Source organism: Euprymna scolopes, chromosome 16, assembly GCF_053919585.1.
Source record: "Euprymna scolopes isolate OS-2025 chromosome 16, ASM5391958v1, whole genome shotgun sequence".
Taxonomy (NCBI): Eukaryota; Metazoa; Mollusca; class Cephalopoda; order Sepiida; family Sepiolidae; genus Euprymna; species Euprymna scolopes.
The window spans coordinates 65,011,421-65,083,509 of record NC_136497.1 but is presented as its reverse complement, the minus strand read 5'-3'; positions in this window follow the sequence as shown (position 1 = coordinate 65,083,509).

Below are 72,089 nucleotides of genomic sequence, written 5' to 3'. Positions count from 1 at the left end.
CATACTAGCCAAGTTGGGTACCCGAGCGTACAGCAAAGTTTTGCTGTACGCTCGTGTACCCAACTTTAACCTTTGACCTTGAAAAACAGTGTGCACCATCTCTAGGTCAGAAACCATCATCATCTCAGGTTTGGCTATGACCTTAATCTTTGACCATAACCTTGAAAAATAGTATGCACCATCGTTACGTGAGTGACCATCATCATACCAGGTTTGTCATGGTCATAATAAGTCCACTGGCGTGAGTTGTAGAAGCGTTGTACACACACACACACACACACACACACACACACACGAACGCTACAACGTTCGTGTGTGTGTGTGTGTGTGTGTGTGTGTGTGTGTGTGTGTGTGTGTGTGTGTGTGTGTGTGTGTGTGTGTACAACTAGAGAGAGAGAGAGAGTCTAAAGAAGATCTGAGTATTTTATTTAAAAAAAACTCAGTTCAAATTCCTAAGTTCAACATATTCAAATATCGCAGACTAATATTTGCGTAAATCGACTTACCGCTGGAAAATTCACAATTTCAAAAAGAAATTCAACTTTAATAGAAAACGGATAGCATAAGCGGTTTATTATGTAACTGGTTTAGAGATTTGAAAAAACAAGATAGCTCGTGTGTGTGTGTGTGTGTGTGTGTGTGTGTGTGTGTGTGTGTGTGTGTGTGTGTGTGTGTGTGTGTGTTAGTAATGGGACGATTCCAATATTTTTCACGATTCCGATACTAAATTCCCAATTCCGATACAATGAACCATTTGAATTCCGATTCTTTATAAATCTTTAAATATTACTATAGCTGTAGAGCTGTTAATTTTTCCTAGTTACGATAAAAAAAAGACATATTAAATGTGCACACGTAAAAATACACTTGTGAGGGTAGTCTATAGATTTTTGTGCTCCTCGTAGTTTAAAATCAATAAATATTTACTATTTTAACATTAGTTCTTGTAGTGGAAGATTTTGTTTTAAACAAAATCCCTCCCCCTAAAAAAGACAATTAAAAGAATCGTTTTTGGCATCGAAAAATAGACACAATTTCTTCCGATTTCGATACCCCCAAGAGTTTGTATTTTTCCAATTCCGATTACTCGTCCCAACACTAAGATATATTGTGTGTGTGTGTGTGTGTGTGTGTGTGTGTGTGTGTGTGTGTGTGTTGAGATGAGGATTGGTTAATTGGATTATTTGGATTCATCAGATTACTGTTCTCATCTTGAGTGTCAGTTTTACAGTGTTTCGGTCGATGTAACTTTCGACCTTCTTCAAGTGTATCTTGTCGAACTCGGGAATGTTTCGGTCAAACTCGAGAATTTGAACGAAATTTTGAACTGAACTTTACGGAGGTAGCATGCTTGTGTTCCATTGGTCATGATTGGATAGAGCTCCTAAGTAATTTGCAATTGTATTTTTCAGTCGCCCATACTGAGAATTGAACCTTCTACCTTCAGGAGAATATCACTTTTACACTTAACTTTCCAAGTTCTCTAACCACTGCGCCACGAGTCCTTGCAATGTGTGTGTGTGTGTGTGTGTGTGTGTGTGTGTGTGTGTGTGTGAGAGAGAGAGAGAAAGAGAGAGAGAGAGAGAGAGAGAGAGAGAGAATGTAAAGCATGAAATTAAATTTCAGACAAAATTGAATGTTTAGTATATGAAATAGTGGATAAACATAAGAAACGAATGATTTGAAATAAACAAACACACATTAATAAATAATAAATGAATAATAAATAATAAATAAATAAATACACATTTATAAAGCCAAATGATTTTATGGTCAAGCGATCTTAATATTTTGTTTCTTTATCGAAAAGAAAAAAAATGCTATTATGCAACAAACAATCGAAGACGATCGGGAAGACCATTATAGTATTTAGTTCAGTCGAACTGGGAAAGGGGGAGAGTATAAGTGAAAGGAGTAGATGAAAGGCGAAGAAAGAGTTGGGAGAAGATAAGTGGATGTTTGTGTTGGTGAAGGAGTTGGTCGAGTATGAAGAGGGGTGCGTGTGTGTGGGGGGGGGGATAGAGCACTAGCACTATAGAGAATGAAAGTTATCGGGATGGGGGGGGGGATAAACCCATGTTGGAGATGATTAAATCCATCGCGTGTCGAATTTAGTAAATTTTCGGTCTATGAGGAACTCTTGAATTATGCGGCATTATTGGAAACATTAAAAAGTCCAAGACGTTGTGTGATTTTATTTTTGATTCGTGAAATCAAACGGGATTTTTTTACAGACGTTTTAATTTCGTGTCATTTGCGAATTCAACAGTTGACCATCTCAGGAATGTGTACAGAATTTCGAACTGAACTCCTTATTTAATTCATGGTGGTGGTCTGCTCTCGTTTCGTCCGCCATGACCGGGTAGAATTCTTGAGTAATTCGTAATTGGACACGAAGAATATAATTAATAATTACTGAAGAATTCTAGGTTTTAATGTTTCGTTCGAATCTAGAGTACGATGACTCTAGATTCGAACGAAAAAGGCTGGAGATTACAGCGGCCGAAACATTGTGAGAACAACATCCAATAAATGATTAATTCCACGCTCTGAACTAAAGAAGCTAGAGATAAAAATAGCTTAGGCAAGATAAATTTTCCGAAATTAACACAAACGTGGATTTATTTTTCTACCGTAGAAGTCAGAAGAATAACTTAAAGCTAAAAAAAAAAAAAAAGTAAAATTAACATATACACACATATGCGTTGAATTCGAAAGATGACTTTCTCCTATAAATAGTTTCAATCACGTATAATATCCGGTCATAGAAATCACTCCACTCCTCCACCAAATATGGTTACCCGTGGTGCTGGCATTGACGTGGTGCTTGTAGCAAGATAAGTGTTATCCTAATCCATCCTCATCCTAAAGATGCAAACTTTGTTATTTCTTCTCTTTTAAATTTCTTATTTCATTTTGTAATTTGTAATTATGTGTATTTGTATAATTTATATATGTACTAGCTGTACCCGGCCACGCGTTGCTGTGGCTCAGTTTGTTAAAATGGAACACATGTGAAAGTAGAGAGAAGTTTGATTCTTTTTTTCAAGAGAATGTAAAAATTATTTATTTTTTTAACAGATGTTAAGAAAATAAACAGAAAAATACTTCCATCATTAATTATGCAAAAAAATGAATAAAATGTTGATTTAGTGTTTCAATATGCTTATAAATTACGATAAAACTTGCTGAGTATGCACTGTTTTACGGTTGTTGTAAAAATGGAACGGAAACTTAAATTTCGCTTCATTTTAATCTTTCTTCATTTTGCCCCCCAAACGAATATAATCAAAACAGTAACATTCAACAATTGTACTTTATGTATATAAAACACAAAATATTTATTAAAAAAAAAAGTTTTAAAAAAAAGTTAATAACGAACGGGAAATAATTCCATTTTTAAACGAGAAAGTCAGTTTACCTAACTTACTGTATTAATGCTATTTTTTTAAGCAAGAAAAAAAAAAGGTAAATATCCAGATACGCTACTACAGAACACCGACCACTCTAATTTGTTTTTGTATAGGTAATTGAGGTCGCTGACAACGAATCTGATAGTCAAACTTGGGGCAAATTTACCGTTTGCATGGTATTTACCCCTGAACCCACGAACTTCTTTCCACCATTTTGCAGCTTCCGTTTATGCTACGCGCATGCACGCTGTAGCATAAACGACGGCTTCACCAAGCAAACTACGTTGGGAGGAGGGGATTTTTTTTTTCCAGGACATAGAATTTTCTAATTTTCAAAAAAAAACATTATAGCGCTTTTTGGGTGGAAAATTTAAAATTAGCTGAAAAAGAAATAAAATAAGAAAAGGAAAGTACACCAAGTTGGAGTAGGGGGGTTAATTTATCTGTTTTTTTTTGTTGTTTTTTTTTTTTTACCTGGAACATCGAATTTTCAAATTTTCCGTAAGTAACGCACCGACATTTACCAATTAGAACACCATTTAACATTTTCCGAAGATTTTACTTTGTACATTGGGGGGGGGGCGGATGTGATGTGGTCGGTGGGGTTTGTATTACTGTACACATAGATTCGAAAAAGTTGTCAAAAAACAAATATATAACAAATAAATGTTATCAAAGGCAAGCTAAGTTACTTTTCTACCAAACTGGATATATTTTTCGTGTTTTTATTCAATTTAACATGTTTATTCAGTTCGAAAAACATACAGTGTTTACCGATGTATTGGAAAATTCAAGATGGCGTCTGATTCTCTCTTTAACACGGTAAGTTTGGGAAAAGGTGTTATAAATAAAAACCCAGATAAAATACTGTTAAAATCTCGCTCAATATATGTTACCGTGACATAGGTTGACATATATTCGGCGGGTTTTTAATAGTATTTTGTATAGTTTTTTATTTATAACACCTTTTTCAAAACTTACGGTGTTAAAGAGGGTGTGAGACGCCATCTTGAATTTTCAAATACATCGGTAAACACTGTATGTTTTTCGAGCTGAATAAATATGTTACATTGAATAAAAACACGAAAAATATATCCAGTTTGGCAGAAAAGTAACTTATCTTGCCTTTGATAGCATTTATTTGTTATATATTTGTCCCCCCCCCCCCAAAAAAAAAAACAAATTAGAGTGGTCGGTGTTCTGTAGTAGCGTATCTGGATATTTACCAAAAAATAATATTTAGGTTTGGCTATAAATTCCTAAACTCATTTCACCCTAAATAATTTAGGTGACTGAAATAGGAATCTAATTGAATCTTTAATTTCCTGAATAGTATCCGATAATTCATTTTTCTTCGAGTTATATCGAATACATTAACACGGACTTTAGGGGCTTTTTTCGTAATGTTACTGTAAAAATTATTTTTTATTGTTACAAATTACGATGCTTTAAAAAAAGCAAAAATAAATTCTTGCGTTTTTTATTTACTACTGAAAACCATAACTTTAGTAAAGGTATTTTTTGTTTAAACAAAATAAAACATTTTCACTAAGAGTTAAGTAAAAATAATCAGTTCATTATATTCTGCGATCATTATTTGATAAATACTACAATTTTCATTAAAATTCGTTAATTTCCTGATTTTTGGTGAATTTTTAAGTAAAGGGAGGAGTCAAAATGTGTATACACTTTGAGCGTCGGCATCCATATTGCGACCACGTGTGGTTAATTTAAATATCCAGTATGGCAGAAAAGTAACTTATCTTGCCTTTGATAACATTTATTTGTTATATATTTGTTTTTTGACAACTTTTTCGAATCTATGTGTACAGTAATACAAACCCAAACTTCGGAGGTTGGAATCCCTCCCCCACCTAAAATGTACTTGGAAAAATCGATTTTATAGTGAGATTTAAGAATGGTTAGTCGAAAAAAAGGTGAAAAACAAAACAAATAATCAATAAATAATTGTTACCAAAGGCAATAAATGCTACTTTTTTTACTTACATTGAATATTTTCAAGCGCTTTTCTTTATTTTTTAATAATCTAATGCGGGTGTGTGGGTGCGAAATACCTCCAGAGTTTCTAGAATTTCCCGCTAGATTGTAACCGAAATCTCCAGATATAGAAGGAAAACCGCTAAATTGTAACACTGGTCACGTGACAGGAAGCGGTAATAAATAATTGTCCCTAAATAAAAAAAAAAATCGCCTCTCGGTACAAAGAAATCCACCTATTTATCATAGAAAACTTAAGTATAATGTTATAATTAAAAAGAAATATATAAAAACACACATGAGTATAGTAAACATACCAAAACGTGGAAGCCATCCGTCCAGTGGTTTTTTAGACAATTAATTCCGAACGAACCAACATTTACATTTATATATATATAGATTTATTGTTTTTATTTTTGTTTCCTTGGCTTTTTAAATTCTCCCCCACTCCTCCTACAAACACTGACCACGTTCTCTACCAGCTTAAATAAATGATTAATTTCACGCTATGAACTAAAGAGATAAAAATAGTTTAGGCAAGATAAATTTTCCGAAATTAACACAAATGTGGATTTATTTTTCCACCGTAGAAGTCAGAAGAACTTATACTTAATATCTACAATTACCATATGCTCGCTTGTATTAATAAAGAGGCCTCGTTGATATCTATACAAAACCACCGGATATAGCTTATAAATAACTTTTACTATATTTGTAAATGAAATGCACAGTGATCTTAGCTGCGTCACTAGGACTATTTTCTGAATAGATACAATGTTTTGTCCCTGACCTTAATGACTGACTATAAATACGAATTCCGAATCACCATATAATAAATTCTTTCTCTTTACCTCCAAGACGACTGCCCTTGTCTAACCTGCATGCTAAATAGGGAAAAAGAAGAAAAAAGAAAAACATTTTGTTCTTTTTCTCAAGCTAAAACATTACTTGAAACTCTAAATCCTAATGTAACTCTACTGTATTCTGTAAGTTAATAACCCCGTCTCTTGAAAGCTAATCAATCTGCTCTACCCCCCCCCCTCCAAGCTGCCTCTAAAACGCTATATTACATACACCTTAGTAGTGGAATCCTTATATTTCAGCTTCTAACCTTCACATGCTAACCGCCTTACAGTCATCACTAAACATCTATACATTTCTACCTCTAAGACATGCATTAGAGTACATTCTTATTCAGTTAAGTACTTACCAGCCAAAGTATGTACTCAGATAAAAAGCGATCTTCATTACATAACAATGCCTCTTTCTAGATGATTTTGCAACGATCACTACAAAACTAAATCCGATACTCCTTGTTATGTAAAACGCTCCATGACTCTTAAATGAAAACTGAAATTATCTTCCTTTAATAGTAGAAACATAGTTAACACCTACAACGTCTATCTATTCGCATCTACTGAAAACTTGTCCAAATATCTATTTACTTAATTATACATACGGAATACACCATGACTTAAAATTCACCTCCAGTTATACCCGTACTGTACTGCACCTACATCTTAACCCTCCTGTAATATAAAATATACAGAGACTGGGCAAAATTCTTAGCTCAATTCCTAATACCTACTTACACTGTAACGTTATCCTATACCTAAGCTAACATATAAATAAAATAAAAAATGTAAAAAATCTAAAGGTAAAAGTCTTAATCCACACTAACGCCTTTCTAGCAAGCCTGCTCACATAGTTGCTTCCACTGCATGAACTTTTTTTAGTAACAATGAAATAGCAATGTCCCTAAATCACTTTGAGGAGTGTAACTATTCAGTAGCTGTATACCCTCAACAAACTAACCCTGTAACATTAACTAACCACGCAGGGTCACAGAAATACCTGGATTAGGATCTAGGCGCGGAACAAACCCTCTTGAGGCTGATGGACCCAGTAGATCTTCCCAGATCATCCGTCTAGGAGAAGGAAAACTCTGAAACTAAACCTAAGGGGAGGGACGCCTCTCCAGTCTTGGATGACAACCTTCCTAGAGCTGGTGACTCAAACAAATTACCAGTGTGCAAACCTAAACTGCTAAAGGAGTAGATAAGCTCTGTCTATCGCCCAGCTTCCATACTCCTTCTTTGCCTATTTAGTCAGGCGCAGAGACGCTATCACAGAGTTTTGGCGAAGCACCCAGTGGTAGATCTTGTTTCTTGTCTAGGGCAATGAACGCCGTTTTCCCCACCCTGACACATCCCACCCCTAAAAACTGGGGACTTGGGAATGCTTGAGTACCACATGTGCCTGTGCATTTAGATTGGGTTGACCTTCTTCTGATGAGTTGAGGGTACTGGATTGATAGTTCCTGGCTGCTGTTTCCGACTGGTAGTACAGACGTCCTAACTCTTTGGTAGCGCTTAGAGTGGCTGCTCCATCAACAGTTGTATAATATCGGGATGTTTGTAGTGCCATGTCGCACATGGAAAAGGACCCTGCACTCATCCCCGATGGGCTTTCCTGAGGCCACAGTACTAGTTGAAGAAAGATCAACTAATGGTCTACTTGTATTGCATGTCTGATACTCTGCATAACCTCCTGTTCAGCCCCCTCCTTACCTAACCGAAACTCTTTAAAAACATGACAGTACAATAAAAAAAATAAGCTTAAACCAGGCTTAGGGTCAGACAAATCCAACTTGCCTCCTCCCTTGAGGCTTGCATTCACGACCATCCGTGGACTTAGAACTAATTGAGCTGATGTTGAAACATTTCTCCTAACAAATACCCAGGATATCTTAACATTAAGTGAGACTAACCTACACTCCTCTATCCCCTCTAACTACTTTAACATTTTAACATGCCTGGATATCTCCCACTCTGCCGTAAGGATTCTGACAGACATATGCACGGACTTGGAGTCTATATTCGTAACACCCTCGATTGACTAGGGAAACAAACCTAGAATCGGACGATCAAGCCTTTATGTGCTTTAGACTAAACATGCAACATAACATTAGCTACTTTTATTTTCTCTATCGCTCTCCCTCGACCCAGGACTGCACCATAATAAACAAGGTCTCTGACAGCATAGACACAGCACTCTCCCTCGACACTAGCGCACAAGTACATGTATTTGGTGACTTTAATGTCCACCACAAAAACTGGCTTGGATTCTCTACTCACACAGATTCAGCGCGCAGAACAACACATAGCTTCTCTATATCTCACTTCCTATCACAAATGGTTACGTTTCCAACCCGTTTCCCTGGCCAGCAAAAACAACACGCATCACTTATAGATCTGTTTCTGACTACAGTTCCCGATGATTGTATGAGAAATGCTGACAGCCCACTCAGGAATGCTGATCATGCAGTGATAATAGTCGAAATCGCCCTAAACTCTAGAGCCCAAACTGAAGAACCAGTGCTCAAAACAACCAGATATTATAAAAAGGCTGACTGGGAAGCCATCAGAGATGCCCCATGGGGAAATATTTTACTCTTCCTGCTGAACAGTGTGCAAATGAGACCACTGAATGGTTCAAAATGGCAATTGAAGCATATTTTCCCATACGGAAATTTTATAGCAAGCCCCACTCTCCCCAATGGTTTACTATACCACTATCTGCCGGTCACTGAGGTGTGACCGACAGACGTGTTATAGTAAATGTCTTAAAGCGGTCTCATGAAGATATGAAGATGGGCCAGTCATTAGGGTCTGTGTAGCAAGAAGAAAATCATACCTGAGATGTTGGATCTGGGTGTGGCTCCTTTCTTTTCTAAAGATGATCCCTTCACCCTGGTGGCATACTGGTGGGAATCTTCATCTCTTTGTCTTCAGGGCCGCCTTTCGACTTCAGACATTTATGAAGGCATTCATGGCAGACACAAGAAAAATGACACGCGACACAATTGTACTATACATAAGGTATAACTAACTATTTTATTTTACAAACTATATATTACAATACATATTACAATTAATTTTTACAATTAAAATAAGATAAGATAATAGGCTTTTCAAAGCTAACTACTCTAACTAGTGTTGAGGGAGGGGTGCCCCCTCATTTACGGAGAGACAGAATATGCGTCCTCACATCATGGTGGTCGTGCAGGAAAGAGACAGAAAGATAGCAAGAGAATTATGGGAAGGGATTTCTTTGTATCTCTACGCTCATGGCCAAATTACTACTGGTGCATGCTGCAGAGTGTGTTAGAAACAGTGGCACAAAGAAATAGTGTCACATTACTTCTACTTGTGCAACTGCCATTGCTCAAAGGCAGAATGCATACCGCAAATTTAACCGATATAAGTCCAGTTCAAACAGACAGAAGTATATAGAAGCTAGAAGTAACGTTAAGAAAGAAATAGCGACAGCTAAGAGAGAATTTACTGAAACCACTAAAAAACGCATCAAAGCACAAAAATTAGGAACTTGAGACTTCTAGAAAATCTACAACAGTGTAGTAAATAATGGGCAATCAATAATTCCCCAACTAACCAACAATCACCAGGTTGTTTGCTCAGCAACCGAGAAGGCTAACATGCTTGCCAGTCGGTTTGCCTCAAACTACACATTGGACCCTTCCAACCACCCCCTACCTTGACTTTCCTTTGCGGACTGACGCCACACTAAACGATCTTTAAATAACCCCTGCTCAGCTGCATGCTATCATAAAAAACCTTGACACTTCAAAAGCATGTGGACCCGATCTTATCCCAGCTGTGCTATTAAAAAAGTGCTCAGCCGAAGTAGCTCCAGTTCTCTCCAAACTCTACAACAAATGCCTTAATAAATCTTGCTTTCCGAGCTGTTTCCAAACTGCTTCTGTGGTTTCAGTATTCAAAAATTCTGGCGAAAGAACTGACCCATCAAATTATCGCCCCATTAGCCTCCTCACACTTTTCACCAAAATATTTGAGACCATAATTAACCATGCTCTAGTCCATCACCTTACAGATGCTAAACTTCTGACTAACCAACAATATGGATTTAGACAAGCTCGTTCCACAGCAAACATCCTCACTGTAATCTCTGAATGTATATACCATTCACTGGATAAAGCAGGGGAGGGCAGAGCGGTAACCCTAGATATATCTAAGGCTTTTTACAGGGTATGGCATGAGGATCTCCTCAGGAAAATTAGATCATACGGTATCACTGGTAGATTACTTAACATAATTAAATCCTTCTTAGATAAGAGAAAAATCCAGGTTGTCCTCGACGGTCGTACATCTAAACAATATGATATAAATGTTGGAGTGCCTTAGGAGTCTATCTTTGGACCTCTATTGTTCCTAATATTCATAAATGACCTCCCCGACGAAATTGCCTTTGAGATGGGTATATATGCTGATGACACCACACTCTATAACAGGCACGACGGGAAAACAAATGAACACATATCTAAAGAAATGGCAAAAACACTAAAGGATGACCTCCAATCTGTAGTGGAATGAGGACAAAAATGGATGGCCACATTTAATGCTGCCAAGACTAAACTGGTTTCCTTCAATAATTACAAGAAACCTTCTCTGCCACCAATGACTCTTTATCTGAGAGTATATCTTTCAAACTCCTTGGCCCAACGTTCACAGGAAACATGAGTTGGAACAATTACATTGAAAGCATTGCCAAGGCCGCTGCGAAGAAGGTAGGCTCTCTCTACCGTGCTAGAAAACTACTAACACCCGAACGTATCCTGTGCCACCATTCGCCCATGTATGGAGTATTGCTGTCACATTTGGGCTGGTTCATCTACTACTAGTTTCTGGCTCCTAGACAAGGTTCAAAAGAGAGTCATCAATCTGATAGGCCCTGAACTGGCATCTAAGCTTCAGCCTCTGTCCCATCGACGAAATGCTGCATCCCTCTGCCTTTTCTACAAGTATTTTAATGGTGAATGCTCTGGCGAACTGCAGACACTTGTGCCCCCACGACGTAGACACCCTCGACAAACCCGACAGGCAGCTAAATCCCACCCTCACACAGTAGAGTCTCTCCTCGCCGATCCACAAGGAACAATAAGTAGGAAGGGACAAGTTCTTGTCTAACACCGAAAATTCAGAACACCAGTTCATAGGGAACAAATTCTATTCCAACACCGAAAATCCGAAATATGAATTTAAGACAAATTCTCGATATTTTGCACACTTGGACAGATGTAAAAAAAAAACAACAACAAAAAAACACTGCATTTTCTCAACCACGATTCTATATTTATTGTAATCGACGTCCAATAATGCGTGTGGATTCATTTCAGAATAAACCGGATTATCTTTTATCTTTAACAAAAACTGCAGCTGCCGTTGCATGTCATATGCTTTGAGGTGAGAAACCTGTTTATTTTTATAACAGACACAAAACGCATTCCAACTAGTGTTAACCTTCACAACACATTACAAACTGAACTTCCCACTAAAAATTGAATAGTTTGGATCTTTAAAATAGAGTAGTTTAACATGTTCGTGCTAAATCTATAGTATTAGTAAAGTTTCTGGCAATGGTATAGTACAGTTAATAAAACACAAATAGAGGAAGAAAAACAGCAACGAATACAATAAATAATGGTCAAATATATTTAAAAAGTTGATTTTTTTAAAGAGGTATTCGGGTCTGTTGTGAACGAATATCACATTTAAAACTGTAGATTTTATGATATTAAGACCTTTATTATCCATTGTATTCTCGGTGCTAATACAGAGAATGATCCGCGCTATTTTTTAAATCGTATTTCCAGGTTTCATTAAAGTTTTATGATATTTTTTTAAATAAATTGTAAGGTTAAAGTACATAATAGGTATAAAACACCCTTCCCATGTTAAGAATGGCTTTTTAAATAACATTATTTTAGCACGGATCACTCTCTGCATGAGGACGGTATTCTCTATTGTTTTCACGCAAAAAATGAATGCGCAAGTGCAAAAACAAACATAGCCACCAATGAAAACAATACTGAATACTTTGGATAATAAAGGTTTTAATATTAAAAAAAAACCTACTTGCCCATGACAATTTTAAATTTGATATTCGTTCAGAACAGACCCAAATACTCCTAAAAATCAACTTTTTAAAGGTAAATCTTTGGTTGGTATTTTAGCGCATTTTGATCCAAATAACTGTTAACAAGCGCAATAACATTTTATTATCTATCGACCTGCATAGTTTAAAAGTTCTGAAACTATAAGATTTATTTTAAATTTTGTTTCGTTGGTTTCATTGAACCTAACATGAATTCATCAACGATAGCCGTCTCTTTTTTTTTTTTTTTTCTTTTTTTTAAATTTCAGACTCAAGATATAATTTTTAAAAAAGTAGGTTTACGGTATCTTTAACCCTACATCTGGGGTGGTTTATAGTCGAATTACGGTAAGCTTTTTTATGCTTAGAATTAACTACCAGGCTATTTTTGATTGATGAATTCTGCTAAATGAAAATAATGAAACAACTGAGTTTGTATTACTGTACACATAGATTCGAAAAAGTTGTCAAAAAACAAATATATAACAAATAAATGTTATCAAAGGCAAGATAAGTTAATTCTCTACCAAACTAGATATAATTTTCGTGTTTTTATTCAATTTAACATGTTTATTCAGCTCGAAAAGCATACAGTGTTTACCGATGTATTGGAAAATTCAAAATGGCACCCGACTCTCTCTTTAACACGGTAAGTTTGGGAGAAAGTGTTATAAATAATAAACTAGACAAAATACTATTAAAAAAACACCGAATATATGTCAAGTTATGTCACGGTAACATATTGAGCGAATTTCTAACAGTATTTTGCCTAGTTTATTATTATAACACTTTTTCCGAACTTACCATGTTAAAGACAGAGTCGGGCGCCATTTTGAATTTTCCAATACATCGGTAAACACTGTATGCTTTTCGAGCTGAATAAACATGTTAAATTGAATAAAAACACGAAAATTATATCCAGTTTGGTAGAAAATTAACTTATCTTGCCTTTGATAACATTTATTTGTTATATATTTGTTTTTTTGACAATTTTTTCGAATATATGTGTACAGTAATACAAACTCAAAACAACTTTTAAAATAACAATACGTACAAACAGTTTATGGAATTTAAAACTATGCAGGTCGATTGAAAATTAAATGTCATTTGTTGTATATTTGATTTATTTTCGATTTTCCACTATTAACTTTACTATATTGCCGAGTTTTTTTTTGTTTTTTTTTTCTTTTCTTTACGTCAAACAGATATTTTGAAGAGGACAGTTGAAGTTATTAAACGTCTGTCAACAACTGGGCACAATCCGGGATAACTTAAGATTTTCAGGCGTGACGTAGTCAGTTCCGAGTACGAACGGAGAAAGACGGGTTGAATCCAAGTTTAGCATTACAAATTTCAGAGAATTTTTTGAGGATCGGCACTATTGTTAAACGAATTATTTTACGCTAAACTAGGCACCGCCAAAAATGGCCGCAAAATCAAGTTGTTGTTGTTGTTGTTTTCTAAAACTAAATTACATTTATTAAAATCCATTATTTCTGAGTAACTTTTTTTTTCAGAAAGATAAAACCCTGAATTTTATCATATAGAAAACAGAATAATGTAAAACTTTTTCTACTATTTTTAATTAAATTTTAAATGTTAAATTTTCCCAAAAAGTTAACAATTGACATTTTTTGTCTTGCACAAAAAACATACTTAAATATTTAAAAAAAAAAAAAAAGGTTTTTGAAATAATTAATTTATTTATTTATTGTCTAACTAAGATTTAGGATGATTTTCTAAGAGAATATGCAAAAATATTAAAATATAAGTACCTAAATTTCAAATAATTCCACTTATTCATATAGGTAACCAGATTTTTCGGGTCGATCTAGAGTCTAGATCGACACTGTTTACGTTTGCGTTTGATAAGAAGAAAACTATGGAAGACCAAACAGGCCAAAAAAACTTATTTTTCAGTGACGAAAATTTCAATGTATTATTAAGCTGAGGCTGGCCAGTACCAGATGGGTGACCATTTGTATGAGTTTGGTTTTTAATGTGTATGTGTGTGGGGGCCAGGCTCCCCAAAATGGGGGGGGGGCAATTTAAAGCAGAATAAAAAAAAATTATTTCAGCGCGTTTGGTCCACTCCATCGTAGTCGAAAGGCGGCAAACGTTTTCAAACGGGATCGAAAAAAATGATGCTATTTTTGACACAAAGGGCACAATATTTATCGAATTTTTTTTTGCATCGTTTATTCAAAGCATGCCCTGTTTAATAATGGTCATGCATTATTCGGCTCGCTAAAAAAAAATTGTTAATTTATTTATCAAAATTTTAAAATGGCTTTTTTCGTATAAATATTAAAAAATTTATTTTTTTGTTTTGCTTAACTTAAATTAATTATTTTACTTAACATATTCACCGAATTTCACACTTCAAAACTCAAAAGCGGGATAATTAAACACAATCGAAGTTCTGATATTCAGACGTCAAAATAAGGTATGCAAACAATTTTTCTTTTTTTTTTTTTAATCTATAATTCTGTCCCTTACAACAACACAATATCTTGTGTTCAGTTTCAGATGATTATTTTAAGCATATTTGTTCCCACTTCAAAACAAGGGGCGGGGGGTTGTAAGCAAAATAAAAAATATATATAAATATCGTTTATGAAAAATAAGTACACTGTTATAAAGTTCATTCCTCTTCTAATAATCGCTGAAAATTTCGTATTGATCGGATAATTACCTGATTTTTGGTAGATTTTTAAAAAGACGGTCCGTCAAAAAGTACTGACCTGCCCCCCAGTTTTGGCGGTGCCTACGCTAAACAGTATTTTTGTTTAAAAAAAAAAACAAACATTGTAAGCATAGAACAAAATATTGAAGCCGGTGATTTTGTTTATTTTATCGACATAATCTAAATTGAAAATAAAAATGTCTGCTTGTCTTCTTCATAAAATCATTCGTTAATCTGATTGGTCGATTTTTTTCTTCGAGAGTAACCTGTCCTTTCTTTTTTGGAGAATGTTGCCGAAGTATACAAGCTGTATTGTGCTTCTTTTTTTTTAGGTCCACATAATTTTAATGAAATGAAGTAATCAATTTCCGACTTCTACAACTTATCATCTTTAACTTGTGAATGCGAGACGATATTCTTAAGCTAGTTGGAAGAAATTAGGTGCTTCTTCATATTAATCCCAATATCTAAAAAAGAAAATTGCACAAAAACTGTATGTATTTACCTGTTAGGTTAAAAAAAACAACTTGGACGCTAAAATCACACAAATTCATCCAAAATTTTTCTATAAAAAATAAATTCCCATGAAAATTAGAGGTGAAGGGCTTTGTTGACTGTTTCTTTGCTTGAATTAAAATTTGAGCTATGTCACTTGACCACTTATCCTGATAAAAGCCGAAAATAGCTGCCAAGCATTTTCACCAATATAGTTCGTTTTTTATTATTTTTTTAACAAAAATACTGGATATAGATTTGCGTAGTTTTGGTGTGCTATTTTTTAACCTAACAGGTAAGTACATAAGCTTTTTGTGTTGTTTTGTTTATTTTATCGTGAGCAGTTTTAAATATTTAAATAAACCTAGAGAACCGCCAGATATTGTTAGGTTTGCTGCGTGTAAATTTTTGATTTCTTGTGCTTCTATTGTTTTATTTAGAAATTTTTGTCAATTTAAATGTAAATTTCTTGTATCCAAAATACCTCCCCCTCCCCCCCCCAAAAAAAAAATACAAAAGATAAAAAGGTATTTGTGGATCAATGTGTGGAGTTGAATGTAATAGTCAAAGAAGCAAGCATCCACATGTGTGTGCCTTGTGTGACTGTACAACTTACCTTCAGGTGGGATCTGAGAGAGAGATTAAAGATGGCGGCCGTGGCTTTATAAGGTGTGATCTTATGGAATCGCACGAGATCACACCACACACATATGCAAATGAAATGCAGTCAGTTTTTTTTTTTTTTTTTTTTAATAAAAAGCCTGTTGGCAAAGGTGAGAGAGACATACGTGTGCTGGAAGTTGATAGAGAAAATTGTGAGGAGGAAATACAGTAACGAATTCTGTGAACTTTTTCTCCAAAAAAAAATCAGCCTATTATATGCACAATGTTATTATTTAGAAACCCATTCTTGACATGGGGAGGAGAAGGTGTTTTGTAATTATTATGTATTTTCACCTAACAATGTAATAAACAAAAACATCTAAAAATTGAAATTAATTTGAAAATACTATTTAAAAAAAAAATAGCGCGGTAACATAGATGCATAAGCACAGAAACGCTAACAGTACATTCAATTCACTCGGAAAAGTTGCTTATCGTTCGTCAGCTTCGGAAGTGTTCAGTGAGATTCGGAATTGATGACGTAGGTACTGATATTTTCTTGCATACATTTTAAGAAAAGACACTCTGACCCCTAATCCTGGAATCAACTCTATTCAACAAAAAAGTACACACACCAAAACTAAAAATGCTATCCAGAATTTTCAAATCAATCTTTCTAATGTTGTTTTGCAAATGTTTGTATATTCATCAACATTTGAAATGTAACTTGATTCGCCTTTCTCTGTTGGAAGTCGGAACTGCTTACGTCACAACTACGTCATGCTTGAAAATCCCTGCATGCTTATTCGAAACCACACCAAAAATTCTGTTTAGAAAATAAACATCTCATTTCTATTTATTCAAATGTAAATATATTTTTTTAATTGTGTGTTTCTATTTTGTATTAAACGTTTATCATGAAACTTACAGTTGTTCGTATTATCTAGATTCATCAGACTAATGTTCTCATCTTTAGTGTCATTTTAACGTTTCGGTCGATGTAACCTCCGACCTTCGTCAGGTGTATCTTGTCGAACGCAGAAATGTTTCTGTCGAACTCGGAAATTGGGACAGAATTTCGAACAGAGCTCTTTATTTACTTCACAAAGGTAGCATATTCTCGTTCCATCAGCCATGACTTGGTAGAAGTTCTAAGTAATTCGCAATTGTATTTTTCAGTCGTCCACACTGAGAATTGAACCGATAAACTTTCATGAGAATATCACTTTTACACTTAATTTTTCCAAGTACACTAATCACTGATTTTCAAACTAATCTCTGGTCAGGTTTTTATCTATCTCCTATTATCCTCTAGCCAATGCTTATCACTTCCTCCCACGTTTCCCTTGGCCTTCCCTTGCAAACTGATCCTCTAGCCAATGCTTATCACTTCCTCCCACGTTTCCCTTGGCCTTCCCTTGCAAACTGATCTGCTACCTTGGCTGTTGCACCTCAGATGGAGAGTTATCTCAGCTTCAAAGTTAACAGTGTGTGCCATTTTTTAAATGACCTTTTTCTTGATGTCTGAGGAGCGGCTGATCTCTTGTGCAGTTCTAGGATGTCTGCCCTCTCAGGATGTTACCTTCCCTCTTTCGGATAGAGTTAGTCTATTGCTTACTATCTGATGCGCCCATGGGCAATTTGTAATAGGCCAAGAATGCTCCACCTTCAGGGGCGCTGACTTGATCCTCCCTCATCTTCTGACATTGTGCCACATCTTCCTGTGGTGGAAAAGAAGTAAATAACACCTCAGCTGTTCTACATCTATTAACCCAAAAACTCTAATCCATTCTTTCACCACCAAAGTCTATTCTTCTGCACCCATCAACCTATACTGTCCAGATTTAATAATCCTCTGAGATCAGAACTATACTTATTTTTTAACACTAGAAACAAATGAATAGTCGATCCACAAAAATATAAGAATTAACCTCTTTCATCTAAAACTACACCAAGGTCCAGGAAACCAATTTTAATCAATTTTAAGTATTTATTCATTAAATAACGAAACATAAAATAATCTGATTGTGTTTAACTGTGATTAACAGAACGATAAAAGAGTTTTAAAAAAAAAAGAATAGAACAAATGAATGTTACCAAAGGCAAGTTTCTCCTACCTATTTGGATAAGTATTTTTGTGTTTTAACTTATTTTAAAGCGTTTTTAGTTTAATACACAGCTACTGCATATTTCCAATCCAGTATCAAGCGTTCTGATTATCTTCAATCTTTGCATGAAGATTGGTATTATTTGAAGAGAAAAAGGTTTAAAACAACAAAAATACAAGAGAGAAGTTACTCTTCTACCTACTTGGATAAGTATTTTTTGTATTTTAACTTATTTTAAAGCGTTTTTAGTTTAATATAGAGCTAGCGTCAACTCTGTTAAATTAGAACAAGAAGAAACCTAGTTAATATTAAATGATAACATGGAGTCTAAACAATTGCTCAAAAACCGGAAATTATACAAAACATACTAGAAATAAAAATGTACATTACAAATGCGATGAGTGATTAGCTGTTATTCTGTTTAAAAGACAAAAAAAAAAATGCAAAAGAGAATCCAATAGAAATGTGTGACTCTCATGTCGTCGGCGGCCATCTTGTCTGCAAAATTTCAATAACTTGCGAAAGAGATTGAAGTTTTCAGATGTATCAAAAAAAAAAACTGTAAGTAAAATGAATCCAATCAAATGGTGAAATGTCTTTGAAAATCAGTTATTTTATTATTAATAAATTATTGCACATATCATGTTTGGTAATAAAACAATTATATAAAGTGGTTTTATCCAATAATAAGTTGGTTTAAAATAGTGCTGAGTGGCATTTTTTCAGGAGTACCCTAAAGTTAATGTGAGCCCATCCTTTGTCAAACAGTGGATGTCATTCTTGGCGTATGTCATTTGCTTTTATTCCATGATGTTGGCATCTGGTGTTTATTCTTATATTTATTGATATCTTTTATCTTTTTGCTTCACTTAAAGTTTGTTAAACATTTTACATCTGTAAATCATTTTACCTTTATATATTTCTTCCTACTCAGCGGTTTTCGTTTGCCAGAGAAAGAACATATTTGATAAAAAGCCGATGTGTGTGTGTGTATATATATATACATACACACACTAGGGTGGTTCCAAAAGTAAAGCCTCCTTTTATTTTCTTTTAAACTCAAAAAGTTGAAGATTTATAAAGACGCAAGTGATACCATTAAAAAGATTGATATTTTGTGTTCCACAATTTATTTTTCTACATAGTCACCACCATTCTCAATGCACTTTTGCCAGGAATTCAATGATGCATCTCTGCTTCTGACACGTGTACATGGAAAGGGATGCTTTCTAAGAGCCTCACACCATCAATATCTGCAACAGAGAGGAAACTTTCAAGTCATGAATGTATAAATTCAGTCATCATAGTGATGCAATTTGCAATATCCTTGTAAATTCCTCCTGGCTTTAATGTCCAAAATAAATTTTTAAAAAAAAAACCGTTTCCACCACTCCGTTGTCTAATTTCTTCCAACTGCAAAAGCACAACTCTCTGCTCACAAGATTAGTTCCTTCTGTCACCAAATCCTAAATCACGTAATCTCTATAAAAGTCAGGCTTTTATATTACAATCAAACGCATCTCATTTGTATAAAGCGATCAGTTGGATTAGCATAAAACCGGAAAGGCAGCCATTTTTTCTGTTCTTTTTGTCTGCATAGGACTGCACAGGAAACAGGTGTGTATTGATTTTTTAATGCCTTCTAATTACACGGCCCCTTGATCTTTAAGATCGATAATCGGTCTCATAGTCCACCATCCATGCTGGACATCTTCGTTCATGGTGTGACAATCACATCGGTTCTTCTTGTAAAAATTCAACCTCTTCCTCTGCTGGCAATAAAACTCTTTGTACATCCAAGATGTGATGTGGTATTCCATTTACTGCCACTGTGTTCTTGGAGAGTACCTCAGTTAGAGTACCTCTTCCCCACTGTGTTGTACAACGAGGATCGGGTGGCTTCGTCATCAACTACAATTTCTGCTTTTGCCTGTTCTGCTTTTCTGTTACAGCAAATAGATGTCTCCATTTGTACGTGAAAATGGATCGATGTGGCACTGAAATTTCATCTTGCCAAGAACTTGGTGCCATTTTATACCAAAATACCGAGTCTTGGGGTGAAATTTGATTTCTTGCTTTTATAGTATGACTAGCCTGGGTGCCTTGCGTTGCCTGGGTGTTTGGAGGTGTGTGTCGAGCAAAAAAACAAAAAAGTGGTAGTAGGCAGGCAGGTTCGACCCCATACCACAAAGGGGGAAAAGAACATGAAAAAAAAAGTGACGTGTTTGCTATTGCACCCATCACCAAACCGGAACTGGCATAGGATTAAATTAAGGCTAGACAATCGAAAAGAGGGGATGACTTTCGAAAATAGCGACAACAAAAGCGACCTCTTCCTGTAGAAAGGTGCACAGTTGAGGGTGAAGGAATTAATGTTTTTGGCCACTTTTTTGATATTTGTCGTCCGAAGTGTTGAGCTTCAAAACGTTACTGATCTCGTGAAAATCCGCTCTTCTATCAAAAGTTTTAGGCAGACATACAAACATACATACACACATACATTTAAACAGACAGGTGTGATTTATATGATAGATGGTGCTTCTCTCTCCATTACCATTTAGCTAGTATGCAGCTCGAAAATGTTGCCTAACGTTCCATTTTTCACATACTTCTCTAAAAACATCTGAGCAAAAGGACATACCATTATCAGCACTTCTTCTACCGGTCCTCTTTCCATAAACACCTCCTCAACAATTTTCTTAACTTTTTCTGCCATTTCTGTTCTCATTCTTTGCCATATTGTTGACCGCTCAGACACACAATCAATTATAGTCAGATATGGTTCGAATCGATAGTGAGTGATGTCAATGGCTAGTTGCTTCCAATTTTCTGCCACATGTAATTTCCCTTTTTCGTGTTTAGCCGGCGCAGGGTCAGTAGATGGACATTCCCTACATTGCTCCACCACCTCCTGGATATCTTCCATCGTGATGTGCGGATCCATCTTTTTGCTAAGTATAAAGTTTGTTCTTTTCTGAAATGATGCATCTTATGCAGGTCATTTAGCTGTTCTACCACAATGGAACTCTTTTCCCTTAGCCAAGCCTTCTTCACTCTGGTCCATCCATCTGTTTTATTCTTGTACGTTGGAATCAAGGTAACAGTTGCTGTTAGTCCAAATCCTCAGATTAGGTCTCCAAATGTTCCAAGTCAATGCTTTATAAGCATCTTTTTTTGATGCCCCTTTTGTCTTGATCTGCTTATCCCTAAACACCTCCAATCTAACCCATGATGCTACTGTTGCCGATTCTGTTTTACCATCCACCACCTGTAATCTCCATTTTAAAGCTAGATTGATGCCCTTCATCATAGCATTGAGCTCCGCAACACTTTTTGCGTAACAAAGCAACATAATCAGCAGTTGCACTTCTTTAATAATACCCCTAATGCCAGGTTGTTAGCGTCACTCCATATCACTCCTAACTCTAACCCTAACCCTTTCACGGCTCCTGATTACATGCCATTCTCCCTTCACCAGGGGTCCTGGATATGACCTTAAACTATATCCGATGGTGAGGCTACAGCTTACGGGCTTTGGGGAGTGTGGAGCCACCCCTTAATTGCCATTGCTGATCCGGAGTGGTAGTACCTGTTAGGATCCCAACTATGGGTTGAATAGAAACCGACTTGAAAAAAAAACAACTAATAAACTCTATTAAAAACTTTTTTCTTCAAAATCACTGGATTCGGCATTAAATACCCTGAAAAGAGTTGATATGCCGTAAAACAAAACCAACCAATCCTTCACCGGGTCCATGTTCTTCACTTCTGCAATTACTTCTTGTATCTTCAGTCAATCGCAGCCATCCATCAGTCTCCACCCGTCGGCCTCTTAATAAAGCTGCATGCTGTTTGCAACCATCCGACTATGGGGCAATGGTCAACCAAGTTTCTGCATACTGAGAAAAGCTCTCTTGGTCAGGCCCTCGTCCAAACATCAACTTTCCTGCCTTATTCTTTTCTAATCTCAATCCCAAAGCGGTTCCATTTTCCAATGATTTGGAAAGTTTGGCCGTCAGTCTGTACGTTTTTACATGATTCCTCACCCTTTCCACAGACACCACAGTCTCGTCTATCAGCACATCATCAATGTAGGAGCAAGTGGCTCTCTTAACAGCATGATCTTTAGTGCAGAATGCAATCCAAATCCTAGTCTGGTCAAACAATAAATTTGACCTTTATACTCTACCAACTCATACCGCCATAGTTTTTCATCCACATGAATTTTTAGGTTGACTTTAGGTCTATGATTTTAGTTGAGTATCCCATTCTCCTCTACTCTCTCATAATTTTTTCACACACATCAATTCCATCTTTTGTGTGACTAGCCACACATTTGTTTAATTCTCAGAAATCCAACACTGGCCAGACTTTTTTCTTGGTAGGGTGAACCACAGCAATGAGTAGCAGAATTCCTTCAACCTTCCCCGACCATCGTATCAGAATTTTTTTGTCGATCCACCTCTCCACTTCTTTTTCAAACTGCAATTCTATGTTTCCTTTCAATGTGCTTTTGTAGCAGTTAACCCGGTTTGTTAACACAGGTGAGTCTGCAGACCATTGCCACTCTACAGTCCACTTGTTGTCATCGAAATGGGCTCAAAAATTCTTATCTTCAATCTGACATGGCCTGGGTTTTGTCGATTGGACAGTATTGCTATTGGTTGAACTTTTTGGCATTTTTGGTACACACTGATTGCCAACTATCACCCGACCTTTAGCTATCATAACTCCTACCAGTTGGTCTATCACATCTAGACCAAGTACCACGTCGATTCCCGCAATAAGCCTGTTTAGCACAATCACCGAGTCACAGTGATATGTTCCTCACCATGAGCTCAGCATCTGCCTCTCTACAGCACCTCACCTCCCTGCCATCTGCTGCTCGAATATTGCTTGCTCCATTCCATGAGTCGACAACACTTGTAGCGACAAGCGTAGTCGTACAACCGATATCGGCAAGGGCTCTAGTCCTCTTCCCACTGATAGTGATCACTATCTGGGGCAACAAGCCTTTGCATGCCATCGCAGCATCAAAGGGGGTACTACTGGCATAATAGCACCTCTTTAATCGTTTCCATGAAACACAGGACACTCCCTCCTGATGTGCCAAACCTGGCCACACCAAAAACAGATAATGCTTGGTTGTGGCTCTTTAACGTCTCTTAGCAGGTGGGGTGCTTGACATCTGAAACTACTGGTAAATTCCCGCCTTTGTCCTCTCACCAACTGTTCCTCTTAGCTGGGATTGTTCGCCAGCACCCTGGCATTCCTCAAAATCTCCTCCATGGTTTCAATCTCACTCATTCGCTGCAGCTCCATGTAGATGCAGTCATGAAAACCAATCACGATAGCCAGATTAATGGTTTTCTCAAGGTTGCACCCCATATATTCAGCCAATCCTGCTAAATGCCTTATTTCCACCGCATACGCATCCACTGATTCCCTCGGTTCAGGCAACTTTTGGAGCTTTTTGTACACCTCAAAAGCACTCTCCACAAATGAAGTCTTTAATTTACTCTCGGTATTCTCGGCGCTGATCTGGTCGCTTTCTCCCATTTCCAGGAAGACCTCAAGTGCATTCCCTTCCAAATATATAGGAATCAATGTTGCTACACCTTCGATCTTTTGCAACTAGCTTCAGCTTGTTAAGCCAAGTGATCACATCTCCTTCTCCAGTAAATGACCTGATGATGTCACTATTTAGCCTTAGTTGCCCATTTTTGCCGAAATAGGTTGTAAATTCTTTTTGGCTTCAATGTCCAAAAAAAAAAAAAATGTTCCCACCACTCTGCTGCAAAAGCACAACTCTCTGCTCGCAAGATTAGTTCCTTCTGTCATCAAATCCTAAATCACGTAATTTCTATAAAAGTCAGGCTTTTATACTACAATCAACAGCATCTCATTTGTATAAAGCGATCAGTTGGATTAGCATAAAACCGAAAAGGCAGCCATTTTTTCTTTTCTTTGCTTTTCTTTTTGTCTTCATGTGACCACACAAAAAACAGGTTTGTACTGAATTTTTAATGCCTTTTAATTACCCACCTCTAATCCATTCAGACAGAATAAAAATAGAAGACATTACTTTTGGAATACCGATCGTGTATATACCTTAAGTTCCAATCAACGCATAATTTTAGACATGATGGAAGGAAAAATATATATTTTGTTCACTGAGACCTAAAGATAATCTATATATATATATATATATAGATTATCTTTAGGTCTCAGTGAATATATATATATATATATATATATATATATATATATATATATATATAAATTCGTATTTGTGTCTGCTTATTAATTTGTTTGTTTGTTCACAATTTGATTAATATATACAAAAGGTTACTTATTTTACTTTTTCATTTATTTCTATATATAGTATAATTTTTTCAAACTATACAATTAAGAGATCATCTCATTTGCATATTACATTGAGAAAAATCAATTTATTAAATAGCAGTATCTTAGTTAATGTTTCTATCGAGAGAATTATTTTAAGTGTTCTATTTAAAATTGTTATTTAATGAATTTTAAACAATAATATACTAATAACATATTTAATTTATTTAGAATTATTATTCCAACATCAATTTTTAAAAAACTTTTTTTAGAGTTATTTCCCCCTAGAAACTTCGGACGATGACTAGTTTCTTTGTTTAAACAAACTATTCACCAAATAAAATAATTTGGTAATCTCAATAAGTTTCTAGCTTGAAAAAATAATTCTGTGTAGATAGGAAAATGTTTGGCTTTTATTGTTTTTTAAAATATTCAAACAAAAAAAAACACTTACGAAAAAAAACTGTAAATAGTTCATTTGTTTGTTTATATTATTCTTTAAACGGCTATACAGAAATCGGTAAATTTTTACGATGTGACCCAGTGTCGTTTAACGCCTAAAAAAAAAATTCAAGATCTATTGCCCCCCCTCCTCTAAATTCCACAATTTACACTTTTCTTTCTTTTTTCAAGTTAATCTCATCGATTACAAACTTAAATTTCTAATTAAAAAAAAAGGTAAATTTTTACGCCGTGACCGAGCGTCATTTAACCCCTAAAACAAAATGAAAATCTACTTTTGGAGGGACTCCTACATTTAAACAGCCTTTATAAATAATATGAAAGAAGAAATTTTGAAAACAAATTAACATTTTAGAGTGGGGATCACTTTTCTATATGAATTTAACGTAAAATGAGCACCCACTTTTTAGCCACCAAACGTTCAACAAGACCCGTCACCTCTAGTATTTTTCAAGTTTGACGATCGAGAGTCGGGGGTAAAACATGACAAATACAATTTGCTTTTTTGGGGGTAGGGGGGGAATTACATTTGAAACATAAAATAACGATAAATTTAATTAATTCTTTACTATTCTCTGTACTTTCACCTAACAATTGCATAAACAAAACGAACCCCAAAGTATGACAAATTACATTGGGGGAGGATTACATTTCATTTAATTGTTTTTGGAATTAATTTTTGGTAGATCCTTATTTTTTTAGGGGTTCTGCCTACTTGGCTAATTTTTTTTTTTTTTTTTTTTTTTTTTTTTTGCGATCGCACGGGCATTCGCTGCTATTTTTATTGAAACAAAAGTTGTAATTATTTATTTTTAATTATTTTTTTTTTGGAGGGGGGTGAGTTTTCTTTCCAGTGCTCAATATCCGGAGAATAGTTTTTTTCTCTTTGTATCTCTTCTGCTAAAATATCTAATGGAGGGGGTATCACGTACTTCTTTTTGGGGGGGACGATTACATTTACATGTTTTTATCCGTTCTTTTAGTTTTGGCACATGATGAAAATGATTAGTATAGCAGGTGTGTTCCAAACGAAACTTCATGCCAGCCCAGGCAACGCCGGGTTTCCATGCTAGTATATATATATATATATATATATATATATATATATATATATATATATATATATATAGTTATCCACATACAGTACTGTTTCGCTGTTTCACAGCTAATCAGTGCGGCTAGACAGGCAACTACTTCAAGCCAGGATTGAAACCCGACCGTCTTTACGACAGTCAAGGCTCCTAACTACTACGGCTGCTGGGCGAGTAGTGAGTTTAACGATGTTTTGACACCGTCCGAAATACCTCCGCTCGATTGTTTACACAAAGAGCGTCGCTTATATGCTAATGGTAATTCGTGTATCACTTCTCAATATGCTCAACTCAAGACAAGGATGCAACTTTGTGTGTGAGAGCTCGTTCCTTGAAGACTCCGAAACGGCTGAACAGATTTTCTTTAAAATTTACATAACTTTAATGTATAAGTTTGGAAGTGATCTTAGTTAAGTTTTTAGTCCCAGAATACCCCCCGTTAATTACAGATAATCGATACCGTTATTTTAATTTATCTATCAAGGGTAAGGCCATTTTTTTTCAATGTTGTCGAAAGAAAGAAGTCCGATTTGACCAAAGTTAACACTTTTCTACAACCTACTCGTAACCTCATAAGTGCATGTGACAAATTTTATCACGGGACAAGCAGAAAGGCCCAACCTATAAATCAATTGCTGATCCTTTTATAAGCCGGGAGTGTTTGAAATGAATGTTTTTCGTTAGGGCACAATTGAACTATGATACTTGAAATTTGCATTTTAAACTTCAACTGAAGTTAACAGATAATTTTATAAAATCAACTGTAGAGTCTTTACAGTGCATTGTAGATCCCAATGTATTGTGGACTAAACCATTGCAGCGAGGGATGTGAAACGTCCTTCCGGTATACTGTAGGGAGGGGACCCTAACTAGAGCAAGCAATCAATCGATTTGATTTTTAAAAATGGGCGATTTCACTGATTTCGCTGACAATAAAAGTATGGGAAGGTTGAACATTTGTTAATCCCCATTCAATCCTGAACCACGTCGGGTCTCCCTGCTAGTGTTAAAGAAAAGAAACTTTAAAATAAAAAAAATATGAATTAAGACTGTAAAAGTCTTGATATACTATCCGATTAAGCTATATCAGCAATAAATGACAATAAAACATACTTAATTTAACAATTTACTGCAGTTTCATTTTATCACCGGTCAATTCCAGTTGGAGACACTTCTGATGAAACAGGATACTTTGAAGCGGCATTCAAGTCTTAAACTAAGTACATGTTATGATTGGGGCTATGACAAGAGAATATTCTTTTCATTGTTTTGACTCTCGAGTATATATCCGGATACAGTTAATCAATTGCGAACCACCTCACTCTATCTAAAAAATATATATAAGATATTAACTGATATGTACTCGAGAGTGAAAATAATGAAAAGAATATTCACATGTCATAGCCCTAGTTATTATGTATTACATCTATCTAAATTAATAGTTTGGGCGCTTGTGCATTGCTGTTATTTTTAATTTTTTTTTTTTTCATTTTTTTAAGAACTCCTTTAAGCACACTAAGGGGAGACAATTCAAGAAGACACTATCCAAAATTATCAAAGATTTCGTATAACTTTTACTTAAAAACAAAACAAATAAACTAAAATGATACAATAATATAATAATGCAAAATAAAATATTAAATTATCTTAACATTTATTGAATTAAAAGAAAATTCTGAAATGAATGAAAGTCGTCATTATATGAAAATGTATGATTTTTTTTTAAATTTAGTTTTGAACAGTCATTGTTGGAATGCGTGATTTTCTTTTTTTTTTTCTTTTCAAGAAAATGAATTTTGAAGTATCTCCTCTTGATCTAAAATTTCTTAAAAATGAAAACAAAAAATTTTCTCTAATAACAGTAATTAAATTCGATTTTTTTATGGCTTTGCTTATTTAATTTAATCTTATTTAACAAAATAAAATGTTACAAGTTTTTCAACTCGTAACATTTCACTTGATTTAGGCATAAAGCCATAACGCTATTTTCGTTATTTTTGTGGGAGGAAAGAGGGATAAATGGTGGGGAGGGAATGTCATTACTTATTTTACTACTCTTAACGAAACACTCTTTCCAAAATACCACATTCACTCTATGGTTTAAATCCCACTTAAAATATTCTCAAATGGTTTCAAGTAAAATTTTATCTACAGAAAAGAAAAGTAGATGAATGATAATGGAGAATGGGGCAACCAACCAACAAGACCCCTCCCCACCCACAAAAAGGGAACTAAATAAAATGCTAAATAGGAAAGGTTAGTAACCCCCCCCCCAATTTTTTTCCCCCCTTTTTGTCTACTCTAAGCGACAGATGAGACCATCTGGATAAGGTACTTTATCAAAATTTCTACTGATTCTCTCCGGCCTGCTCATACTACTCCTTATGACAGCTGATTTGGATCTTCCCCGTTTGGCAAGTGTGTCAGTTTTCTCAAAGCCTGCCAGCTTCTTAGTCTACCTGCAAACAAACAAAAAACAAAATAGGAAACAACAATCACTTAATGACAGATGCCTCAAAAGGCGATTAGACAAAGGTACACAAGTGATTTTAAGCAATAAACTTTGCATGAGAGTCTGAGTAACTGTTGGCCAACTAAAATCAGACAGAGAGAGAGAGAGAAAAGGGGAGAAAAGGAGAGCTATTTCTATTCGCTAAAAACCAAATCGAAATCGAAAGTGTTGTACAGGTCCAAATACCCTATATATAAAGTTTCAAATCTGTAGACCAAATATTCAGAAAGAAGTTTGATAGAAGTTTCACACACACAGAGACAAGGTCACTTATATATAATTAGTGTGTGTGTGTGTGAGTGAGAGAGCGCGCACATATAGTACACTGAGTTATTTATTTGCACAAATATAAAAATTTACATTTAATACAAATTAAGTACAAGGCAATCAAGAATGTGAGGAAGTGTTGGTTATTGTTCGTTAAAAATGATAAAAATGTCTATGTGACTCTTAACTAGAACCATTACTGATTAAAATATATTTACATTTTTAAAGGATTTGGGGATGCAACCATATTTGATCTCGACTCTAGTGAAGTACCTTAACAGAAATACGACGTTATTACCACAGGTAAGTTTGTTTGTTTGTTTTTGTTTGATTTTATTAATATTTAAATGTAAGTTAGACCTTGTGTGAGAACAGTCAAAGAAAATTCTACAAGTAAACAAAATAGAAACACAATCACATATAAAAGTTTTTCCCCGTTTATAATGCACAATAGTAAAAAAAAAAAAAAAATCAAATGAAGTTCCCATTCTTTTCCATTATCTTATTCTACCTGTTAATAAGTTTTGAGCTGAAAGAGGAAACTAACTTATTTTCTGCTTCTCCATTTGAACTAAGTCTTAATGCACTCAAATTATTTTGCAAATTCTTAAAAAGATGATAATCTGTTGGCACAAGTTCAATAGAATATGGTGGGTGATGCATAATTTCTCAGGCATATGTTTTAATGTGATCCTTAATATTTTGTGTAAGATGAGATCTAGTGTTATGATGAAGGATATAGCTAGACCTCACAGTGCAAAAAGCTAATGACCACCCAGAAAAATATACCAGGGGTATGATACATAAAAAAGGCAATGAATATCGTATATTTCGGCCTATAAGACAGCCCTTAAAGTTTTAAAAATCATCTTTAAAAACCAATATTTCATAAGATATCGGATGTTGCAATCTCCAGCCTTGGCTAAACAAACATGGTTTCGTGATTTAGCAGTCGTCTTATACAACCGATATATGATCAATCAATTTATTAAAATTTGCTCCAATTTTGTACATCTTATCTGACGGTCGCTTTATACGCCGCAATATACAGTGATTCGTTTATCTGTTTAACACAAATCGTTTTAGAGTTGTTTATCTGATGATGTAATAATAGTAAAATTTATATCGTAATTTATTAAACAAGTTGCTAATTTTTTTTTAATGGATACTTTTTGTAACTGTTAGTACATAAATGGCCAACAATAAATTTGATAGGATTCGAATTTGATATCATAAATTTAAGACTACAACATTAAGTCAATCATAACCATTTTTTGCTTTTCATATCTGCGCTAAACAGTAATAATTTCACCTGAAAATTAGTTTATTATTTCGCTTGTCAGACGCAAAAACAGACAACACTCGCTCGTCAAAACGAGATTATATTTTTATATTGTTTTTTTTTTTAATTAAAAAAAAACTTGAAATATTTTTATATTATTTTTTTAATTAAAAAAACTTGAAATGTTTTTATATTGTTTTCTTTTAATTAAAAAACTTGAAATATTTTTATATTATTTTTTTTTAATTAAAAAAAAAAACTTGAAATATTTTAAAATGTTTAATCCTTAAAAAATTAATTATAAAATAATTAAACACAACATGGTAGCACATCTAAGTCAGTAAACGACCAAGTTCTCTCCGATTCCCTCTCCTCTGATCTTGAGCACGTGGTGCAATGGGAAAAGGAGTGGTTGGTTACTTTTAATGCATCTAAAACCAAGCTTCTCTCTTTACATCATCAACGTTCTGATCCCCATCTGGCATCAGTTGAAATGAATGGCTCTCATCTTGAGGAGGCCTCAAGTTTTGACAAGTTTCTGGGCTTGACCTTTACTCCTGATCTTAAATGGAACAGGTACAACAAATCTGTTACCAAGGCCACTGGAAAAATGGTGGGATCTTTCTATCGATCCGGTAGATATCTCACTGCTGATGCAATTCTCTATCTATATAAGAGCCAGGTACGTCCAAGGATGGAATACTGTTGCCACATCTGGGCAGGAGCTGCTAGAAAGGACTTGTCCTGCCTTGATAGTTCAAAATATACTTCGTAGCCTCGTAGGAGATATCCTTTTCTCTTCCCTGCAACCTCTATCTCACAGAAGAGATATTGCGAGTTTGTCTCTGATGTATCGTTATTTTCATGGAAAGTGTTCGAATAAGCTTCAATCTATGGTCTCCCCTCGCCAAACTTTCACAAGAAATACTCGTCTAGCTGAAAACACTATCAATAATTTCCCCCACTCTTTATCTGTGCCTAAACCTAAAGGTAGATTCCATGAACAAAGCTTCTTTCTTAGAATTGCACGCCTGTGGAATTGTCTTCCGTTTTCCTGCTTTCCAGCTGACTACAATATGGTTGTCTTCAAGTCTAACGTAAACAAGTTCTTGATGAGCCGGCAAGTTCTTGATGAGCCGTTAACAAATTTACCGAATTTCCATTACTAACGATTACTATATTGTCCAATTTCTACTGTACACTCTTTAACCCTTATCCTCGAGTGGTCTTTTGGCCTTGATAAGTGGTGATGCCTATGTAAAAAAAAAAAATGAAAAAGGAAAAAAAAGTTAGAAAATAATTAATCAGAAAGAGTTTTGCTGAAACATGATTTTTCTTAAAAACAGTTTGTGATATATTTTCATATTCTTTAACTTTTTTTTAATTTATAAAATCTTTATAAAAATGCTGACTGGTTTAGTCGACGCCGAACTGTTCCTCTGCCGAATCGACCATGTCGTTGAATTGGTTGAGCTTAATAGGTCACGCCAATGGCGACGCCAAAACATCCCATTCCTATACTAAAGATATCTGTCACACAAATGAGGATCCTACAATAGCGCCATTGAATGCTGGCACTATAATGTAGATGCTGAAAAATTGATAGACACACTCACACACAAAAAACTTCCAAAACCGACAGATTTCAAATTCCTCCGTCAATTCTACAAAAACGGTGAAGTTTTACAAAAGAAATAATTTGCAGATGTGTTATTGCCTTTGATGGAAGCCATTAAATACAAGCCAGCTGCAAAACAAATGAAATTAAGTCCACTTGAGAACAGAGCATTGTCAAGTTAAAAGATATCCTGAGCAAAATATAAGTTACCACAAAATGCCACCTATTAATGGATAGCTCCAGAAGTACACCAAACAATAAATGATAAATCACTGCCTACCATATTCTACTCCCGAAAGCACATCAAGCAGTATAGCACTTAAAGTCACAAATAGAAGGCAGAGATGTCGGTTTGTTCTTTAATCACAAACCACTATCCCTGGGATTTAAAAAAAAGAAAAAAAGATACCAAGAGGATGTTTCATGTTTCACATTATCTCAGATCCAGAACCTACACTGGTAACTAAACAAATAAAAGCAACACATTTTAGGCAAGACTAGAAAGATATGTATAATCTTGAATTAAATATATCTCCTCTCTTAAAAGTTTAATGTCTCGCAATTCAAAATCAATTAAAATATATGAACATTCTGAACACACCTTGCTGTCCATCGTTCACGCATGTACCTTTAGTAATCCTGTCTGACTGAGGAAATGCTGCCTGCATATAACTTGATTTATGCTCTGAAAAAGGACCGATTGTCTTGTCACTCGTAGCAAGCAATAATAGTGTGGAAGGGACTTTCCTCCCTTTTCTGGATGAGTTTGTGTAGCATGTAAGGTTACAGGCAAGAAAGAAAAGCAAAATTGCGGATGTATCTGATTATATGCTGGCAGATCTTGCGAAGTAATACGAAATCTCATTACTCATATGCAAATAAACTCTGCCTGCTTGGAGCCAAATCTTGTTTGTAGAGAATGAAGGTAAATTTGGAATTGTAAGTTTGGATTGCATCGGATGGATGTACAGTACTGAGATGTGATGACTTTAACCACAAAATTGTTAGGAGACCGTATAAAATAGGTGACAATCCATTTTTGAAAGTATAAAATAATTAAGTTTATGATTAACTACAAACAGGAACACATTTATTCACCTGGGATTTATTCCATGCTACAAATCATTACGGGCTCTTAACCCCTTAATTTTATCCAAAATGTTAAGATATTTTTTACACATGGTGTTCTCCTTGCAAGCTCTTAAGAAGCTGTTTATTCCTCCTACCATCTTTCATTTAGCCATGTGACCTCATGTTCCTTTCCAATACACTGCAGGGTCGTATGGCATTGAATGCACTTGCTGAATCTGACTCTGGACTTTCATATACGTGTTGACATTAGCCTGTGAATCTAAGTTACGAGTTGGATACTAGCAATCGTACCCCCCTTGCTATTTAGAACTTGAGTCAAGAGCATCCTTCGGTGTCAACAATGCAAGATCTCCAGACATACCAAAAAAAGAAACCACATCGTTCTCTCAACCATCTAATCTGAAACTATCCATATTGACTTTATTGGGCCATAAAATATACATATATATAGTACGTATACGCGTGCATTGATGAAGAAACAAGATAGGTAAATTGCAATGTCAGTGTTGTACTTTATCAAGGCAAGAGAAAGAGAGTGCTCTGAATGGCACCTCTCCAAATATGGTAATAATATTCCATTTCATGACAGACGTATCTGGTTTTATGCAGGTAGTGGATCGATAAAGAGTAAGTTTCTGGGAAGGAAAATGATCTGACCATGTTGTTGGTCCCCTGATTTATTGGACTGGGACCTATGTTTTCAGTGGCGTCCGTGCATTCGTCTGTCCATCTATCCGTGCGTGCATGTGTCTGTTAGTTTGAACGATCGCCAGATAACCGTCCATTAGTTTTTCCTGAAATTTTGCGCAAAAATTATATTTCATTAAATAGATGTGCACAGTAAAAAAAAATTGTTTTCGAAAATTCCCGTTGCGTCCCCAAGGGCTCAGAAGAAGTCAAAATGTCCCAAAATGGCCAAAAATGACACTTTTTGCCCCATAGCGTTTGATTCATCGATTAGATTTTCCTGAAACTTGGCCAAAATGTGGAGGCCATTGTTCTTAATATAAATTCCGTATGGGTGACCCTGGCAAAATTCTGCTTCGCATCCCTCTGGGATTTTTAGGGCTAAAAAAACGTGCCTTTTTGGGGCTCTTTTTTCATATTGCTCAAAAACTTGATATGTGTGTCTATATCATGGTTTTCCAAATATACATGTCTTAAGGCTTAAAACTGCACCGTTTTTCCATTTTCACAGGGATTCGGCGTTCCCAGTAGCTCAAAAGAGATCACAAATGTCCAAGTCGCAGGTGCAGGAATCTCTAGAAGTCAAAACTAGTAGAGTATTTAACGAGTTAATTTTAACCAGATCTCCGATTTACAGGTTTCCACCAAATCACATTATCATATACATAACACATAATTCCGGAAAATAACGATACTTGACAAAGAACTCGAGGTCGCTGTATTGATATGAAATAACATTCATTTACATGTTAAAGAAATATCGACTCAAATCGTTTCAACGTTAGTGTTTTCTTGTAATGAGTGTGCATTAAGCAGGCTTTACTAAATGAGTATCTCGTGAAACTGGCATAAAGTTTAAGAATACTGATTTTTATGAACCAAGTGGCACACGTGGTTTGAATGTGGTCATTTTTCGAGAGGGAAAATTAACCACATTCAAACCATGTGTGCGTGTGTTCATAAATAAAATTTGTTTAAGAAGAATTCATTCTCGTTCGATATGTACGGTAACTTTCCACGATGAGAATTAAGGTGCATGGCATGGGCAAAGTCATGTTGTGTCAATTAATGTCTCACAAGGACGGAGTTTCTTAGACACGTGTCAGGCTGGAGAAATCTGAAGAGAAACTGATTTGATTTTCACGGGCGAATCCTTCTATAAAGACGTTCTGGAATATTCCAGCCTGTGTATCACAGCATTTATTGCATGTGTGCAGATGGGCAAATTACAACATTGTGTGCTTGCACATTTTGATAAATTTGAGCGTGGAAACAGTGATTGCTATGAAAATATCTCTGCCGAAGATTTGTTCCTGCCATATGTAGTGGTCACTACAAGTGAAGGGACCAACAGAAATAAAATATTAAAGAGCAGAGAGCAGTAATCGCCCAAGCTTTCCGGAATTTTAATAGTTCCTTGAGGTTTACAGTAATACATCCATTCCTTGGTTTGCAGTAAAGCATGTTTTTGGGGTGTCTGTCCTTTTCTGCTATGTTGGGAAAACATATAGGCATGTTTGCCCTTTCTCCAGTGCAGTTATATCCATTGAGTTGATTCAGGAGCGTGGCGAATTTAGCAATTTCTCCGCCATGCATTCTGCTCGTTCGTGTCGGCATTCGATGGCATCTGAACTCAGAATGTTTATGTAAATATTTTCTGTACCATATGGTTTGATTTTCGCGCCGTTTTTAAATTACTTGTTCTCTCTCTCTTTACCTTTAGGAAGGAGAACGGACGGTGGTGTTGGTACATGAGGATGAAGATATATACGACGTGACTAGGAGGTTGGGTGGGGCTATTTTTCACCGATCGAATAAAGATCTAACCAAGGAAAGGGGGGATTCTTTTTGTCAAGTATTTTTATCAAACTCACGTATCGGTATCAACATTTAATCGCGCTCATGCAACACAATATATATATATATATATATATATATATATATATATATATATAAAGTGACCTTGTCTGTGTGCGAAACTTTTCTATCAAACTCCTTTCTGAACATTTGGTCTACAGATTTGAAACTTGGTATATTAGGTATTTGGATATCGGGAACACTTTTGATTTGACTTTTAGCCTGCAGAAATAGCTGCTAAGGGTTCAAAATGAAAAAAAAAATTAACTAACATCTGAACATGCGTACATATACATTTTTAGTTTGAACTCGATTAATTTTTAGCTTTTTTTTATCTATATGGTTATACCTCAGACATTAACGACAAAAGCTAAAGTGTGAAATAACGACTATGGGTTGAGCACTGAATGTTTTGGTTTCGATTTCAGTCATTTTTTCTTTGAAATTGGATACTTTATTTTATTTAATAATAATTAATAAATAACTTGATTTATAATGATAATTACGAAATCTGCATAAATTAAAATGTCATTTAAGCATATTTAACGACGGAGCAAAGCAAAAATGCAATAAATTAAAACAATACACAAAAAGGGGGAAATTCTCTATAAGCATTTTCACTGTAGCATTTTTTTATTAATAAGTCACGGTTTATCAAGATCAACAGAAACTCGAGAATATAGGTTGATGAGAGAGATAGTTTGTCAGTTGAATGGTGATGAATGTTATGAGAGGATTGAAAATAGTTAATGGAATGAATAAGCTTTGGTTATTTATGGGGACGGTTTATGACCAAGTCTCACTCAACCTTATTACTGACATGGCAACACAAGGAAAGAAAAATATACCATTCTCACTAAGCGACAGTCAATATGGGAAATTCTTCCTCCTTTGTCAGAAACATCACTCATAGAATGTGAGGACTAAAGGACAAAATAAGGGTAGCAAGAATTACAATGCTGATGTGCTTTCTACTTTTTGTTAGTATGGATATTAACATAACCTTAACCCTAACCTCTCAGTAAGTCCCGAGCCTAATGAGTGAACCAAAAACTTTCAGGCAAAATTCAACTTTATTCATCAACATAGACTTTCTTGTGATACACGGATTCTAACACTTCTGCAACAATTTGATGCCTTTTTTTTTTGTAAAACGATTTGTTCCCCCCCCCCCGCAAAATACACTTCAGTTTCTGATATCATTTCTAAAACAAACGTCTTTCCCTGGAGCATTCTTCTGAGGTCTGCAAACAGCTAGTAGTCGTGTGCTAGATCTGCAGATTAAAGTGTGTGCAGAAATATAGTTATGCTATTGTTGCGATTGACTTGTTGTATGGTGCATTTTCCTGACGAAAGAGAACTGTATTCCTTCGTTTTTTTTTTAGCCGAGTTTTGACAATTTATAATAATAACAAATAACGTTATATAATATTCGTTATTAATAATTCTCCTTTTCTTAAAGCAATAGATATTTTGTGCATTCCAATATACGGAGGCCGAAACCTTACCTACTGATGTTTGCATCTTTAGTCGCTTTGGACGGCTGCTGTTCACTCAGTTGACTGGCACTTTCACTCGATAGTGATTTGATGGATCAGTGTTACATCTATTGTCACATATTGACAAAAAATATTCTTATTTTTGTGTTGAAGTAATTGACAAATATTCAAGCGAATATATTTACTGCCTTCAGCTATCAACAACTCTTCTGCTACCTCATCAAATGGCTTTTTTTAAAATGTCACCTGAGACAATAACTGAATTTGGTTGATCTGTGCATTTAGCATCAATTGTATCTTTATCGCTACATTTAAAATCGGCATAACACCTCTTACCTATCCCTAACCCGAATAACATTTACCAGACTATTGATTTGTCGATTTGTCAGAAATCAGTGCTTCATCAACAAACGAAATTTAGATTTTTCCAGTGTTTAAAAATATGCAACGGTAGCTTCACTTAAATAACTTATTTGCGAACTAATAATGCGATTAGGCTCAAATTTTAACATATGCCATTTTAAAGACAATATTTGGATTACGCCATCTGTAGTTCAGGCTCGTGATTAATTGAGCGATCTGTTAGATGACAATATGCAATTGAAAAGACAATTTTACACAAGCGTTTGTATTTGATCTGTCAAGATATATCGGTCCAACTCATGAGTGCAGTAAAATCATGCCTCGGTACAATATGCGATATTTCTACATTCATACTTGGTTATATATATATATATATATATATATATATATATATATATATATATATATATATATAACACCATCTTTTGAAAATATATATGGCCAGTAAACTGACAGAATTTTCTGCATTTCATCCTCATAAGGATTTATCAGGCTATTGCGTGGAATCGATGTTCCTTTGTGTTTTTATAAATTCATGTGATGCTGAGTTTGCTAGTAAGCCAATCAGATTCTTTGATATTTACACACCCATTTAGCACGGCAAACGCGTTTATCAGTCCGAGGTTAATTTGACCTATGATTCACCTCTGTCTTTGCTCGTTTTTGGGGGGCGTATAGTGATCTTTTCTTTATTTTAGAAAGTGACCTAATTTTAATCTAGACGAGTTCAGATATGTTCGCTTACATTTTACTTTATACAACTATATTTGTTTATTTTTATTGAGTTTAATTTTAAAGAAAAAGAAAGAATCTGATTGGCTAACTAGCAAACCCAGTATCGCAAGAAGATATAAAAACGCTAAATAACATCGATTCTATGCAATAATTTGACAAATCCTTACGAAGATGAGACGTGGAAAATTTTGTGTAGCTTAATTACCATATATATTTTCAAAACTTACGACCTAGCTCTACTTATGCATTGAACACTGAAGTAAATACTGAAAATAGACACATAAAATTTGATGTAGATATGCTAAATAATTATTATATATACCCACCTTAGACAAACAAAGCAACCACTGCAAACCACGGTAGCTTTAGACCAGAAGCCCTAGACTAGACTTGGATTCTTCAGTAAGACACATTTGAACCCAGAATTCAAAATCTGATTCACAAGTATGTGAGACAACAATTGTACCAACTGAGCTATTGTGTCGCACACAGAAAAATCGATAGACATATTATAGAATGCAAAAGCTTCGATGAATGGCCGATTATATATAGAGCCTATTTTCTCAAAAAAAAAAAAAAAAAAAAAAAAGAGGCACATTCATCCAAGTTCTTGCCAATGTTTCAAAGTAGAATCTACATTAAGTGGAGAAACAAAAATTGCTTCTATTTTTCCTAAGTACAAAAAGTGTCAGTGACTCGTAGAAAATCTAGTAACATTTGTCAAACTTTAGGGGGGGGTATGAGGTTCCAAATATTTTGTGTAATGTCATGTTGTAATTCTGATCACATATATATTAAAAAAAAACAGTTATAGATGCTTGGATATTATCATCTTGTAACATTGTTCCGGAATCAACACACGTTTTGTCCAGTTTCAGTCGCAATACCATTTATTTCCTTATTCTCTCTTTACCTCATGTGATTGTCTTCTCGAGTGTCCTTCATGCCTTGCACGTAATCGTGAATGTTATCCATGTCTCCCACGAGATATCGAACGTTATTTCGTCTCCCACGAGATATCAAATGTTATTTCGTCTCCCACGAGATATCGAACATTATTTCGTCTCCCACGAGATATCGAACGTTATTTCGTCTCCCACGAGATCTCAAGCGTTATCTCGTCTCTCGCAAGATCGTTCTCTTTTTTTATAGTCCTCTTTTTCCCACCGGTGACGTCACTTTGCATGCATTTACATACACGCATCTGTGCTATGTTACATTTGTGTAAGAAAAGTTGCAGGCAAGTCTCCAATCATTGCATCTATATTAACCCGAAATAGTCGAACTTTGCTAAACCAAAAAGTTTTTGAGAATATAAACCCGAGCAATAACTCTGCCACATTAGAAAGTTTTCATTCCTCCTCCTTCTCCTCCTCCTCCTCCACCACCAGCACATTCCTCAACACGCGCTTTCCACCAGGCTCTCCACTTTTCGGCTCTTAAGCTCCGGGTTGAGTTTAAGTTTGATCAAGATAATCCCTTGAAATCTGCACTCTGTCTAGGGGACGAATTAAAAGATTACCGATTTATTTTTGAGTGTTTCACAAGAAGCAGAAGACAGATTCATGCGAAAGGAATTTCGAGAAAGATAATCCTTTTTTTTCCGTAAGTAAAAGGGAAAACGGAACTTCTTTTCTTTTCTTTCTTTTTTTGATCCGAATGAGCCGAGAATCCAGAAGGGAGGAAAGGAGAAGAGGAAACTTCTGACTGCATTTTAGCTGGGGAACAACTTTCCGAAAGTCATGTCTGTCTTAGTTTGTTAAACAAGAAGGTTAAATAGATGTTTGATTGTCTCCACTTAATGATATTCTAAATTTGTATTATTCCATCTTATTTTTTATTTTCAGAACATAGAATGAAGTTTTATCTTTGAATTGTCAGAATATGATCAGTACGAATCTTTGTTCAGGCGTGCGCGCGCACACACACACACACACACATAATATAGTCATTATATGTTTGTATAAATAAAGCTTTTATAATATTTAAATAGCTCTATTTATTATTATTAAGCACTGTTGTATAAACAGAGTAAAGATTCTCTGAGTGTTTACCCGGTGGATACAAACGTTAGCTGAATATAACCTCCTTAAATTAGCAGACTCATATTCCAGCAAAAAACAAGATTAGGCAAGCCTTGTCGCGCCCACACCTCCTCTTCCACCTTGGAATCTGCCACTGGCCAATAGGGCAGGTCGATTTGCAACTTTTTTCAGAAAATCAACATGGCACTGGTGATGATAGTTGGGATTTGATGTGATAAGAAAATATACCAAAAATTAGATTCCCATCTTGAACAGAAAATTGAGCATTTAATTTTTAAAATCGTGTAGAAAAACGCTGAAAGATCCTTCATTTTCATAGCATTTTTCACAACACTGACTTTGAAATTTCACTATTTTTATAACAAATTCAATTAAAATTGATATATTTATATGAAACACATTGAAAGAAAAATAAATACATGAATTATAATTTTAATTATGACTCACAACTAGTAAAATATCTCAACTTTTACTGCATTGATTAAACAAAAATGTAAAAAAGCTAATTAGCAACTAAGTCTTTTAAATTTCACAATTCAAAAAGATATGTGGAGATGTATTACACAATATAACAACTTAATACAAGTTACAGAACCATGTATTTTAATTTTTTTTTTATTAAACGCAATAATATAAACTTATAATAGAACAAAATTGTTCTGTATAATTTCCTTTTGAGGAAAATAAAGGTCTAATTTGCTGGCACGATGACTTTGTAATAATGTGTCTATGTCTTGCTTCCATCCCATATACAACTTTTTGAGAAAAATCAGTCAAATTTGACCAGTGTGTGGCTGCAAAATTGATAGCAGTAATCTTTTTCATTTTTTTTTTTTTTTTTTGAGTTGTTCACTATTTCTAGAAAAAATGACACAAAAAAAGCAATTATTTGAAAACACTTATTTTTTATATTTTTGCGATGTAATATGAATAAAACTAAATATTGTTTGGGTAAATTAAGAAAACTAATAAAATTTAATGGATAAATATTTATTTACCTAATGGACAAAATCGTTTGAATGCCCTCTTCTCTCACATACAATTCACCTGAGTTTATTATCGATATTATATTTTCCAGAAGTAGTGCAAAAGCACTATATTTTGAACAGTTTAAAACTAATTTGGATTTCAGTTAACTGTTTTGCTCTCTGAATCATATTAAAATATATTATTGTTGATTAAAAAAAAATATTGTCGGTTTTGATCTCAAACCAACTAACTGCATACACTTGGATGATAAATTTGACCAAAATGTTTAATTTATCATAGTGTTTGAGGATAGACAACTTTAGTCCATAAACACATTAATCTTGTGGCTTATGTTAGCCATCTTCCTTGATTCAAGAGCCCAATTTTCTAAGTTAACTTCTCCACAAGAAATGCCAACAGCATACTCAAAAAGTAGCCTCTGGTCTTCACACTTAAATTATTTATTTCTTCTGCTGTCAGATAATGATGATCGGGAGGGACACTATTTGTTTTAGAATTCTACTTGAGGCAAATCTTGATAATTATTGATACAAAGTTCCCCCAAAGGACCAGTAAATGCTTTTTGTTGTTCCATCAATTAATTTAAAAATTGCTGTAAATGGCAATTCTTCTAGTGGAACCTGAAAATTGGAAAATTTGCATGTTTAATAATAGAGCCAGATTACATAATAAATACCAATGTATTATTTTATTTTCCACAAAAAAGGAACATAATTGCAAGTGAATCTATAGAATTAATTTTACCTCCTTGTTAGGAGGACAAGTGCAGATTATGTGCCTTGTTTGACAATTTTCTGTCTTGCACTTTACTGCAAAGTCATCACATTTCAAGACAGAAAATTTACAGCTACAAGAAAATATATCAAACAGTCTGTCTAGCTGTTCCTTCATTCTTTTCACTTTGATTGCTGCAAGAAATTTCCTGTCAATCTGTTTGGCCCTCTTATAGCAAAATATATTGACCTTCTCTCCTATATAATGTTACCTTAACAAGGGCAATTGTAGATTGGCTGCTTGCCGAATGCTAATTATTTCCTTCGCAATTAACTTAGAAATCTCACTATTTTTTAAGTGGGAATAACTGTTTTCGAGGAAATAACTAAACTGGGTGACTTGTCGTGAAGTTAGGGGGTGGTGTTTCATCTAAATGACAAGGTGGACCAGCAGATTTTGTGGACCACTGGTTAAAACTGAACGTCGTGCTTTTACTGACATTCTAATCTGAAAAGTAAATGGATTATAACTGAAGGAAACTGTATTAGGCTATCTTCCAGTTTCATACGTAAAAAAATAAGTGCTATTTATAAGAAATAAAGAAAAACTTTGTAGAGTTGAATTAGATGTATTGAAGAGAGAGGAGCAAACCAAATCAGAGGCATAATAGTGTTTAGTTTAAACATATTTAGCAGATTTTAGCTCCTCCTTCAATAACATGAATTTATCCATAATGAGATTCATTCTTGCTGTAGCTGTGCCATTTTAAACGAGTGTTTAGAGTTCGAAAAACCAGTGCTTGTGCATCTATGTTACTATGCTATTCTTAATAGTATTTTCAAGTTAAATTTAATTTTTATGAAATTTTTGTTTATTAAATTTTTAGGTGAAAGTACAGAATAGTTACAATACAACCTCCTTCCCATATTGAGAATGGCTTTCTAAATAACGAAGTTATTTTAGCACAATAACATAGATGCACAAATAACGAAAAACCTTTAAAGGAGTGTCCTTATTTACTCGTATTAATCTTTGTGGGTTATCTGATTTTAAAACTATAATTTTAGAAGAAAAACACCGTTTAAAAACAATTACTCCCTAAAAATAAAAGAAATTAAAATTTGAAACTAATTTTCTGCAAAGTATCTTTTATTAAGTAGAAAAACTTACGTGGTTATGTTTCGTAAAGAATGTGGAGAATAAAATTGTATGGACTGTTTTTTGTTTTTTTTGTTTTTGTTTTTTTTGTTTTGTTTTAATATAAAACTGGAGTATTACCATATTTTAATAAAAATTTCAAATAGAATTTGATGTGAAATATTAGGTTGGTGCAAAAATAATGTTTTTCACGTTCATTTGAACGTCAGAAAATGCCTATTTTTGCACCAACCTAATAGAAAAACAAATTAAAAAAAGATAAATCAAATATGTTTAAATTAACTGCAGACAATTGAAATATAATAATATATATTTTAAATAAGTCTTTTTCGTTTTTCCTTTCGAAATAATTAAGTCTAAATCGTTATGTTTTCAAATTAAATAATAAACAAACGTTAATTTTCAATATCAATAACGAGCGTGTTTGCGACGGTGAAATCTAAAATGTTTCCACCCAAAAAAGTTCCTGAAATGAAAAGGTGAACTTTGGTTGTTATTATTTAAAAAACATAATTTTGCCTTTACACATAATATTTCTTTTATTAATTCATTATCCTCACTCATTTTATTTAAAAATGTAGTTTAAAATATATTCTAAACAATGATTCCATTTTCTTAACAGTACGGATTATTTTCATGACGGGACGTTCTTGACAATTCACCGAAAAACTTTTAATCGCTTCAATTTTATAACTTTTAAAGTCATTTCCTCAAGCAAAGATAAAGATTTTGAGAAAAATATTTCGTGTAGGTCTTTTCTATGTCAAACCCCAACTATCATCACCATTGCCTCACCGGGGTTCCAAAATCGACCTGCCCTACTGGCCAACACTTTCATGAAAATTCAGCGTGTGCCAATATGTATAAAATCGAGTGTTTTAGAATTTTACACCGGGTTGACTCTCAGCATCACTTGCGAATTTTGGAATCAGTCTCTTTAACGTAGGCTGTCTTTCTGTCAACAGAAAGAATTCGTCAAGTCATTACACTTATTTGGAGATATATTTTAACTCCCCCCCCCTTATCCTCCGCTTGTATGTATAGTTTAAATAATTGTAAATAATATATTTTATTCGTATTCCCACCAGTCTCTCTTTCTTTTTTGTCCCATGTTAAAAATTACATGCACACCCAATTAAGTCTCTGCTCTTCAGTGATATTTTTATTTATTTATTTATTTTTGTATAGTCCTGATGGGTTTTACAGGGTGAGGCTACTGGTCCCACGCCTAAGCTTCCCAAAAGGTACATAGAGCATCTGGCATTCCAAAATGGTCACCCATATATTACTGACCAGGCTCAATGTTGCTTACCATCAGTGATCTGGTGAGAACCGGTGTGTAAACTTAATTGTGCCGTGTATGTGTATATATGTATGTGTATATATGTATGTGTATATATGTATGTATATATATGTATGTATATATATATATATATATATATATATATATGTGTGTGTGAGTGTAGATGTGTATATATACTAGTGTGTGTGTATATATATATGTATGTGTGTGTACATATATGTGCGTGTACATGTATGTCCATATATACACTTGTGCCCGATATTATTCATACCCCTCGGATCTTTGAGATTTCTATAAGAATATTGCTCAAACCAGAAGGTAGACAATATTAAAGGGATTTCAAACAATAAATCAAGCATAAGCATTTAATTTAAACTCAACAAATAAATAAATTATGCAAGTTTGAAACATTATACAAAGAAAAACAATAATGGCACTAGTTCAAAATTATTCATACCTCTCTTACTAATAGTCAATAGCATGCCCTTTATTCTTAATAACTGCCTGTAACCGTTTGGGATATTTATCAACAAGGTTTTTACAAGCATCAACACTGATTTTTGACCATTCTTCAATGCAGTAGTTCTCCAAATCCCTCAAATTTCTAGGTTTCCGCTTTTTAACCTCAGTTTTCAATATGTGCCAGAGGTTTTCGATAGGGTTCAGGTCGGGACTCTGGCTAGGCCATTTCAAAACATTAATTTGATTATCCTCAAACCATTTCTTGACTATTTTGGCAGTATGTTTTGGATCATTATCCTGTTGAAGGACCCAGTTTGGTCCTAAATGGAGCTTCTCCGCACCCTGTCTAATGTTTTTCTTGAGTATCTCCAAATATTGCTCCTTCTTCATGGTTCCATCTATCTTGACCAAACTACCTGGACCACTAGCCGAAAAGGAGCCCCAAAACATTAGGCTACCACCACTATGTTTCACCGTGGGTATGGTGTTCTTTGGGTTGTAAGCTTCTCCTTTCTTCCTTCAAACGTAAGAAGCATCCATATGGCCAAACAATTCAATTTTTGTTTCGTCAGTCCACAAAATACTTGAGAAAACGGACTCTGGAGAATTCACATGGGTCCTAGCAAACTTTAGACGTGCTGCAAGGTGTTTTCCGGTGTGCAATGGAGTCCTTCTTGGTCTTCTTCCTTTCAGACCATTTTCATGCAGAGTCCTTTGCAATGTTTGCCTTGATATTTTTATGCCAGAAGACTCCAGATTTTCTAAAATGTCCTTATTAGTGGTGGTTGGATTTGCATTAACACTTCTTACAATATTCCTGGTGGCTCTAGCAGACAGTTTCCTTTTTCTTCCTCTACCAATCAAGTTGTTTGTTGTGTGGTGGCTCTGGAATTTTTTGATGATGCTCTGTACTGTTGCTGTAGGGACCTCAAATTTCTTGAAAATTGACTTGTAACCTAAACCATCATTATGTGAATTCACAATTTTAGTCCTAAGATCATTACTAAGCTCTTTTTTCTTCCCCATTCTAATAATTTTTATTCTTTTATTGGTTTTCAGTTGATATCATTTTAATTTCTGAAAAATGCAAAAAACGAAATGAAATTAATCAAAGGTTGTATAAAAGCATTCAAAATAAGAATCAAACAGAAAACAAACAGTCAGAAACTCGATTAATACTGAAAAAATAAGGGGGTATGATTATTTTTGAACATTGCAGATTTTATAAATAGCTGTATATTTCTTTTATTACAAGTATCCCGAGATTTTAAAATGACGAAAATGATCAGAAGAGGTTTATTAAGAATATGTATCAATATGGACGTAAACAATAAATTCTTACAAAAGTTACACCTAATAAACTCAATTTTCAAGGGGGGTATGAATAATATCGGGCACAACTGTATATATAGTGTATATATATGTATGTATATATAAAGTATATATATATATATAGTGTGTATATATGTATGTATATATAAAGTATATATATATATATATATGTATAGTGTGTATATATGTATGTATATATAAAGTATATATATATGTATAGTGTGTATATATGTATGTATATATAAAGTATATATATATGTATAGTGTGTATATATGTATGTATATATATATGTATAGTGTGTATATATGTATGCATATATAAAGTATATATATATGTATAGTGTGTATGTATATATATATATATACATACAGTGTGTATATATATAGTCAATATATATAGTATATATATATATATATGTATAGTGTGTGTATATATATATATACATACAGTGTGTATATATATAGTCAATATATATAGTATATATATAGTGTGTATATATATATAGTGTATAGAGTGTATGTATATATATAGTATGTATAGAGTGTATGTATATATATAGTGTGTATATATATATATAGTGTATAGAGTGTATGTATATATATAGTGTATATATATATATATATTGTATGTATATAGTGTATATAGAGTGTATGAACATATATATTGTATGTATATATATATATATAGTGTATATATTGTATGTATATATATATATATATAGTGTATATATTGTATGTATATATATAGTGTATATATTGTATGTATATATATAGTGTATATATAAAGTGTATATATATAGTGTATATATATATTGTATGTATGTATATATATACTATATATATAGTGTAGCATATATAGTGTGTATATATATAGTATATGTATGTATATATATAGTGTATATATTGTGCATATATAGTGTGTGTCTATATATTGTGCATATATAGTGTGTGTCTATATATTGTGCATATATAGTGTGTGTCTATATATTGTGCATATATAGTGTGTGTCTATATATTGTGCATATATAGTGTGTGTCTATATATTGTGCATATATAGTGTGTGTCTATATATTGTGCATATATAGTGTGTGTCTATATATTGTGCATATATAGTGGGTGTCTATATATTGTGCATATATAGTGTGTGTCTATATATTGTGCATATATAGTGTGTGTATATATATTGTGTATATATATAGTGTGTATATATATTGTGTATATATATAGTGTGTATATATATTGTGCATATATAGTGTGTGTACATATATTGTGCATATATAAAGTGTGTATATATTGTGTATATATATATAGTTTATATATATAGTGTATATATATATAGTTTCTATATATAGTGTATATATACAGTTTCTATATACAGAGTATATATATATATATATATATATATATTTATATTTTATATATATAGAGAGTATATATAGTTTATATATATATACAGAGTATATATATAGTGTATATATATACAGAGTATATATATAGTGTATATATATACAGAGTATATATATAGTGTATATATATACAGAGTATATATATAGTGTATATATATACAGAGTATATATAGTGTATATATATACAGAGTATATATATGGTGTATATATATAGTGTATAATATATACAGTGTATATATATAGTGTGTATGTATATATACATATACAGCGTATATGTATATATACAGTGTAGATGTATATATACATATACAGTGTATATGTATATATACCAGTGTGTATATATATATAGTGTGTATATATAGTGTGTATATGTATATATATAGTGTATATGTATAATTACAGTGTGTATATATATACAGTGTATATAAAGTGTATATATATAGTGGATATATATTATATATAGAGTATATATTATATATAGTGTATATGTAGTATGTATAGAGTATACATATATATATATATTATATATAGTGTATATATAGTACATATATAGTGTATATATATTATATGTAGTATATATATATTATATGTAGTATATATATATTATATATAGAGTATATATATATTATATATAGAGTATATATTATGTACAGAATATATATATATTATATATAGAGCATATATATGCATATTATATATAGAGTATATATATAGTGCATATATATAGAATATATATATATAGTATATATGAAGAGTATATATTATATATTGTGTAAATATATAGAATATATATATTATATATAGTGCATATATAGAGTATACATATAGTATAAATAGAGTATATATATTATATATATAGTATGTATATAGTATATGTATGTATATAGTATATATAGTATATTATATATAGACTACATATATATTATATATAGAGTGTATATATATTATATATAGAGTGTATATATATTATATATAGAGTGTATATATATTATATATAGAGTATATATAAATTATATAGAGTATATATATATGTTATATATAGAGTATATATGTTATATATAGAGAGTATATATATATCTATGTTATATATATAGAGTATATATATAGAGTATATATATGTTATATAGAGAGTATATATATGTTATATATATAGAGTATATATATGTTATATAGAGAGTATATATATGTTATATATATAGAGTATATATATGTTATATATATAGAGTATACATATGTTATATATATATATATGTTATATATATATGTTATATATATAGAGTATATATGTATGTTATATATATAGAGTATATATATATGTTATATATATAGAGTATATATATATGTTATATATATAGAGTATATATATATGTTATATATATAGAGTATATATATATGTTATATATATAGAGTATATATATATGTTATATATATAGAGTATATATACATGTTATATATATAGAGTATATATACATGTTATATATATAGAGTATATATATATGTTATATATATAGAGTATATATCTATGTTATATATAGAGAGTATATATATATATGTTATATATATAGAGTATATATATATGTTATATATAGAGAGTATATATATATGTTATATATAGAGAGTATATATATGTTATATATAGAGAGTATATATATGTTATATATAGAGAGTATATATATATGTTATATATAGAGAGTATATATATATGTTATATATAGAGAGTATATATATATGTTATATATAGAGAGTATATATATGTTATATATAGAGAGTATATATATGTTATATATAGAGAGTAAATATATGTTATATATAGAGAGTATATATATATGTTATATATAGAGAGTATATATATATGTTATATATAGAGAGTATATATATATGTTATATATAGAGAGTATATATATATGTTATATATATAGAGTATATATATTTGTTATATATAGAGAGTATATATATATGTTATATATATAGAGCATATATATATATGTTATATATATAGAGCATATATATATATGTTATATATATAGAGCATATATATATATGTTATATATATAGAGTATATATATATATGTTATATATATAGAGTATATATATATATGTTATATATATAGAGTATATATATATATGTTATATATATAGAGTATATATATATATGTTATATATATAGAGTATATATATATATGTTATATATAGAGTATATATATATGTTATATATATAGAGTATATATATATATGTTATATATAGAGTATATATATATATGTTATATATAGAGTATATATATATATGTTATATATAGAGTATATATATATATGTTATATATAGAGTATATATATATATGTTATATATAGAGAGTATATATATATGTTATGTATAGAGAGTATATATATATATGTTATGTATAGAGAGTATATATATATATGTTATATATATAGAGTATATATATATATGTTATATATAGAGTATATATATATATGTTATATATAGAGTATATATATATATGTTATATATAGAGAGTATATATATATATGTTATATATAGAGAGTATATATATATATGTTATATATAGAGAGTATATATATATATGTTATGTATAGAGAGTATATATATATATGTTATATATAGAGAGTGTATATATGGTATATATATAGAGCATATATATGTTATATAGAGTATATATATAGAGTATATATATATGTTATATATATAGAGTATATATATATATATGTTATATATATAGAGTATATATATGTTATATATATAGAGTATATATATGTTATATATATAGAGTATATATATATGTTATATATAGAGTATATATATATGTTATATATAGAGTATATATATATGTTATATATAGAGTATATATATATGTTATATATAGAGTATATATATATGTTATATATATAGAGTATATATATATGTTATATATAGAGTATATATATATGTTATATATAGAGTATATATATATGTTATATAGAGAGTATATATATAAATGTTATATATATAGAGTATATATATATATGTTATATATATAGAGTATATATATATATGTTATATATATAGAGTATATATATATATGTTATATATATAGAGTATATATATATATGTTATATATATAGAGTATATATATATATGTTATATATATAGAGTATATATATATGTTATATATATAGAGTATATATATATATGTTATATATATAGAGTATATATATATATGTTATATATATAGAGTATATATATATATGTTATATATATAGAGTATATATATATATGTTATGTATATAGAGTATATATATATATATGTTATATATATAGAGTATATATATATATGTTATATATATAGAGTATATATATATGTTATATATATAGAGTATATATATATATGTTATATATATAGAGTATATATATATATGTTATATATATAGAGTATATATATATGTTATATATATAGAGTATATATATATATGTTATATATATAGAGTATATATATATATGTTATAGAGTATATATATATATATATTATATATAGAGAGTATATATATATATGTTATATATATAGAGTATATATATATATGTTATATATATATAGAGTATATATATATATATGTTATATATATATAGAGTATATATATATGTTATATATAGAGTATATATATATATGTTATATATACATAGAGTATATATATGTTATATATCGAGTATATATATATTTAATATATATAGACTATATATATATATGTTATATATATATTAAGAGTATATATATATATATATTATATATATAGAGTATATATATATGTTATATATATTTAGCGTATATATATATATGTTATATATATATAGAGTATATATATATGTTATATATATTTAGCGTATATATATATGTTATATATATATAGAGTATATATATATGTTATATATATTTAGAGTATATATATATGTTATATATATAGAGTATATATATGGTATATATATTTAGAGTATATATATATGTTATATATGTTTAGAGTATATATATATATGTTATATATAGAGTATATATGTTATATATATAGAGTATATATGTATATGTTATATATATATAGAGTATATATATATATATGTTATATATATAGAGTATATATATATATGTTATATATATATATGTTATATATATATAGTATATATATATATGTTATATATATAGAGTATATATATGTATATGTTATATATATATAGAGTATATATATATGTTATATATATAGAGTATATATATATGTTATATATATATAGAGTATATATATATATATGTTATATAGAGTATATATATATATGTTATATATATAGAGTATATATATATATATGTTATATATATAGAGTATATATATATATGTTATATATATAGAGTATATATATATATATATGTTATATATGTATAGAGTATATATATATATATGTTATATATGTATAGAGTATATATATATGTTATATAATGAGTATATATATATGTTATATATAGAGTATATATATATATATGTTATATATAGAGTATATATGTATATTATATATAGAGAGCATATATATATATGTTATATATGTTATTATATATATAGCTTATATATATATGTTATATATAGAGTATATATGTATATTATATATATAGAGCATATATATATATGTTATATACATAGAGAATATATATATGTTTTATATAGAGAGAGTATATATATATGTTATATACATAGAGAGTATGTATATGTTATATATAGAGTATATATATATGTTATATATATAGAGTATATATATATGTTATATATATAGAGTATATAATATGTTATATATATAGAGAGTGTATATATATGTTATATATATAGAGAGCATATATATATATCTTATATATAGAGAGAGTATATATATATGTTATATATATATATATATAGAGTATATATATATGTTATATGTATATATAGATTTTATATATATATGTTATGTATAAAGTGTATGTGTAATATATATAGAGTGTATGTGTAATATATATAGAGTGTATATATAATATATAAAGAGTATATATATATAGTATATATATAGAATATATATAGAGTAGATATATATTATGTATATATAGTGGGTATATAATATATATAGTATATATATATAGTATATGTATGGTATATATATAGTGTATATATGTATATATATAGAGCATATTTATAGTGTATATATATATATATATATATATATATATATTTACATATATATTTATATTTATTTATTTATATATATATTTATGTATATTTAAAAAGGGGTTTCCTATTATGATATTGTACTTATATATCGTGTTGTCTGAAACTATCCTCTTCCCGGTCTTCCTTTCCCTTTGCACCACGGCAATCTTTTGTTTGCTGTACGTGAAATCAAAAATTGAAAAAAAAAACTGAATTTCTTCGACTCAGACAAAGTCGCAACATCTTTTCTGTGAGATAGAGGTTGCAGGGAAGAGAAAAGGTCATCTCCTACGACGCTACAAAATCTATTTTGAACTCTATCAAGGCAGGACCAGTCCTTTCTAGCAGCTCTGGCCCAGATGTGGCAACAGTATTCCATCCTTGGACGTACATGGCTCTTATATAGATAGAGAATTGCATCAGGAGTAAGATATCTACTGGATCGATAGAAAGATCCCACGATTTTTCCAGCGGCCTTGGCAACAAATTTGATGTACGTGTTTCATTTAAGATCTGGAGTAATGGTCAAGCCCAGAAGCTTGTCAAAACTTGAGGCCTCCTCAAGACGAGAGCCATTCATTTTAATTGATGCCAGATGTGGATCGGAATATTGATGATGTAAAGAGAGAAGCTTGGTTTTAGATGCATTAAAAGTAACCAGCCACTCCTTTCCCCATTGTACCATGTGGTCAAGATCAGAGAAGAGGGAATCGGAGAGAACTTTTTCGTTTACTGTCTTAGATGTGCTACCATAAATGGTAGTGTCATCACTATAAATGTCTATAAATGATGAAAGGATGTGATTTGGAAGATCATTAATGTAGATCAGGAAAAGAGTTTGGCCCAGGATTGACCCCTGAGGGACACCAGCATTAATACTATGAGCCTTTGATTTTTGCCATTTTATTTTTTTTTAAATGATTTAATAATTGAGAAGATATTTCCAGCTATACCATAGCTAGAGATCTTGTGAAGTAAACCTTTATGCCATACCCTATAAAAGGCCTTAGATATGTCAAGAGCAATTGCCCTAGAAAGGTTGCCTCCATCGAGAGATTTGCTAATCCTATGAGATATAACTGTACGCACATCTGCTGTAGATCTAGCAGAACGGAAACCATATTGAGTGTCACTAAGAAAGTTATTTTTGTTGAGATGGTTGATTACTTCTCTATGTAACACAGATTCCAGCAACTTACTCATGAAGCACAGGAGACTTGTTGGCCTGTACCGATAGGGGGATGAGCAAGCACCTGAATTCTTAAATACAGGGCATACTGATGAGATTTTCCAGGGTGATTGGAAGCAATTCTCCTTAAGACAACGTTTAAACAGTTTTGTAAGTATGAGCGCTAGTTCTGGTTGAAGTTTTTTGAGTACTATAATTGGAATACCGTCAGGGCCAGTTGCTTTACTGAAATCAAGGTTTTTGATTAGCTTACAGATATATGTATATCACATTAACGTACAGATATAAGTATATCACATAGCATGTTTCCTGATGCAGGAGGAAATATTGGGGGTTGGCGGCCTTGGTTAACTGCAAAGTTCTTGGCAAAGAGTTTGGCTTTCTCTGATGCTAACGGGATTACCTCAGGTCCATTGATGATAGTTGGGATAGAGCACACGTTTCTGTTCAGGATTCTGTTTGCTATTTACCAAAACTGGTGGGAACCAAGCTGCTGATCAGCTACTTTGGACTTGACAGATTGAGCATACAACTCTCTTGCGTTCTTTATTACTTTCTTACAATGGTTGCTGGCAATCCTGAAATCGGCTTTAGTTTCCATACATCTATTACGTTGGAAGCAGTAGAAAAAGTGATTTCTGTGCATAATGGCAGCAGCACATTCTGGAGAGAACCATGGCTGGCTGTTAGGTTTTTGCTGGAACTTTTTCGAGGGTATAAAACGGTCTATACCTACAATTAACCATTCTGTCAGGTCTGATACTATAGAGGACACATCATTTTTAAACATGGAACGCAGAGGAAGATCCGATATAAATGTACGGAAGCTATTCCAGTCAGCCTTAGTGTATCGATATATTGTACGATGGAGAGGTACGTCTGGGGACTTATTACATTTCATTTTTATCTTAATTGATACAACAGAGTGGTCGGAAGATCCAAGAGGAGACAGAACAGAAACTGAACATAGTTCAGGGCAAGTTGTGAGAAAAAGGTCTAGTAGACTCGCATACTGGCCGTCATTGTTGGGCACATGAGTGGGTTCCTGAACAATCTGAGTGAGGTCATAAGCAATCGAGAAATTATGACAGAACCTTCCCTCATCATCGGTCTTGTTTGAGTGGGTCAGCCATTCCACGTTGTGAACATTGAAGTCTCCACATAAGTGAATGTTAGCTGAAGGATAAGCAGATAGGACTTGGTCAATTTTCTCAGATATGCTTTTAAAGATAGTAACTCTGCTGTTGTGGGGGTGATAGAGAGTAAATATAAATGCAGTAGTGTGAGCTAAAGCAACCCGGAAGCACATATAGGGTAAGTTAGGATCTTCTCCGGAGATGTCCCTACCACATGGAAAGCCATCTTTAATATAGGCACATATTTCATGCCCATGGCGATCTTGGGGGTCAGATTTAGAAGTTAAGTTAGAGTATCCTTTAATTGTGAACTCTTCTAGGGAAATAGCCTGTCTACTGCCAGTTTCGCTTAAAAATAAAAGGTCTGGTTTAGTCTCCTGTAATTAGGTTTCAACCTCTGGAAGGTTAGAACGTAGACCCCTAATGTTGGAGAAGGAGACATGGTAGTAGGGGTCTATGTTGGAAGTTGGAGAACCGGGTTTAATCGTGTATTTTTTCTTGAAACTTGTCATGATGGAATTTTGGAATTTGTGGACTAGGACATCAGATTTACTTAGAGCAGGACAGAGAGGGGAAACTAAGAGAGAAAAAGAAACAAATAATTTTTTTTTTGTAGAACTTAAGGTAAAGCCGTAACAATTACCCACTAATATGGCATCAAGAGGCCCCACCAGAAGCTACTGCATGGTCCAGAATCCATTCACCAAATGGCAATACAGCAGCCCCAGTACTTTGCACCTGCTGATAGGACAGCCTCCTTAGTGGTTCGGGTCCCTGACTATCAGGCAGATAACGTCAGCCCAGATAAAACGCTTACCTCCAGCAGCCTTACTAGTGACATGGCTACAAAGATAGACATAGAAACAGAAAATTTCCGCCATCTCTGCCAACTGTTCACGCAAAATACTGCCAACCTAGAAAACAACTTTTTCTTCTCCCTTTGTCAGAAAAATCACTCATTAAAAAATGAGGACTGAGGGACAAATAAGGAGAAGCGAGAGTAACGGTAGCTTCCGATAACGCATCCACAATACGTTTTCTACTTTCCATTTAAAAAAAAAAAAAAAAATTATTAAGTATTCTACTTAATAAAAGTCCAACGGACCTGTTTAAGAGAAAGTATGGTGATAGATTCCCATCTCACGAACTAAAAATATAATTACCTAATCTATTTTTGCAATCAACTTGGTAGATAAATAAACGTTTATGGACGAGAAAAAAGCTAACATTTAATAAAACAGAACTACATAAATTAAATACTGAAATAAAATGTAGTTATTAATATTTGAATCTAAAAATAAAAAGGGGTTCTTCCGAAAGTTAGTTGGTGACATTATAAGTAATTGCGAGATAAAATGAAAGCAGGATTTCGGCGCCATTGGAATTCATGAAGGTATGTTTCAAAAAGGACAGGTGATGTCCCATGCATATGACGTAACCTGTACTTCACATTGCTCAAGTACCTTTGATAGTGTTCGTGTGGATTATAGGGTCCTGAGGGTCCACAAAATTCATTTTACCGCTTTGAGTCATATAAAGTCAGTTTTTATTGTTTTTAATTTTTGATTTTACATAACTAAAACGAAAGATTGCCTGCAAAACTCAATCATGTTCTCTAAAGCCAGAAAACAATAAGTTTCCTCTACAAAACAACCAAACCAAACTCTATGAATAAATATTTGAAGATATATAAAAAAAAGGGTGAAGCATGGAAACATTTTCCAAAATGACTGGATTCGGCATCAAATAATCTGAGAAGGGTTGCTATGCTGTAAAACAAAACAATCAAACCTTACTATGAATCTGAGTATTCCAGTTATTTACATATATGTATGTATCTGGGACGAATAAAAAGTATATTATTTTTTAATGTTTCTTCTCTCAGTCTGTTATTTGGTAGTGAGTTCAATTTAAGATGAAGGAAATCAATTGATACAAAATGATCAATTCATGAAATGCAGAATGAGAACACACTATCCATAGAAAACAATGGCCAAAAACTTTTATGTTGTTAATTCAAATTTGATAGGAATCATCCTCTAACTATTCAAATATTCTTATATAAGAAGAGGGGGACATTTATATTTTTATGTTTTTAAAGAATTCCCGGAGATTTTTATGAGATGTTTTAATGCCTGGTCTCTTACACGGAGGAAATAAAAAGAAAAAAGATGATTTCTATTGAACTCTTTTCCAGCAGCACTCTTTTTCAATACTGATCTCTATTGCTAAATGATCTTAGCCTTCCAAGTGCTAAATTACTTTTTATATTTATCTCCCTTTCACATAAAGCTGATGTGACACAAAGGTCAGAAATGGGATTGAAGAACCAGCACCTTTGACAAAAAGCACTCTGACCTGCAAAAATGCCTGAGTAGCCCCATCATCATTCCTCAGCAGATGCTCCTAAGACAACAATAAACTATCCCCTTCTCAAAAGGGGGGCTTCATGGGATACCTAGTCAATAAGGAATGAACTATTTCAATAAAGACCTGTTGACTTTCATTAAGCTTGTCTTTTTATGGCGGACAAGCATGCCAGTCACATGTGATAGACCACATGTGGTTGATACATATGAATATACTCATTCCAGGGCGCGCATGTTTAAAGTGTAGTATCTGTTCTTCAGATGCTGCACTTCCATTTCTTGTTCTCTTTCGGTGGAGGAGCAGTCCTTCACGACTGAGACAATTTTTTATTTTTGTACCTTTTCTCCACGTTAAAAAACGACCCTGGTGTCTAACTCTGTCCCGTGGGGAGGCATTGTAAATAGGTACACCAGTGTTTCCCAGACACCATGCTACGGCATATTGGTGTGCTGTGAAATGATTACTGATGTGCTGTGAATAGGTTATAGGTGGAGTTATTAGTTGCGCGATATGGTTAAATAACACAAGAAGAAATAAAATGTATTAGCAGGCAGACCCGACGTTGCCCGGGATTGAATAATGATCAACGAATATTACACACTCCCATATTTTATTGTCATCAAAATCGGTTAAATCAACTATTTTTCAATCAAATTGATTGCCTGCTCTAATTGGGGACCCATCGCGATGCACCTGGAGGAAGCTTTACGTGACTCCCCACAATACATTATAGTCTACATTGCACAATAAAAAACCTACTGTGGATTTTATATATATATATATACTCCTATAAATTCGTTTTTCTTTCGTGTGTATTGATATTCATATTAAAAACCCTGTTTTCTATTTATTTAAAAAGAAAGTACAATTTTCTTATATATGGGTTGTGGAAATGCATTCACTAGCAAAAGATCTAGCTAATTTGCATATTCTTTTAAACATTCATTTTAATTAATTCCCTAATAGTTTTTGCGGTTTTCTTATGGGATGATCATCTAGAGTTAACTATTACGTGTAATTATATTCATGCAGATATTCTACATGATTTATACTTGCATAATATTTGCGTAAAATCTTTACAGTAAACAAGAAATGTTTCCATATGTATTTATGTATACGTATATATATTTTTTTAATCTATTAGTCTATTTATCTATCTGTGTGTGTATGTGTGTGTGTGTGTGTACATTTCCCTAGGCAATGACTTTGTCAATTTTAAGTCTACATACTCGAAATTTGATATACAGGGTACTAAGATTTGGGAAAATATTTGTGATCCGTTTTCGGCCAGAAATTTGGCTGTTAAGGGGTCAAAGTTCAACGATTTGATTTTTGAGAACTCTACCAAACTTCTCCGACAATTTAGTGAAAGTGTCTGTGTGTGTGTGTCTGTTTGTGTACATTTCCCTACACAATAACTCTGTCAATTTTCAGTCTACAGACTCGAAATTTGATATGCAGAGTATTGAGATTTGTGAAAATCTTTGTAACCCGTTTTCGGACAGAAATTTGGCTGTTAAGAGGTCAAAGTTCAACGATTTGACCTTTGAAATTCTATCAAACTCCTCCGACAATTTTGGGTCTAAACACTTGAAATTTTGGATATAGGTTCCTTGGACATGGATCTAATTTAATGACTTGATTTGAGCCCCAAACAATAAATGTTAAGGAGTCATAATAGGGGTCAAATTTAAACAAAAAACTTGACCTCTGCGGTCTCTACCAAATTACTCAGACAATTTCTGGTCTAAACATTTGAAATTTTACATAAAGGGTATTCAGAGATAGGGCAAGCTTTTTAATCGGTTTGGGTCGAAAATTTGAGCTACCAATATATAAATTTATGTATGTTTGCATGTCTGCCCAAAACTTTCACAGAGTCGACGAATTTTCACAAGATCAATTTGAAGCCCGACCCTTCAGACGACAAATACGGAAAAAATCGGCTGAAAATATTAATTTCTTCACCTTCAACTGGGCACTTTTCTACAGGGAGGAGTCGCTTTTTTCGCCGATATTTTCGCAAGTCATCCCCTCTTTTCGATTGTCTAGTCTTAATTTAAACCTACGTCACTTCCGATTTGGCGGTGGTCGTAACAGCAAAGACGTCACGTTTTTCCCATTCTTTTCCTCCTTTGCAGTACGGGTTCGAGCCTACTTTCCTACTACCACTTTTTTTTTTTTTTTTTGGTTAACACACACATCCAAACACCCGGGCAACGCCGGGCACCCATGCTAGTATATATATATATATATATATATATATATATATATATATATATATATATATATATAGCTTGAATGAAAGTTTAAAGTGAAAAGGTTAAGTATTATGGTGCAATTAATCTAGATAGAAATTTTGAATGTATCCTTGTCATATCAAAGAACTTACCGTTGATTTTATATGTCAGGCCTTTCGGCTTGTGTGGTAATAAAACTTCTCAATTGCCCTTGTGATGTTAGGCTGTGTAAGATGTTAACTTTGGTGAAAATCGTCTGTTCTTTCTTTCTTTCAGATTATTTCAATTTTCGATACTTGTCAAAGACATTCTGACACAAAACCAATCTAAGAACACTGCCCGGCACATAAAATTCCTTCATCTGGAATCTTGTAAAATTCGACCCAACCGTTTTCGAGTCTATAGGGAATGAAATCAGACACACGTACATATAGACACACAAAGAAAGTTCCTTTTATATAATAGCAGCAATAGAACGTTTAAATTAAATTGTTAGATATTTTAAATTTTCCATAAGAATAAACGTCATACAGCACCATCAAATCATTAAAATATTTATATTTTGTGATAGGTCTGCTGAGGAAATTTAAAGGGCTCAATCATATGCATCAGCGTAAAAAAAGTTTGGGAACCACTACTCTATACACTAAACGAAAATATACTATTTCGTCGTCGTCGTCGTTTGTTTGTTTGTTTGTTTTTTTTTATTTTATTTATTTATTATTTTTTTTTTTTTTGGCAGCGATAAGGCAAGTGAAGACTATTTCAATCACTTGATCCATGTTCTGGTTCATCATGTCTGTCATATATTCCATCCTATAATGGGTATTAACAAATATTTGAGCGTATATATATATATATATATATATATATATATATATATATATATATATATAATCGAAAAGTATAAAAAGACTATAGCAATGCTGTATTGACGTGACATATGAACAAAAATGGACAAACGAAAGATAGTCTTATTTCTTTTGTTATTTTATTTAACTTCGTATACCCCTTTTTTTCTTTTCGTTTTTTCAAGATAATCACAATACAAATTAGTAAATTTGAACTTACCGTTAGATGTTAGCGGGATGGTGGAGGTCTTAATATTTCGAGATAACATCTCGTTTTCAAAAGAAAAGCGACCAAAGAATGTCCCTTCGTACGTCACGCCAATATAACAACCGCTTCCCTGCATTGATATAGCCTTCTTATACTCTTCCATATCTATTTATCAGCAATGCTTCAAGCAAACTACCTTTCTCTATTATACACACACACACACACACACACATATATATATATATATATATATATATATATATATATATATATATATATATATAAGGATGCCCGGCGTTGCCCATTCATAAAATAAGCATAAATATTATATTTTAATTAATACATGATTCTTTTTTATTAGAAATAGAAATACCGTAGGTATTAAACGTAAGGTTATATTCCTTTTTAAAAAAAATGGAAGAAACTAAAACATGTGCATGCGAGTATTATTTTTTTTCTAAACCGTTCACTTCTTGTAAGTAAAAATAAAAAAATAAAATACTCAGACTGAGATCGAAACCAAAACTTAAAGACAATGAGTCAAGTACGATAACCATAAGGCCAGCTTGACACGGTTTTTAAAATATGTTTTCAAACCTCCTTATTTTTAACATAATGAATCTTTCATATGAACCATTCACACATGCGCATTCGTTGAACAATTAGCAAATAAATAAAAATTAAACGGCCCTAATGTACCAATTTATTCAATTTTTAATCCTTTGCAGCTCGTTTTTCCGGATTAAAACCGATTAAAGTTTCCACATGTCTGAATACACTATATACCAAATATCAAGTCTGTAGATGAAAATTCCGTTGAGTATATAGGTTGAGAAGTGGCTTCTCTCTCTCTCTCTCTCTCTCTCTCTCTCTCTCTCTCTCTCTCTCTCTCTAACACATGCACACATTCTCATTTTATAGATATATACGTGCAATAGTGTCCAGGAAAACTCTGAATAAGAATATCACTTATAGCTTCTTCAGACATTGTTGATATTTCTTGCTTCTTATTTCTTTTCTATTTTCCAAAAGATGAGCAGTTGTCGTGTTCGCTCAACCAATACCCATTGTCTCCTCTTCTCGAGTAAATCCACTTATTCCTTATCCAGCTTCTTTTACTCTCTCTTCATCACACCAGCTTTCCACATTTTTCTCTTGGTTAAAATAAGATGCTAACCAAGCGAATAGATTTTCTTTCGATAAAATCTAATATATATATATATATATAGTAAAAATAATCTCATTTTGTTTCATCATTTAGTCTATTTTTGTTACTTTGATGATGATGTGTGCAAGCCGTAACATCAGACTTTTTGGAGTTTTGGAAGGAATCTTGCTTTCTCTATTATTCGTTAAAAAATAAAATATAAGATGATGATAATAACAATAATCTATAGCCCCTTAAGGTATTTTATGCTTACATCGACTAATTTAATCTTCCTGTGCTCTTTCTGATCTAGAAACTTTAAAACTTGCTTCAAATCATATCAGATATCTAACAGAAAAATCCGCCATTTTGCACACACACACACACACCCATATATATATACATGTATATTATATATCACTAGCTGTATTGATGCAACTAGATTGCATAAGTAAACTATAGTACGTATCAGAAAGTTGAAATAAAATATCAAAAAGAGTAGATATATAGCCTGCAAAGGCAAGGTTGGCTTTGCTGATCGAGCCATGCGACCAGCAGTAATTATCACTTCCTACACTGATGATTGCATAAGCATGAAACACTAGTGTCTGTAGGTATAACAAAATTATTAATATTTATTGAAAAGTATTTTATAGTTATATAAGTTGCTGGGAAAGGAGGGCTTTAAACTTGGGAGGTAAACGTCTTCACATAAAATTCTATCGACTTAATTTGTCTTTTTTATTATCTTATAGTGAGATGTTTATCTATGCCGGTAAAGTGAATTATGTAATCGGTCTGATCTAAGCGTCAGTTTGATTACCACTTCAAACACTTGACCAATAATTTCTTTTCAACCTTAATCTATTTATAATTATGCCATCCACACCTATCATACACGTGACCGTACCTCTTACATTCCCCTTATTTTCTCTCATAATCTCTCTCTCTCTCTCTCTCTCTCTCTCTCTATTTTTTTTTTACATAGTAGTCACCACTTATCAAGGCCCGGAAGCCACTCGGTGATAAGGGTTATTGTGTGTACAGTAATCAATGGGATAATATCGCAGTAATCGTTAGTAATGGAGATTTGATAAAGTGTCTTACTTAAGGGGGCGGTTTATCAGGAATTTGTTTATGTTGGACTTGAAGACATCCAAGTTGTAGTCAGGTGGGAGACAGGCAAACGGAAGAGAGTTCCACAGGCGTACACTTCTAAGAAAGAAGCTTTGTTCATGGAATTTACGTTTTGATTTAGGCACAGATAAAGAGTGGGGAAAATTATTGACGGTGGCTTCAGCTAGACGGGTGTTTTCCATAAAAGACTGGCATGGGGAGACCACAGATTGGAGCTCAGACGAGTACTTGCCATGGAAATATATATATATATATATGTGTGTGTATATATATATATATATATATATATATATATATATATATATATATGTGTGTGTGTGTATTACTCATGCGTAAATGTATGTACATAATTATACATGTACGAGGTACCTTCAATAAGTTTCCAAACATTTTTTGCATGGGCACTTTTATTGATAGTACACACATGAATCTCTAGTCCTCTTCGAAGTAATCTTCTCCGGCTGCAATGCACTTATTGTACCATTCCAACAACTTCTGGAAGGCCCCATGGAAGTCCTCTTGTGTGAGCGTGTCAATGTCCCTCATCACAGCCTCTTTCATCTTAATTGTCTCATAATAACAATCCCTAAAGTTTTCCTTGAGCTTGGGGATTAACCAAAAGTCACAAGGAGCAAGGTCTGGACTATAGGGAGGGTGAGGAACTGTCTTGATGCCCATCTTGGTCAAATAGTCTGTGAAAAGAATGGAGCACCCTTGGAACAAATTTTGTGCAAATCTTCCACATCTTCAGTTCCTCACAAATAATTGCGTAGACACACGACGGTCCTCATCCATTAAATTCTTTATTTGGCCAATCAACTCTGATGTTCTGACTTCTTTAATCCTCGCAAACATCTTATCATCTCTCACAGACTCTCTGTCTTTCTTGAATCTCTTATGCCACTCGAAAACTGATGCTCAATTCATGCAAGACAGTCCAAAAGCAGTCTGAAGCATTCTATACGTTTCTGTGGTATTTTTCTAAGTTTAAAACAGAATTTTATTGCATATCATTCTTCTAAAGTGTCCTCCTGTCCAGATTGCATCTTTTAAATTCACCAACTGTGACAATCTGGCTTTAGTAGAGTGTATTCCAATCCCTGCTGTAGTTGTTCATTTGAACCTGAATCATAAAAATTGGTCGGTCACCTCATAAGATTATCATGAGTCGCATCTTCCAGTTGACTTATTTTTCGCCATTCCTTCTGATTCAGGGCAAGTTCGTTGATGGACACCTAACTGTTTCGAGATGTCCAATCAAAAACATTTTCTCTCCATCTTCTCTTTGGTTTTCCTCTGCCTCTTTTGCATTCTAACATATCTTCAAAGCATAACTTTGACACGCCAGTGGTTGATCGTTTGACATAGCCAAAAAGTTTTAGGGTTTTACTTTTGATTTTATCAAATAGATGTGTTAAGGGAATAGTTTGATGAGAGTGGACATTTTTTTTTTTTTTTTGATCAGGCGGTGTCCCCTAATGTCATTACGTGATTTTGAAACATCTCAATGTGATTAGCTAGTTGTTTTTCTACTTTCGAGGACTAAACCTTCGTCTTCTATAGTAATAAGATGACATTAACTTAAAAAAAAATACGTTCCTGTCTTTTTCTCGTGCGTTTGTTTTATTAAAAGTATCTCGCAAACGATTTACGGAGCTTGCCAAGAGGATTTGAATTTGTGAAAAATTGAACTTTAAATATTTTAACACTGTTTTGAATTTCGGATTATTCAAATTTCGGTCGTTTTAATTTCTTTTCTTTCGATTTTAAAGCAATAGTGTGTCATTCATCGGCACAACCACATCGTAGCCCACTTTCCAGATTTAGGGGTCACAGTTTAACGATTTGACCTTTGAGAACTCTACCAAACTCCTCCGACAATTTTCAGTCTAAACACTTGAAATTTTAGATATAGGTTCATTGGACATGGATCTAACTTAATAACTTAATTTGAGCCCAAAACAAATGTTAAGGGGTCATAATAGGGGTCAAAGTTTAAAAAATTCACCACGTTTTTTTTTTTTTTGCTCCACATACATCTCCAAATACCCGGGCAACGCCGGGCACCCATGCTAGTATATATATATATAGAGAGAGAGAGAGAAAGACACAAACACACACAATATTATCAGGTTGATAAGAAAGTTCTTGCGGTTTTTAACTTTTAAATTCAGATTAACATATCACGGCTGATACAAAATAAGTGTATTTACGCTAATAATGTAAAAATCTTGCGTTCTGATTGCGATGAAGTCACTGAAAGCAATTTTGTTATCGCTTAGGTTTTTGAAGCATTTCTCACGCAGAAAGTTGTTGAGATGCTTGAAAAAGTAGTAGTCGGACGGTTTAACAGTCCCCCTCCCCCTTTCACTGGGAAGGGAGCTGACGTGTCTTAGAATGGAGACCTAGAATTAACCATGCAAGCAAAGATATTCACTTTCCATTCTTCTGCGATCGATACCTGGAAGTGAATGAATAAAAACTGTATAAAACTAACCAGCGTTCCTGGAAACGAATGAATATTCGTTCAAACAGGTTCCGGCTTCCCTTCCAAGAACAACATGACTTCTAGGTGGACAAGATAAACGACGCATGACACTAAAATACGTCCAAAATACATGTATGACACACACCTACATACACACACAAACACACACATACACACACACATATGAACATTTAGACGATCATAGCATTGGAACATAAATAGACAGCAACAACATAACTTAGGGTTCAAATAGTGAAGAACCAACCATGGCTATTTAGTGACACGTGTACACATAATGATGAACCCTTCCTCACACACACATATCTGCAGTATGGTGATATCATTTACATTACACAACATACCGCTTTTGGGTACACCATATTATAACATATATAATACACATACATATATTGTGTGTGTGTGTGTATATATATATATATATATATATATATATATATATATATATATAAAGGTTGATGCAAACGTTTTTGCTGAATTTTTAATTTTGATTTCAAATGATGTATTTTCAAGAATGTTAAATACAAGATGGAAAAAGTGCAAATTCATATATTTTCTCATTTCGATTCAGGCTAGGCTAAAAAAACTGCTGAAACAGCTTGCACTATCAACAAAGTCTTTGGCCCAGGAACCTCTACTAAACGCACAGCACGGTGGTGGTTTAAGACATTTCGTTGCAGTGACGAGAGTTTTGAAGATGATGGGCGTAGTGATCGGCTATCTAATGTTGACAATGATCAATTAAGAGCTTTACAACTGTTCGAAAACTTGCTTCTGAATTTAATGTTATGTATACAACGATTTCCAACCAATTGAGAGATTGGAAAGACAAAAAATTGATAAATGGGTGCCGCACGAATTGAACAACAACAAAAAGAAAGGGCATTATGAAGTGTCATCCTCGCTTCTTTTACACAACAAGAACGACCCGTTTCGCGATCAGGTTGTGACTTGCAATGGAAAGTGGGTTCTTTACTACAACTGGCGATGCTTAGCTCAGATGCCGATAAAGCTTCACGACACTTCTCGAAGTCAGAGTTGCACCAAAAGAACATCATGCTGTCTATTTGGTGGTCTCATCTATTACAGTTTTTGAATGCAGACGAAACCATTACGGCAAAAAAGTACTGCCAACAAATGGATGAAATGCATCAGAAACTTCAAGAACATGCAACATTAATCAACAGAAAAGCCCGACTATATATTGCTAAACCGACCTTCCAGACGTTGAACAAATTGGACTACAAAACATTGCCTCGCGGCTACTACTTTTTCAAGCATCTCAACAACTTTCTGCGTGAGAAAAAAAAAACCTAAGCGATAACAAAATTGCTTTCAGTGACTTCATGCAAGATTTTTACATTTACTAGCATAAATACACTTGTTTTGTATCGGCAAACGTGTGTTGATCCTGGTGCTTATTTCGATCAATAATTTCTTGCTTGAGCCGTGATATGTTAATCTGAATTTAAAAGTTAAAAACTGCAAGAACTTTCTTGTTAACCTGATAGCATACATATATTGTGTCTATATATATATATATATATATATATTAAATACTATTGTATATATGCTAGTCTAGCCACACTGATGAGTTTAATACCACGAAACAATACTGTATGTGGATGACTATACAGGGTGTTCCAAAAGTCTTGGGCACATTAAGCAGATATGAGGACTTGAAATGTGCCCAAGACTTTTGGAACGCTCTGTATATTTTAAGCCTCCCCCTTTGTATCTCGCCTGCTACTTAATTGGCTATTAAGCAAAGCCCACTCTTTGTTTGTTTAAACAAACAAACAGCTCGAGCACTGTAAAAGTAGTAATCGAATGTTTATTTATATTTTTGCGAGCACTGACCCAATAAGCTAGTGGTTAGAACTGCTGACTTTCAATGTGATGGTTGTAGGTTAAATCTCTGGTTGGGGAAGAGTGCTAGTCTAGTCACTCTGATGAGTTGTGATACAACGAAACAGTACTGTATGTGGATGACATATATATATTATACATATATGGTATATTGTTGCATACCATTGGCAAGTTGAGGTACAGGACGACTGGAAACAATGCCGAGATGAGCAGAGACCACATACAGCGCCTAGAATTCTCAAATGGTTGCCCATCTGGTACTAGCTAGGCTCAACATTGCTTAACTTTGGTGATCTGGCGAGAACCAGTGTGAAACAATGTCGACTCAGGAGAGACGTGGTTTGAGACTGCACAACTCTTGCCACACAAATTTCAAGCGCAGGCACCATTACAGTAGGTATCTATAGTCTGTCAAGTCTGAAGGAAGCCACAATATGGTATATAAAATATACATTTTCCTATTTTTAACACTTCACAGAACCTCCTAATATTGTCTTCCTGTGACGTGAAAGACCTGGCACTTCCATTGCAAACTTTGCTTTCGTATAAGCTGCATCGTCTGAAGAGGTCTCTAGTTACGAATAACTAGTTGAGCGAACATGCTCATGACTGTGTAGCAACGGATTATTGCTTATGTAAAAAGTAATACAAAGTATATATATATATATATATATATATATATATATATATATATATATATATATATATATATATAAAATAAAAATTACAATTAAATTTACCAAAATGATCCAAGATGGTAAAACTAAAATATATTATGAATATTAATTAATTAATAATTAATTATAGAATAATAATAATAGAATTAATATTTATAAAGTAATCTCAACCAGATGTAAAAGCTCAATAAAACCAAGATAGAGCTTATAATAAGAGCAAATAGTCTTTTAATAATATTATTTGAATTCTTTCCCCTTTTCCTTGTACTTAGTTGTGAATTATTCCACGGATTTCAGCCTTTTGAATTATTTTGGACCATCTTCCAATTACGCGATTTCCTTGGATTTTACTTGTGCGAATGGAAATTTAACTAACTTTCTTGAATTTACATTTTTGGATTTTACCGTCATTGGATACTTTACCTTTTACCAGAATATCCATTCATGTGAAATCACCTTTTTCTTCACTCTATTCCCTATGCTTCACTTTTTGTTATCAAGATTGATCTTTAACTTACTTGCAGTTCCATCAAATACGTTTGCATGCAAAATCCGAGCCCGCATTTTGCTAATTCCTACCCTCTGATGAGAAGGAAAGTATTTCTTCAAAACTCTGCATATTAAGGACTATCCACTTATTAAGTGTTTCCTTTTCAGATTAAATATGTTTTTAACTCTTTTTCAAAGTGTTTTTTAATATGATTTATTAACTATTTGCTCTTATATATATATACTAACAGGCCGCCCGTCATTGCCCGTTCGTAAAATACGCTTAAATATGATATTTTAATTAATGCATATCTCGTATTTATTACTATATTATATTGGACCCAATATATAGTAAGGATTTAAAATGTTATTAAAAAAAATGACTTGTGCATCACTATCGAGAATCAAAACCAAAACGTTTAGCTTACGATTTACTTTTTCCTTTGACGTTAATGCCTGACCTATGAAGACATGTTTGCTGCAAGGCTAAAAATTAAAACATGAACCAATAGCTATTACGTTACGCATGCATAGTCGGAATGCCGTCGTTCGACCTTCACCTGGCAAATTTCATTTTTTTACTTTTCACACTTTTGCACCAATTTTCCCCAGCTAAAACCCAAATATAAAGTTTCACATGGGTGCGATTACCCTATATATTAAGTTTCATGTCTGTAGACCAAAAACTATCAAAGGAGTTTGGTAGGCAAATTTTTTTAAACAAATATAAATATGCATACATAAATATATACAGAAAGAGGTTTGTGCTTACTATAAACTTTTTACGCAAATATTACACAAGTATTAATCATGTGTATATCAACAGCGGTGCAAAGTACAAAGTCAAGACAGACAATGAAAATATGAAAATAAAAGGGGCAAGAATATCTCCTTGTAGAACCCCAGTGTGGATGTCGAAAAATTCAGTGTCCCCATCCAGCGACCTGACCATTGCTCGAGTGTGCTCATATAGCATCATGATAGCATTAATGACTTCATTTGAAATGCGATATGCTTTTAATATGCTGGCCATTTTTCCTCTATGTACGGAGTTGAATGCTTTGGAGAAATCTACAAAGATCATGACTACCTCAATGCTTTTGACTCCTTCAATTAGTCTCCTAACAATAAGTATTTGATTAGTAGTAGAGCGATTCTTTCTAAAACCATTCTGTTGCTTCCTAAGCTCTTCTTCAATCTTTGGTTGGATATGGTTGAGTAGCATGGCATTGTATATTTTTGCTGCAATTGGAGTGAGTGTTATTCCTCTGTAGTTGCTTGGTATGCTTAAGTCAGCTTTCTTGGGGAAGGGAAGTATGCATCCTTCTCGCCATATATTAATAATTTTTTGTTTATATACAGAATTGCATGAATGAAGAAGTATGTCATTGAAGCCACCTGTCTTCCATACTTCAGGAGGTATGTTATCTAAGCCTGCAGCTTTACAATTCTTGGTCTTCTTTAGTACATTTAGAAGTTCCTCCATTGTAAAATCACCCTTCTCAATATCGAGTTTCTGTACAACAATCGGTTGAATTTTTTTAATTTTTAATTTTTTTATTACATTTTCACCCCAAACAAGGTACATTGCCACTTTGATGTAGGGGGCTACTATCAGTGACCTAAGTTGCAGGAGTACTATGTGGGGAGTTTAGCAGCAAGATGTCTGTTCACATCACATATAAACTTCTGCATGTCAGTACAGTTGGGGAAGCAGGAAACTGGAATAGAATTCCAAAGTCTTGCAGTTCTGGGGAAGAAGCTATCAGAGTAAAAGTCTTTCTTACATCTAGGGATCTTGACGGTGTAAGGGTGGGACTTTGCTGCTTGTCAGGTTTGTCAGGGGTATTTTCGTCGAGGGGGTACAAGGGCTTGTAGTTCATTAGAGCATCCCCCATTAAAATACCTGTAAAACAGGCAGAGGGATGCAATATTTCGTCGATGGGACAGAGGCTGAAGTTTAGATGACAGTTGGGGACCCATTAGGTTGGCAACTCTCTTTTGGACCCTGTCCAGGAGTGAGAGACTAGTAGCAGATGCACCAGCCCAAATGTGACAGCAGTACTCCATACATGGGCGAATGGTGGCTTTGTAGAGGTACAGGATACTTTCTAACACGATAGAGAGAGCCCATCTTCTTTGCAGCAGCCTTAGCAATGATCTCAATGTATCTATTCCAACTCATGTTTCCTATGAACGTTAAGCCAAGGAGCTTGAACGAAGTGATTTCAGGTAAAGTATCTCTAGCCATAGCTATTGGTGGTTGGTAAGGTTTCATGTAATTATTAAAGGAAACGAACTTTATCTTGGCAGCGTTAAACGTTACCATCCATTTTTACCCCATTCCACTAAACTGAAGGTCTTCCTCTAGGGTTTCGGCCATTACCTTAGATATCTGCTCATTAGTTTTCCCCACGTGCCTGCTATAGAGTGTGGTGTTGTCAGAAAATATACCCATCTCAGAGACAATTTTATCAGGTAAGTCATTTATGAATATCAGAAATAATAGAGGTCCAAAGAATCGATCCCTGAGGAACACCCACATTTATATCATATTGTTTGGACATACGCCCATCGAGGACAACCTAGATTCTTCTCTCATTTAAGAAGGATCTAATTATGCTATGCGTTCGTCCAGTAATACCATAGGCTTTTATTTTCATGAGAAGACTGTCAAAAGCCTTAGACATATCTAGGGCTACTGCCCCCCCCCCTCTGCCTTATTCAGTGCTTGGTATAAACGTTCAAAAATTACAGTTAAAATCTCTGCAGTAGAACGGGGTTGCCTAAATCCATATTGGTGATCAGACAGAGGTTTAGCAGCTGTAAGGTGGTGGACTAGAGCATGATTAATTAAGGACTCAAATATTTTGGTGAAAAGAGGAAGAAGGCTAATTGGGCGATAATTTAATGGGTCAGTTCTTTCGCCAGAGTTTTTGTAAACTGGTACCACAGAAGCAGTTTTCCAGAAGCCAGGAAAACAAGATTCATTACGGCATTTGTTAAAGAGTTTAGAGAGAACAGGAAAAACTTCAGTGGAGCATTTTTTTAATAGCACAGCCGGGATGAGGTCAGATCCACATGCTTTTTAGGTGTCTAGGTTTTTTATAATATCATGTACTTGGGAAGGCGTGATTTTCAGATCATCTAGCATGGTTTCTGTCTGCAGAGGAAAATCAGGGAGGGAATGGCTTGCTGGGTCCAAGGTAGAGTTTGAGGCAAACTGATGGGCAAGCATGTTAGCTTTCTCAGTTGCCGTGCAAACAACCTGATGATAGTTTGATAGTGGGGTTATTGTCGATTGCCTATTATTTACTACACTATTGTAGATTTTCCAGAAATCACGAGTTCCTAATTTCTGTGCTTCAATGCATTTCCTGGTGGTTTCAGTATATTCACTCTTAGCTGTTGCTACTTCTTTCTTACAATTATTTCTAGCTTCTATATACTTCTGTCTGTTTGTACAGGACTTATGCCAGATAAAACTACGGTATGCATGTTGCCTCTGAGCAATGGCAGCTGCGCAAGGGGAAGTAAACCATTGGGGAGAGTGGGGCTTACTGAAGA